This window comes from Amblyomma mixtum, chromosome 3 (assembly GCF_055824585.1).
Source record: "Amblyomma mixtum isolate Tamu chromosome 3, ASM5582458v1, whole genome shotgun sequence".
NCBI lineage: Eukaryota > Metazoa > Arthropoda > Arachnida > Ixodida > Ixodidae > Amblyomma > Amblyomma mixtum.
This window is the reverse complement of record NC_143014.1, coordinates 388945651-389017739: the sequence shown is the minus strand read 5'-3', so window position 1 is coordinate 389017739 and position 72089 is coordinate 388945651. Positions and strand designations below refer to the sequence as shown.

General features: G+C 48.0%; 1 protein-coding gene and 2 pseudogenes across 1 annotated transcript; all 3 read right to left on the bottom strand.

The window, feature by feature from the left end:
* Positions 1-21072: 21072 nt before the first annotated feature.
* On the bottom strand, positions 21073-58219 carry LOC149357141 (zinc finger MYND domain-containing protein 19-like). The gene is made up of 6 exons (XM_089584440.1): positions 57906-58219; positions 45520-45579; positions 43026-43132; positions 40758-40995; positions 34586-34646; positions 21073-26002 (listed from the first exon to the last, which is right to left on the bottom strand). The coding sequence occupies exons 1-6, from the start codon at positions 57987-57989 to the stop codon at positions 25803-25805; spliced, it is 750 nt and encodes a 249-aa protein (XP_089440566.1). The 5' UTR covers positions 57990-58219; the 3' UTR covers positions 21073-25802.
* Positions 58220-64527: 6308 nt separating this feature from the next.
* Positions 64528-66223, bottom strand: LOC149357140 (uncharacterized; annotated as a pseudogene).
* Positions 66224-66236: 13 nt separating this feature from the next.
* On the bottom strand, positions 66237-67376 carry LOC149357139 (uncharacterized; annotated as a pseudogene).
* Positions 67377-72089: the final 4713 nt, after the last annotated feature.

Genomic DNA, 72089 nt, shown 5'->3' with positions numbered 1-72089 from the left:
TAAAGATTTTTCTTCACGTAAATAAACTGTGGGAGCAAGAAGTGTGGAAAATAGATCCTTTTTGAGGATCGTTGTACAATGCCGAGTTGCTGGTAGAAGCAGCAACTGTAATACGAGCAAATTTCTTGCCACAATTAACCGCCGCTCAGCTGCCGCTGCCCGGCCGTTGCGGTCCGGCTTGCGCACCTGGCGTCCGCTATATAGCTCCGCTGCCGAGCGCACCGCAACAATGACCATATTTTTTTGTTGTGAGACGATGCTGTTGACAGTAAAACGATGCCAAAAGCAGGCATTTTATTATAACCCAGGCTACCTCCGAAGCGCTGTCCACCGCGGCTTCGGTGCGAAACAGGCCTAGCGACGACCAGGGCAGCCAGAGAGCAGTGCAGTTCGTCGCCCGGCGCGCCCGCGCCCGGCGCCGTTGCCGAAAGCGCGCTACGTGGGCAGGCATGCTTTGTCGCCGCCCGAGTACAGCCGGCAGTCTTTCTGATAACATCGCTATTTTGTCTTTTCTGGTGCGAACTTCAGTAGCCAAGCAGCGCGCAGGCGCTGGTGTGCGGTGGCAAAGTGTTACACCGGTTGTGGGCCGGGCATGAGCCTAGCGGCGCAAAGATGCTTGCCGCTCCGTGTCCATGCTTGCAGTAGGCGGCAGTTCGCAAGCGGCGACTGGTGCGGCGCGCCGGCCAAGTTTTCGCACATGTGTCAGCTTGACAGCTAGCAGACTCCATTCTGAGCAGGGTTGCCAGGTCCTAAATTTTGAAAGGAGCCACAAAAAGAAGAAAAGTAGCCAAAAAAGTAGCCAACTAGCTGCCGAAGTGTCAAAATTAGCCAAAAATAGCGCCAAAGTTGCATAAAAGCGTCACCAGAAGCATAAAGGGCGTAAGAAATATATAATTCTGGTAGGACGCAGGGCAATCGTGAATGCGAATAACTTTGAAGTACAAAAGCATTGTAAATCAAATGAAAGGAAATACATGAACACAATGGGACAGAAGCACGGAAACGCGCGAGGAATTTCTGAAGGGAAAGAGTGTGGGAAAAGTAATCAGAAATGTTTTTCTTCTTTTCAGAGGAGAAATAATTGGTGTTCCTAAGCCACAGCCATGGCAATTTTAATTCCCAAATATATGTGTGTGTATATATATATGGCATGCCTGGCATTGATTTTTGCATGAAATTTCTTCACTGCTCCTTAAACAAGGGTTTGATTTTGATGTCCCTATTTCTTTTTCCGTTTCTCTCTTGTGATCTTTTTTCAGCTTTATATTGCAAAAACAGACTGATCGCCACATGCAGTTCATATGTTCTAAAGACATAAAAAGCATAGCCTTGGTCAAATTTTTTCAAGTCACATGGCTTCCTTTTCAGCCGTATACTGAGGAACTCATGGCTCTCCGGATATCGCTGGACGATACAAAGAGTCTTCGTCATCGCGTTTCAAAGCCCTTTGCTTTTCCCCGTTCCCCAGTAATCGGCTAAAAGGAAACAGTATTTGCCCTGAAAAATTTTAACCAACACTGTAATTCCCAGCATCATCCAATTGGATGTCGGGCTAGCATGTGTGGCCGATCAATACGCTTTGAACCAGTATCCAACTGAGGAAACAAGGTATATCAGCTAAGTAGCAATTCACATCCTTATTTAGCTGAAGCGCATTGAGTGAATGGTGATAGGACATTTCTTCTTGCTGGTTCTAAGGAAACCTACATAACAGCATTGCATAGCGGAGGTGGAATCTCGCCTGGGAGAACACAGGAGCGAGAAGTATTTTAAGTCTGGGACATAATTACAGGCAAAATTTCAACAAAAAGACTGGCACCGCAGAATAATGGTGTTCACGTATGGCATTCTGACAAGCAAAGATGCATGGACCATTGGCAGAAAAAGAGATCCATTACAGTCCTAACTTCGATTTCAAAAGTAGCCAAAAAGTAGCCAAGTAGCCAAGTTCAAATTTTTGTCGCCAAGCGGTCCTAAATGTAGCCAATTTGGCGCAAAGTAGCCAAACCTGGCAACCCTGAATTTCTGAGCAGACGACGGTGCCACATTCGAGTATATATGCGTGCTGCAACCTCGGTCAACTATGGCTAAACAGGCCTCGCTAAGCCGCCATGTTGTGTTGACGACAGAAGCCTCTGATTGGCTTCTTAAAATGACGTTTCTTGCGAGTTGAGGGGGACGCGCGCTGGGAAACCGAAATTTAGTTTTTTTCGCTATTCAATGAACCCAGACGATGAAACGAACCAAGGTATACTACAGAATGAAGGGTCAGAATTCGAAATATACACGTCGTTCAAAATTTTCGGAAAACATTTCACGACCCCGTTAACTCACCGCATACGGTAGGAGTACTCAACTGATGCGTGGAGTGCATTTCAGGCAGTCGCGTGACGTCTTCGCTTTCGCTTTTATTTTGTTTCTTTAGGTTTCCGTGTATAAACAGATCTAGTCAGAGGCTACACAGCCACAAATTAGGTCCACGCAAATAAAAAATACGCGTGGACTGCTCTCGCCGATTGCTACGTATCACTCTGCCGATGGCAGAGCGGAAGGCCGCCCCGGGACTGGCTGAAACGTTGTTGACTGCTCCCACCGTCGGCAGTGAGTTCAAAAAAAGGCGGAAGCCGGCCCGGTAAATCTCATTTAAATTGTGTAAATCGGCTGCGCAGGACAATAATACGAAGCGTCTAAGAATGCCCGGAACGTGTAGACCGATTTCGCGCGGTAACAAGACGAGTTCAGATTCCTCTTTAGTGCACCTTTAAAGGGCCACTGCCCAGGGTCCGGACATTTTTGAAAAACAAGCCCACTGCATAGATGAGGCATCGAAGATAACCTCTGCAAAATACTAGAGCCATGCGCGCCCCGAAAAGCTGCGAAAATTCAAATCAAAGCCCGTTCGTTCTTTCCTTCCTTCAAAAACGGGCCCGGCCCACTACTCTGCACCCCGCTGACGTCAAGGGGGGCTACTTTCGCTAAAGGCACTCCATTGGTGCATCGTTCTGACTGACGGGAGAAGGTTGGGCGTAGCCTTGGCGTCGCGTCGTCTGCACAAGGCTTTCCGCAGCGCCTTCTGTTCTGGCTCATGCCTACAAACCCGCATGAAGGAACAAAAAAAAAAAAACTGCGGAGGGAGCGTGCGGCGACAGCCTTGAACCCTAGCCATAAAAAGTAAAAAAATAGTAAAACTGAGGGAGTTGGTTCGCTCCCCCCCCTCCCCCCCCGCCGTGATCACGTCACGAGACGCTCTGCGTGCGCGCTCCCTTCTCAGTTTCTTTTCTTCTATGCGAGCCCCCCAAAACAAGGTTTTAATTAGTAGTGCAGCAGAGCCTTTCCCTCGCTCGCCCACTTGACCGCTCCGCACACACACCCCTTATCTTTCGTGCATCTTGCGTACGCCTTGACTCCAATGAATGACATATGCTTTGGAGCGGAGAAGACACAAACACACAGAACACAAACACGCATGGAGAAAAGCAAACGGGTGGTTGCCGGGTCCGCGCTTCGCCGTGTTTCGAACACAACAAATTCCACCCCTCCGCTCGTGAAACGGTGGGGAGGCCTAAAAGAAAATGAAAAGGTGGCTCGTCAACAGGGAATGAAAAACAGATGTATGAAAGGATGCGCTCGCTAACAAGTCTAGGTGGTCGAGCCGATCGCGCCTCTCGATCGTTCAGTGTGCGGAGAAAATGCAAAAACCAAGAAAAGAATTCTATTGAAGGCGGGGCCATGACGTCGCCCTGTGACGCACTCCACAGACACCACGCCTCCGGCTTACACCGGAGAAGGAAGGGGTGATTTTGCCTTGCCGAGCCTACTCGACGAGGAGCGGGAGAGAAGAATTTCGAGGAGGGAATGGAAGGAGAGGAGGCTCGCTCAAAGAGAGGAAGAGAGTGTCTGCTGCGCTGGGGTGGGCACGGGCCCTTTAAGAAAGGCTAGAATCCACCACAGTAGTCGGCCGCGCTGCCGCACTGGAATAACCGTATGCCTTTTCCTTAAAAATTGAAACTGCCTCGCGCCTAGAGCAAAGACGATTGCCAAGAATGTGAGACATACTGCATTTCCTGAGCCCTCGCAGTAAAGTTCAAATAAGCAGTAGAGTGGCCACCATTGCACAAACAGCATGTATCATCTTTTTCAGAGCACGCTACGCACACCTTCAACTACGATGGACATGTGCTTCTGGCAAAAGTGACAATAACCGCCGGTAACTTCACTCCGTCAGCTACCCGAGTGCAGCGATGGACGGGGATTGCCCCTGTAAGGGAAAGTTTTCAAGCACGCCTCCGAAGGACTAAGTCGGGAATCGACAACCCTCACTAGACCCTTAGAGCGTGCCAAGTGCGGGGAAAAATAGGAGCGCTCACCGAGTGATTTCCAAAGGAGGAACACCTCTGCAAATCCATAATGCAGGCTTGGTCAGATGATCTGCACACAAGGCCTCCTCAGCTGAACTGCCGGACGTCAGAAATCATTTTGAAGAGAGGTGAGATGGCCTGCAACGCAGTCTGGGCAGCGTCCGGGTTGTTCAAACTGGTGACGACCCTATCAGAAGGGACGAACCAATGCCGTGGCCTCGTGGCAGAGCACCCACCTCGGCTTCGGGAGGTGGTGGGTTCGACTCCCTCCGCCGGCCGTGTGCCCACCGGTTTTCTCAAAATGGGTACAAGCTATGCGCTGGCCTGGTGCTCGGCTTCCTAGGGCTGCATTGCTTTGGAAAGGAGCCTGCGCCTTCAAATCCCGTCACTGTGGGCAAACAGTCACGTGAAAAAAGCGAAAGGGACGCAGGAAGCTTGTTCGGAAAAAATTAAAAGCACAAAGTGGCACCACACTTTCCCCCCAACCCCAATTCACACAAACATGGGGAGGAAAAAAAATACACTTAAGGAAACACTGGGCACTATCCTGCACTTATTTATTTATTTGTTTACCCTTAAGGCCTAGGAGGCGTTACAGAGGGGGTGGGTACAGGGGTTGAACAAAATTCCAACAAAACAATTTCAAAAAAAAAAGAAAGAACACGCGTACAGGCACTCTCGCTTGGGCAGCACTGCTAACTGCCCCATCTTCGCACCTCTTGGCCAACCACTCTGGTCCCCTGCTTTGCCGAGATGGAGAGAGCTTCACTGTCCCGACTCCTCGAGGAATTCTTCGTAGGCTGCCGCAATCTCATCGTCCATGTCGTCATTGCAGCAGTTGTTGGTGTAAACGCTTCCATAAGACATTTCGAGGTTCCCCATCTGTTCTGTGAGGAGGAACTCTTGGATAAACCTCTCCTCTTCACTGGAGACCGGCACGCCATCGGGACCACAAGTAATGGAAACGCTGTCATCCGCCTGGCCAGCCGATGGGAAGGTCGGTGACGACGAAGAGCGGCCCCAGTTCCTCTCACTAAGCTCGAGGACATTGTTGACCATCCACGCCGTGGTCGGGTCAATGTCCTCCATCTGAGAGATCTCGCAGAGCTTCTCAAACACACTGTCGAGGGCAAAACAGTCGGTGTCGGGTAAGCCCACCTTCTCATAGTCCTCCAGGTAGGCGCTAGTAAGCTTCAGCACCAGGCAGGTGCATCTGATGTTCTCCAAGATGCGCCTCAACCAGTTCATCGACCGTGTTGTGCACCCTGTGACGACCCCACATAATGCGCAGGTCCACACGGGACGGAGAGGCAAGAAGACACCGTATGGCTCAGTTTAAACAAAATGATGTAATCAATAATTATACATTGTACATCAGAGGCTGGGGTGCCCGAGCTTACGTGGCGACGCCGTCATGGGGGCGATGGAGGGGCTCCCGAGTTGCGATCCGTCGGTTGCTGGCAGAAGCTGCGCGCCGTCCGGCTTCGGCGCTCAAGGACCCTTTTTCGTGAACGATGTCGTCCTCAGCGTGCCTTTCGTCCGCACTGGCCAGCTATGTCTCCTCCGCCGGCCACGCCCGATCTCTGGTCTTCCCGACTGGAATGTTTCTTTCTTCCTCCTTTCCACGGCGGCGCCTGCGGCCCCCCCGACCTCCCTCGTTGGAATGTCGTTTGTCTCCCGCCGGCAGCTTTCGTACCATTGTACCCCTTCAGTGGCTTGCCGCCGCTGGGGGCTCCGTCAAAGCGGCGCCGCTGAACGCGGACCGTACCCCTTCAGTGGCTTTGCCGCCGCTGGGGGCTCCGTCTAGGCGGCGCCGCCGAAGATATGGGCCCTGGTAGCTCACGCACGGAACGTCACACTCGCTCACCCTCCAGAAGAATGTTCTCCGAACATTTGAGTCCAGGCAGCTCCCCTTCTTTTTCTGAATCGCCTCGCACATTCCGTCCGACAAAACACTTTTCTCTGCACACAACACCACTGCACTGCACCATATGCCGCAGCTGTCATAACTGGCGTCTCCAGGGGCAGCACTGATCTTCTTTCACAGACAAACATGAAACTCAGCACCCAAGCCTCTCCTTGCTAGTCCAAACTGGACGAAATAAATTTACCACAGTTACAAAGGAGCTCCCACTTCCAGCACAATCACGGCACAGACAAAAAAATATATAGATAACGAAAGGAAGTCGGGCATGTTCTGCATCCTGTGTAAAAGTGTTACTTAATGACAGAAAGGCTTAACTAGCAACTCCGATATTTTAACACATAAGCACATAGCAATGTTATGAGCTGCAGCATTACACAGTCTTAACCAGTCCCCAACTCCGCTCTGTTTACGCCATTAGTCCGACTTAGCTTTCCGATTTCGAAGCGGATATCGGCGTTCATGAGTCGTACCAAGTAATTCTGTGACCCCTTGTCTGCTTTGAGACTCGCGAGGGCTCGTGGCGCGTCTCTTGGCGTTATCTGCGCGGCAACCTCGCACGCTCCTTCCTCCAGCAATGCATGAAGTAAATCCGGTGGCATTCCTGCCATAACCTCTGGCGCTTGCCGAACAAATGCAGGAGAGGGCGTTTCTTGCGAACAATCTGCGCGCTCCGCTTCACTTCGGTCCCCATCAAAATCTGCGCTTTCCCCCTCCTCATTTCGTGAATACTGAACCGGTGCCGACTTGAGGCGATTTGCGTGTATCCTTATCAAGCGGCGGTTCACGTCTCGGACCCTGAAGTTTACCGGAGAAAGCTTCTCGACAACCTCGCACGGTCCTCTCCACCTCGTCTGGAACTTACGAGCCAACCCAATCTGTCTTTGGCAGTTTTCGATGTACACGCTGTCCCCCACATCAAACGGCGCGTCTCTAGCACCGCGATCGTGCACCTCCTTCCTGCGCTTCACCGCTTTCTTTAAGGCCTCCTTTGCGATGTCCCTCGCCACTTGCAAGCGCGATTCTAGCTCAACCTTATAGTCGTCCAGTGAAGCGTATGGGACACGACGGGGGCCCTCTGGCACTTCACTAGGCTGGTCCGGGTCTCGGTCGTAGAGAAGAAAGAATGGCGATTCGCCCGTGCTCTCGTGTGCTGCGGAATTGTAGGCAAACATTGCATACGGGAGCCACAAGTCCCCAGTCCCGCTGGTCGCGCGAAACAAAATGCGACAGGAACCCGGCCACGGTTTGGTTCAGTCGCTCCACCGCGCCGTTGCAAGCCGGATGGTACGGTGTTGTCTGCTTCTTAGTGATCTTAAGCAGCTCGCAAACTCTCATTAGCTGCGACACGAAGTTCGTTCCCCGATCTGTCAAGAGTTGCCTCGGAGATCCATGTCGGAGCACGATCTGTTCGACAAATGCTCTTGCAACCGTGTCTGCTTTCTGATCTGGGAGTGCTACCGCTTCCGCGTATTTTGAAAGGTGATCAACAAATACTAAAATGTACCTGTTTCCAGAAGTGGTCATGGGCAATGGGCCCATTATATCCATACCTGTCCGCTCGAAAGGAGCCGAAACCTCAGGGAACAGCTGAATTGGTGCTGGCCTGCGTCCCTTGGGTGTTTTTCTTTCGAGACAGGAATGACACTTCGCACAGTAGTCTCTAACATCCTGTCGCATGCCACTCCAAAAGTACAAACGCTCGACGCGCCTGCGTGTCTTCGCTACGCCAAAATGACCGGCGCACGGCGCATCGTGGAACGCGCGAAGAACCCTTTCTGTCCACAACCGAGGTATGACGACTCTCTCCCAAGCGGTTTTCTCTGGTCTCCCTTTCCTGATTGGCCTCGTGCGCCGACACAGGGTGCCGTCTTTGCCAATGAAATAACCTAGCTGTTCGGGGTGAGATGGTGCGCCCTCTAAGCTTTCGATTATTCGCTTCAGGTCAGGATCTTTGCACTGCTCTGTGCGTAATTCTGCGGGGTCGACTACGGGGACAAACTCATCTATAGCTGACACGGCAGCTGTACGGCTGAGCGCATCAGCATTCAGATGTGTCTTTCCTGACTTGTGCTCCACCTCAAAGCAGTATTCCTGCAGCTGTAGATTCCATCTAGCGAGTCGCGAGCTAGGGTCCCTGACACTCATCACCCATTTCAGAGGATGGCAGTCTGTGACTAGCTTGAATTGGCGGCCGTAAAGGTAGCATCTGAAGTGCTTTACTGCCCAGACAACGGCGAGGCACTCCCTTTCTGTAGCTCCGTACTTCTACTCTGTGGGGCTCAGCTGTCGGCTAGCAAAAGCCACGGGATGTTCTTTGCCCTCGATAACCTGAGATAACACAGCACCAACTGCGAACTTTGACGCATCTGTGGCCAAAACGAAGGGCAAATTAAAATCCGGGTGGCGCAACAGCGGTGCACTCATTAGCTTCCTCTTCAGGGCCCCAAAAGCATCCTCCTCGTTTTTGCACCAGCGAAAGGCGACATTTTTGGCTGTTAAGGCGGTGAGCGGCTTAGCGAGCTTGGCGAACTCCTCTATGTGCCTTCGGTAGTAACCGATCAGGCCGAGAAACTGCCGGACCTGGCGGACACTAGTCGGGGATGGAAAATCCGAGACACACCTTAGTTTCTCAGGGTCCGGTCGCACGCCGTCAGCTGAAACAACGTGTCCGAGGTATTTCACCTCGTTTTTGAGGAATTGGCACTTAGAAGGCTTCAGCTTGAGACCAGCTCCTCTTAGTCGCACCAAAACCTGCTCAATATTGCGCAAGTGGTTCTCAAAACTGTCACTGTATATGATTATGTCATCCATATACACGAACCACAGCTTCCCCAGAAGACCCGCCAGGATAACATCAGCGGTTCTCTGCCAGACAGCAGGGCTGTTGACCAGACCCATCGGCATTCTTTTCCATTCATAGTGCCCTGAGGGCGTGTTGAATGCCGTTTTCTCAGCATCTGCCGGATCCATTGCTATCTGCCAGAATCCCGCCGCCATGTCCACTACCGTGAAGTACCTGGCAGAGCCCAGCTGAGAAAGCGTCTCCTGTATATTGGGAATGGGGTATGGATCGATGCGAATTACGGCATTTAGTTTGCGGTAGTCCACCACCAATCGATACGAGCCATCTGGCTTTTCCACCAATAGTGCCGGTGCTCCCCATGGTGACTTTGAGTGTTCGACAATGCCGCGATCAATAAGGTCCTGCACCTGCCGCTCCATCTCCTCATGTTGGGAGTAAGGAATCCTGTACGCACGTTGGTAAACGGGCGATGAAGTGCCGGTTTCTATCCTGTGCTTTATAACGCCACAGCAGCCCAAATCCAGGTTGAACGCGGCGAATACATCTGAGTAGTCGTTCAGCAAACCAGCCAGAGCCTCCCTCTCCCTGGATTTTACGTGGGAAAGATCGAACAACGCATTTGGAGGAGCCGACGGACTAGCATGCTCTACAGTTGCGAGTACCGTATCGGTGGGCTCATGTTTCTCTATCGCAGAGGTGAAGAAAGCCAATGTTTTGTTCTTGGGAAGGCTCAGTGGCTGCTGGCTACAGTTAACCACCCGTAGAGGCACTCTGTGGGCGTCATTAACAGTCACGAGGCACGCGGCTGCCTTCAGGCCATTACTAAGAGAGTCGACCGGTTCAAGCACTCCCACGGCGCCGCTCTCTACATCTGCAGGCACATAAGCGTACAAAATGTGCTCCGACCACGGAAGGACGACCGCCTCATCGACCAGCTTCATGGCAACCCGCGAATATACCTTCTCTAATGATCCCACTGTTGGACGTGTGTCGATATCGGTACTGCAAATCTCAGCCCTGCTCCTGTTCAAAAACGGAACTTTTGAGCCCCCCGCATTAACTTCTTCCTCAGAGAATGAGACTACTACCTTCCCTTTTCTCAAAAAATCCTGCCCTAATATACCTGACACTCCGTTTGGCAGAGACACCGTGTCCGGGCATACGTAGCAGGGGTGCTCCAATGCAATTCCGCCGAGAGTGAAGTGTAACCGGTAGAGCCCACTTATGCCAAGAGGATCCCCCGTTATGCCTACAAATTTGGTTGCCATACCACCAGACGCTTCCAACACCTCGCGATCCCCTTTCCTTCGAAGCGTGTTAAAGCTGCTTTCCTTAAGCAAGGTCACCTTTGACCCCGTGTCTATCAACAATTCCATGCAACAACCATTTAACTTGCAACGCACAACAGGGCATGCCTCGTCGGCCACACAAACCACCACCACCTCATTACCCACTGCTCCCTCCCCACGCTCATCAGGATGGGGAGGACAACCTAGTTTTTTGTCCCTGTATCTGGAGCCTCGCTGTAGGCTTGCTTAGGGCGTGTCTCGCCTGCTTCTCTTTGTGGCTCCCCACGGCGCACGTTTGGGCAGAACCTTGCGATGTGTCCGCGACCCTGGCACGCGAAGCACACGATTTCTTCAGAATCTCGCATACCGCGCCTGTAGCTTTGTGGCGGTCTCCGGTTTCCAGCGAATGGGCGCCGTTGAGCGCCCGCTTCAACCTGGCGTTCCACCTGCTGAGATAGCAGCTGCTCTAAGCGATCTAACCGCTCTGTCAAGAGAGCAACCTCAGGGTTGGGCACCGCTCTCTCTATGACGCGTACTCTCGCTGCGGCCGCCGTTAGCGCCTCATTTCGTTCCTCATCCAATGCGGCCGCCACGGCTTGGTCGAAATTGCTCGGCTTGCGCGAGAGCACGAACCGGCGCACGGGGTCTTGCAGACCAGCCACAAACAAAGCGGTCATTTCCTCTTCAAGTAGTTCCTCCGCGTATTTCTTCTTTAGCTGGTCTCCTTCCTCCTCCCTACTCAGCGTATCGCGCGCTAGGCACTGAAGCCGTGACGCAAACGTTCGCACGTCCTCCCCTACCATCTGTCCGGCGTCACGGAACATCTGTACCCGCACATGACGTGGTTCAGTGTCGAAATGCTCGAACGCGAGCTTCTTAAATTCCGCAAATGATTTTGTGGATTTTACTTTTTCGTCTCGCCAAGCAAAATCATGAGCAGCTCCTGCCATCTTACACCTCGCCATTCCCAGCATTTGAGCATCGGACCATCCCCCCATTTTCCCAATCTCTTCTAGCATGGAAAAGAAATCGCAGATTGGAACCCCTGTCTTATCTCCCGTAAACGTCGGAATGACGCTTCCTAATGCCAGCATGCTTGCTCCGAGCGACGGCTGTGGAGTGGGAGCTCCGTCAGTTACAGACATGTTTTTTCCGCTCCAGCCCTCCGGTGCCTCAAGCCTCTCAAATGGGGGTCAAAGTCCCACAATCAGTCCCGTGATTCCCCTTTCATTACAATTTTGAAGTCATGAATGTCGCAGCATTCAGAGGACATTTGCTTTTTAGACCCCACTTCTGACACCAGTGTGACGACCCCACATAATGCGCAGGTCCACACGGGACGGAGAGGCAAGAAGACACCGTATGGCTCAGTTTAAACAAAATGATGTAATCAATAATTATACATTGTACATCAGAGGCTGGGGTGCCCGAGCTTACGTGGCGACGCCGTCATGGGTGCGATGGAGGGGCTCCCGAGTTGCGATCCGTCGTTTGCTGGCAGAAGCTGCGCGCCGTCCGGCTTCGGCGCTCAAGGACCCTTTTTCGTGAACGATGTCGTCCTCAGCGTGCCTTTCGTCCGCACTGGCCAGCTATGTCTCCTCCGCCGGCCACGCCCGATCTCTGGTCTTCCCGACTGGAATGTTTCTTTCTTCCTCCTTTCCACGGCGGCGCCTGCGGCCCCCCCGACCTCCCTCGTTGGAATGTCGTTTGTCTCCAGCCGGCAGCTTTCGTACCATTGTACCCCTTCAGTGGCTTGCCGCCGCTGGGGGCTCCGTCAAAGCGGCGCCGCTGAACGCGGACCGTACCCCTTCAGTGGCTTTGCCGCCGCGGGGGGCTCCGTCTAGGCGGCGCCGCCGAAGATATGGGCCCTGGTAGCTCACGCACGGAACGTCACAACCCCAAGCTGGAGCAGTTTTTCGGTGGGGGTATTTTTGGGCAGGTGGAGGGCTGTTTTGTACGCTGCGCGAATGATTCTGTCTAGGGACGCTTTCTCAACTCGGGAGATATGGACGTAAGGGATGAACGCCGAAGTCACTCAAAACTGTCTTTTGGTGCAGAAATATGAGCGTTTGGCGCAGATATACACCGTATTTTCCGGTGCACAAAAGTGGCATTTCTTTTTTTAGTTTTTTTTTGTCGGTGCGACTTACATACGGCGAAAAATGACGCGCCACCATACGCCATCTTTTACCGTTTGCAGTAACTATGTTACCAGTATGTTTCCAAATAAAATCGATGAGTGAAAGAGAAGTAGAATCGAGTTATTATAATTATAGAGCAGCGCGATTCGCTACCGTGATCCGCTTCCATGGGGACTCATCTACGCCTGCGCAGTGGCAGGTGGTTCACGGTAGTTGAACGCGGATCGCGCTAGGCTAAAACTATTTTAAAACTTTCATCGGACGGCTAGAATTCCATACTCTCGCAGCAACCGGACTGAATGCGGCGGCGGCACGAAGTGTGCGCCGCACCCATACCAGTCATATTACCGAAAGTTTCGATTTAAGCGTCACGTGCGTTCGTCTTACTCATCATGACGCCGCCTGTGAAGCAAAGAATAGGCTACGATGCAAAATTGAAACTGCGTGCCGTTGAATATGCGCTGGAGGACGGGAACCACGCAGCAGGAAGATGGTTCGACGGGAGTGCAAAAGTTACCCGGGACTATCCGCCTCTTTTTGACAGGGCACCGAAACGAACCCCAAAATCGACGTCAACTGAGAACTTCGCGGCTGCGTACCGTTTCACACTTCAGCCTAGAAAGGACGTGGAAGTCAACACCGGCGACGTTTGTGAGTGTTTGCGCCATGCACATATCCGGCGTGCCCTCCACACCACAGGATGACAAGAGTAAACCTCTGCGAGCTGCAGGCATATTTCCCTTTTCTATTTTCATTACGCGGTGTGGCAACGTGCCCGACCAGCATGATGCCTGCCCGCATACACATACTGAGGACAGATTAAAGGATTATCGCAAAAATTGCATTTAGGATAACAGGCGGCGCCCGAGAATTTTGTCCGTAAGGAAAATGATTTTGGCGCAGACTGCTCGTAATTTCTCAGATCATGAATGGCAGTTTGAGGGATACCTCAAGAGAAAAATGCATAACAGCTGTACCTTACCGGGACTCACCTATGGGGTAGGAACGTGGAGGCTAACAAAGAGGGTTATGCTTAAGTTGAGGACAACGTAGCGAGCTATGGAAAGAAAAGAGATAGATGTAACGTTAAGAGACCGGAAGCGGGCGGAGTGAATTAGGGAACAAACGCGGGTCAATGACATCCTAGTCGAAATCAAGAGGAAGAAATGGGTTCAGGCAGGGCATTCTGGGTTTTTTGCGCAAAAGACACGACATAAAAGAAACGAGGTAGACAGGACAAGCGCTTACTAACAACTCAGGTGTTTATTGACGGAACATTTGCTTGAATACAGCAGCTGCTCTTATCAAACAAGAAGAGGGAAAGAAGAGACTTTGCATACATATATATCAGATCAGCACAGATCCCATCGTCGCATGAGTGAATGCATGTTTCGAGCTCTAATTCTGTGCAAGATAACTGATTTCTTTTTTTTTGAGAGCAAAATTGAAGGATTGCTGACACACGAGTTACCCGATTTTCCTATCTCATTAGCCTCAATTATCTCTCTTCCAAGTTGTGTCTTGCACCGGCGCAGTACTGACGTTTTTTTCGAGCGCGGGAGTGCAGTTGCGGCAATTCCGAATATGGTCAATCATTTTGCTACCCGACTTGTTCTTGACGTCTCTTGCGTGCTCCCTCAGCCTTTCATTAAGGCACCTGCCAGTTTGGCCAATGTACTGCTTACCACAGGCAAGCGGTATCGAGTACACAACGCTCTTTTTACAGGCCACGAATCGCTGCTGGTGCCGCTTCGAACAAGCGACGGCCGCATCCTCCGCATTCACTCTCTTGCAAATCCTGGAGAGTTTTTCAGGAGCGTTAAAAACCACTCTAACACCAGCCCTAGCACCGATCTTCTTAATATTATGCGAGATTCCGTGAATGTACGGAATAACCACCACTTTCTTCCAGTCAATTTGATCGGGTATGCTGGCTGGTTTCTTCAGCAGGTTCTGGGAAGTTGATGCCAGCAAGGCCGGCTGGCAGCCTGCGCTCGAAAGGCGCTGCAACTGGATGTCAAAGCTGCGTCCTACCAAATTCAGGCAGGACTTGCTCAGAGCGTTGGAAAGGCACGATTTCACAATGCCTCGTTTTACGGCTTTGAAGTGTGCCGAGCTAAAGGGAAGCAGGGGCTTGTTGCCTCTGGGCTCAAAGGCCCAATATACGTGTTCACTTGAAAAATGAAGCCCTATATCTAAAAACCTGATGAAATTATCTTCCGGTAACTCGTGCGTCAATTCTAATGGTGCTAGGCACTCTGCAAACGTCGTTAGATGCTTATGTACACTAGCCGAAAAAGATTCTTTGTCACAATCCACGAACACAATGAAATCATCAATAAATCTAAAAACCTGTAAAACGTCAGTGTCGTGAAGGCAGTCATGCAGCATCTTGTCACGTGTCGCCAAAAATATGTCACTAAGACATGGTGCTAGGCACGATCCAATGCATACTCCTTGTTTCTGAATGAATGCCATATCTTTCCACTGCGCATACGTGGAAGTCAGGTACATTGTTAACAGTTCGAAGAAGTTGTCAACCGATAAACCTGCATTATTTTGGAAGGCTGTTGCACCATGGCTGTCAATACAATCGCGGACATTTTTTAAGAGACAATCGTGAGGTATGGAATAATACAAGTCCTTTATATCTACTGACAGGGCTGACATGCGTTTGCTGTTATTTGATTTTAAAAACTCAATTATTTCGTCCGAATTTTTTACCCTGAAGGGATCGTTGTTACTTTCTAAAACACTCAACTTCTCCTGCAAGAACCTGGCTACGGCTTGCTGCCAGGATCCCTTTTCGGAAACAATCACTCGGAAAGGGCAAGCATCCTTGTGTGTCTTGCCACTGAAGAACATGTTTAAGGATAACTTCTCAGCTTTCTCTACAGAGTGTACTAGCCCATCCAGCTTTAACGTCTCGATAAACTTCATTGCCTTTGTCTTAACTTTCGCGACTGAAAGCTTTTTACACTCTTTGAAATTTGTACCGATCGCTTCTGAAGCCTTCTGAAGATACATCGTTTTTTCCAGGACACAGAAGCCTCCCTCCTTATTGGCCGGTACGATATTCAAGGCGTTATCCTTCAGGTACCAAATGGTCTTTTCAACAGGTAGGGTCCTAGTTGACGACCTGTGTCGTTGGAGGAAGTCAACGCCTTCGGAGACACACCTCTCGGCTTCAGCCCCTGAACCTCGCGAGACTTGCCTGACCATTTCCAGTAGTTCAGCTGGACACTTCCGAGGTTCGGTGGCGATTGTCTCTTAAAAAATGTCCGCGATTGTATTGACAGCCATGGTACAACAGCCTTCCAAAATAATGCAGGTTTATCAGTTGACAACTTTGTCGAACTGTTAACAATGTACCTGACTTCCACGTATGCGCAGTGGAAAGATATGGCATTCATTCAGAAACAAGGAGTATGCATTGGATCGTGCCTAGCACGATGTCTTAGTGACATATTTTTGGCGACACGTGACAAGATGCTGCATGACTGCCTTCGCGACACTAACGTTTTACAGGTTTTTAGATTTGTTGATTTAATTGTGTTCGTGGATTGTGACAAAATCTTTTTCGGCTAGTGTACATAAGCATCTAACGACGTTTGCAGAGTGCCTAGCACCATTAGAATTGACGCACGAGTTACCGGAAGATAATTTCATCAGGTTTTTAGATATAGGGCTTCATTTTTCAAGTGAACACGTATATTGGGCCTTTGAGCCCAGAGGCAACAAGCCCCTGCTTCCCTTTAGCTCGGCACACTTCAAAGCCGTAAAACGAGGCATTGTGAAATCGTGCCTTTCCAACGCTCTGAGCAAGTCCTGCCTGAATTTGGTAGGACGCAGCTTTGACATCCAGTTGCAGCGCCTTTCGAGCGCAGGCTGCCAGCCGGCCTTGCTGGCATCAACTTCCCAGAACCTGCTGAAGAAACCAGCCAGCATACCCGATCAAATTGACTGGAAGAAAGTGGTGGTTATTCCGTACATTCACGGAATCTCGCATAATATTAAGAAGATCGGTGCTAGGGCTGGTGTTAGAGTGGTTTTTAACGCTCCTGAAAAACTCTCCAGGATTTGCAAGAGAGTGAATGCGGAGGATGCGGCCGTCGCTTGTTCGAAGCGGCACCAGCAGCGATTCGTGGCCTGTAAAAAGAGCGTTGTGTACTCGATACCGCTTGCCTGTGGTAAGCAGTACATTGGCCAAACTGGCAGGTGCCTTAATGAAAGGCTGAGGGAGCACGCAAGAGACGTCAAGAACAAGTCGGGTAGCAAAATGATTGACCATATTCGGAATTGCCGCAACTGCACTCCCGCGCTCGAAAAAAACGTCAGTACTGCGCCGGTGCAAGACACAACTTGGAAGAGAGATAATTGAGGCTAATGAGATAGGAAAATCGGGTAACTCGTGTGTCAGCAATCCTTCAATTTTGCTCTCAAAAAAAAAGAAATCAGTTATCTTGCACGGAATTAGAGCTCGAAACATGCATTCACTCGTGCGACGATGGGATCTGTGCTGATCTGATATATATGTATGCAAAGTCTCTTCTTTCCCTCTTCTTGTTTGATAAGAGCAGCTGCTGTATTCAAGCAAATGTTCCGTCAATAAACACCCGAGTTGTTAGTAAGCGCTTGTCCTGTCTACCTCGTTTCTTTTGTGTCGTGTCTTTTGCGCAAAAAAACTGAGAATGCTTAGGCACCAACTAGCCTGCAAAAACATACTCGCAGGCAGGGCATGTATGCGAAGGCAAGATAACCCTTGGTCCTTAAGGGTAACGTAGTGGATTCCAAGAGAAGGCAAGGGGGCGGCAGAAAGTTAGGAAGAAGTCTGCGGGGATACGGAGGCCGCAACTGGCAAAGGACAGGGCTAATTGGTGAGACATGGGAGAGGCCTTTGCCTTGCAGTGGGCGTGGTCAGGCTGATGATGATGATGCTCGTAATTTGTCCTGCTGTAGCAGCGTGTAGCAGGCTTTGCCTTTTGGCGCAACTGGCGCAGCCGTATACATGTTGTTCACATAGGACTTTCCACAATTTTTAAAAATAGGGTTTTTGAGTCGTAAGAGCGCTCTTTTCGGCATAGCATTGTTAGCGGTGTAGTACAGGGCCAATCACACTTAGCGGGAGGAACACGGCTCCGCGTGGCTGCGCACATGCGGAGCACCATTGCGACCAAGCTGGTCGCAAACCCGTGCAAAGGGGCATTTGACACGAAGCGCCACGTCGAGGTCCCTCTTCTCGTGCGCCACTCTGCATTGATTCGTGAACGGGTTAGAGGCAATGGCACTCCGCAGGCACGCGGAGCCGTGTTACCTCTAAGTGTGATTGACCCTGTGGATCAGAACACGTGCGAACTGCTGGTTAACTAATATTTATTAGTGAACTTTTTAACTAATTGCTCCTAATGATTATCGAAAGGCACGTAGGCCGTCGTGATCAGTATCTAAATCAGTTTATATTATTTGGAAAACGCCGTTACCCTCGGCGCTGTGGACCAACACATTTCGGCTAGATCGCGCCAAAATACATGCGCTTTCGTGAAGCTTGCAGGCAATCCAACCTTTGTAGTGCAAAATAGTCAGTTTGTTGGGCCACCGCGTCGAGGGCAACTGCATTTTCGAAATTCTAAACTGATATGGATATCACTTAGGTTGGGCTACACGCCTTTCAATAATTAAGGAGCAAGTAGTTAAAAAGCTAACTAATCAACATTAATTAACCAGCCTGCTAGTTAGCACATCTTAGCTGTATTCTGATGTATACTACACCGCTGAGAATGCAGTGCCAGGAAAGGTGCTCTTCTAACTCAAAAAGCCTATTTTAAAAAAGTCTCAGGTGAAACACCTGTATGTTATACGGCTGAGAACGGAGGCCTGCGCTACAGTTGTGTGTCTGCCTCCCTCATTCCTCTGTTATTTAGACATTTTTCGGATGAGGAGAGACTCGCTGTTGGCCAGGTACCGCATTATTTCTCCCACTGTTCTGTAGGAGCATTCGTAGTGTACCAATGGTTTGGATATCGGGTATCTGGCACCACTCAGGGCGATTATCACCTTCGGGTGTTCGAGTCTCGGAGGTTTTTCATTAACGACCAAGAGTTCCGATTTACTTGGGGAGCAGGTTAAGCCAATGCTCCTGGCATGAGATAGGACATCGATCTTTAGCGGATTTAAGTGTCTCCTCAATTTGGCCATAATTTCCTGTACCAGTCCAGAGGAAAATATTGGAGCAGCCTCCTATAGAGACTCAATGGACCTCCTGACGCAGATTCAAGTGAATATGAGCGACTCGCGTCATCAATTCCCATCACTGGCAACTTCAATTATGATGCAAGCAAACACAAGTCGCTGCAACATACATGGCAGAAGACAAAGTTCATCCTGGACACGAATCCCGAACAAGAGACTTCGTCGAGAGGCACCTGCATTGGACTGCTGTTACCGGTCATGCAATGTGAAGGCCATGACCAACTTAATTGTCAAATCACTTCTCAGTAGTCATAACTCCGTGACGATCACCACTGACAATGAGAGAGTGGTACCAACGATGAATAAAATGCATTGAAACGTGATTGTCTCCATAGCTAGCGCTCACTGTCAGCATTACTACGCGTGTAATCGCCATTGATTTTTCTTAGAACCAATATCTTCCCTTTCCTATGCCAATATGCGTTCTAGTTTTACATCCTCGTCCTTCCAGCATGGCCAGGCACGCAAGAACTGCGCGTTCGTTACGGAGTTGTGCGACGGAGTCTCCACCTCCTGGCTTCACCACATTTTTCGGCACCTTTTTGGGGGAGGGGGGTGAGAGGCATGGAGGCATTTCTTAGAGACTTTTGGATAATACGGTCATTTCTTCCTGGTTCGTTTAAGTCCGAATCGTTTTACTACCCATTATGTTATATTTAGTTGGAAGTAATGCGTCATTTCATGGATTACTTTTTATTACCCATTTTACATGGCCGCCACATTACAGGCTGCTGATATGAGTCATGAACCAACATATTTCTGTGCACTTTTTTCTTTTGTCAGACTAGTTCTGTTTAACCCCCTAATGGACACCGTTTTTAAAAATGGTACCAAAATGGTCATTTGGTACCCATGCTGCAATCTGTTTGCAAACCAAAAAAATGCTTTGGATGAGCACTACTCACCTTAAGGGGGGACATGGGTCTTAGAAATTTATTTTATTTACAGACCAAATGCAATGAAACTGCACAGACTTATTCAGTTTTTTCTGCTGATTTCAAATATGCAATTTGTATATTTCTAGGCCAATTAGTTCCTGAGATATTAATATATATCCTGCCATTGTCTGCTGAAACAATAGAAAAAAAATGGGCCACCAGAAATTTAATTTTAATATGTGGGTAGATACTACAATGTGTGAGGAATGCACCGCTGGAAGCAGTTTCCAGTTTTTTGTCCATGTGGACAAATGGGCTTATAGTTAGTTTCATGTGTGTCGTGTGTTTTCTGGCCCTGTATGTCTGGTTAACTCGCTTGAAAACTAACTACTAAGCCCATTTGTCCACACGGACAAAAAGTTGAAAACTGCTTCCAGCGTTGCATTCCTCACACATTGTAGTGTCTACCCACATATTAAAATTAAATTTCTGGTGGCCCATTTTTTTTCTATTGTTTCAGCAGACAATGGCATTATATATATTAATATCTCAGGAACTAATTGGCCTAGAAATAAACAAATTGCATATTTGAGATCAGCAGAAAAAACTGAATAACTCTGTGTAGTTTCATTGCATTTGGTCTGTAAATAAAAAACATTTCTCTAAGAGCCATGTCCCCCCTTAAACTGGACACAGAGTGCCAGAAAACACACAAGCTCGACTCGTCAGGGGCCAGAAATGACAGTCTGCTTATGACTAGCCTTGCTCGTCCAAATCCACTAGGGGTTCAATTATTGCTTGTAATAAGGACATCTGCCCATTTATCTTTTTCCAGTTTTTCTCATTCTAGACAGATATTAGATTCAACATATTCAATATACAAAAGCCTTTTTCTTTACATTCATATTTGTTCGAAAATTTCGCCATTTGCAACCAACTAGTTATGAGGGGATACCATATTCACGTTTGCCTGGAGTCCTTTACACTGTTTATTCCGAGCGAATAGAGCATGCCATGTGCTAAAATCCATGTCCAACATTATTCACCATAACGTAAATGCAAAATGTCGAACGACTATGCCACATTACCTTCAACTATGAGCACAACTTACTATCCCTTGAAAGGACACAAAACTCAGTGAATTTGCTTCATGGAGTTCTTGCGCAGTTTTGAAGCGCTGCCTCAAACATTACACACTGACAGAAGACCCCCAGGTGTAAGGCTGCCAGCGACATCGTGAGAAAGGAGATAAACACTGATCAGCACAGCCACTCACCATTCACTTTAGCACCCGTTGCCAATCACAAACGGCACCACGGCGGACCTCAGCGTCTGTCCCAATGCTTTCCAGCAAAGCCAACCACATGGGACAACACGCGACGTCAACGGCACGTGATGCATAAGCACTTGCCAACCCTTAAAACATGTCAAATCTGTGACAGTTTTATTTCGTGGTCCACATGAATTCAAGCGTGATGAATTAAAAGGAAAATTTGCCCTCAACGTAAGAGAATTCAGTCAGAAAAGAAAAAAAACGGCTATTAAAATCCCAGCAGCATGTATGCACAACCTAGGGAATGACACCAAGCACTCTTACTCTCCAATGACAACTGTACAGTCGATGCAAACTTCCAGAGCAAGCAAAAAAAAATGCAAAGGGACATGCAACGTTACAACCAACCACTCATGCACAATGGATACTTTCACGGTAATAAATAAAAATGCAGATTAAAACATGCACGAAAAGTCGTAGTAATACAATGCAGGAACTCAAGACACAGGTCCATAAAGTAGTGAAGGTAAAGAAAAGTACTCGGGGTTTGCACAAAGCGCGTGCTTCAATGCTGAGGCGGTTCCCTAAATGAATGATGCATTAAGCTACCTACACTGAACAGTTTATTCTGTAAGTCCTTCTTCAAAACACACCCAATTCACTGGAAAGCACAGCGAAACAAGACGGGCCGACAGTTTTGAGCTGAGCCAACGATATCAGTTAGGTGCAGGACGAGACAAGTGCAACAGGGCAGTCAAGTGCTGAGCCCCACTGCCTCCACAGTGACGGGCTGCCCGAATGCAGCTGCTGCATTTGGGAACGCCTTAGAACCAGTGCAAAAACAGAGATCACAAGACTCCGGGTTGCTGCACGTGGTCACACGTTACGTACGATCAGGCGGCTACAAATCTCAGCAGCACTTGTGCAAACCTCTAATACCAGTTGCTTTGCCAAAATGTGGACTTTGCAAAAAGCTCAAGTGCAGGAACAAATAAAAAAAAAGGCAACACGCAGCAAGGGACTAGATTATTCCACAACGGCAAACAACTGCTAAAAAAAAATGCTCTGCACTTACGCACAGCACGTATGAGATGTCAGTTAACCCTGTCAAACGCAACAAGTTGCAGCGCTACCACTAGTGACCCCTAAAGGGAACACAAAATTAGCTGCAGCACATTTAAAGTGTGAAAGCATAGCACAGGCATTTAAACGCTGGCAACAAACACGGGGGCACAGGAGAAATACTCTCAGGTGAGGGATACAGACACGAGAAACCAGGCTTATTGCTCGAAGGGCACCACTATAGGCAGGGGCCAATTCGGCAGCTTACTGGAAGCAGAATGTGGCCCGATACATGGCTGCATTATTGGAGGCCATCTGAGAATTACTAGCTCTCACAGGCCCCCACAACCTTAGATTCAAACACAGTCAGAGCATTTGACCAGACTTGTTAACGAAACTTGGCCAGCGGCCATAAAGTGCCACACTTCATGTTCTGGTGAACAGCTGTGCAACACCCAGCAAACCAAGCATCTGGCTAGAAAATACCCAGGCTTTGAGTGGCACGCAACGTAACGCGTAAAACTGTCACCCATTTTGCTGCCACACCAAGCAAGCAGCAAAGCGAGGACAAATTAACCCTTGCAGCATGTTGTGAGGGATCAAGAAAGCTTGCACTCTTACTGCAATCCCTTTTTCCTTGGTGTACATATCTGCAGCAGTCAGTGCATGCCTCCAATGGCCTTCACGATGTACTGGTGCCAACAACTCGCAGAGAGCACTTTTGCACACACAGCCTATCAAAAAAGATTCAAAACTGAGAATGGCACATTCCTCACAGCTGTATCAGGGAAAAAAATAACATGAGCAGCTGCAAGCTAAGCCACTGCATGTTCCCAATCTGAAGCTGCTTCTACCTCAGCTTCAGTCTACTGGCATGTGCTGTTAAATGACTCTGGTTGCAAGACCTGACATGCCAACAGCATTCCACAATTAAAAACCAGCAGTCGCATGCAAATCAACCAATGCAAAATGTTTGCAGCCATCACTAACTTTTCCTATGAATTCCAACAAACAACTAACACTCATTACACAACAATTTAAAATTCCCCGGCAACATTCTCCATATAAATGGCCTTTCAAGCAGCATTTTAGAATTGGAAGCATTTTAGAATAACGCGAAATGAAAAACTGCACAAAAAACTACACAAAAGGATAAAATTCTTTTAGCTGCAAGGGCAAGGAAGATGACTATTTTGAGATAATGTGGTTCCACCATATGCATGCAAATAACATTCGCAAAAGCTAAATACACAACATACCAAAGCGAAAGTAAAAGCAAGTACAAAGTGAAATAAAAGGTTTTAAGGGTCAAGTGAGATAAAAGACATTGGCACACATGCAAATGGAAGCAAAACCGACAGAAGACAGAAAAAAAAAAAAACTAAAGCCGATCCACATGCTACTCACAAAAATAAAGCTTCCCAGATTACACTACTGTTCCGGTGCATGACCTTTTGTTTCACATATTCCGTTTCGCACTCAAAGTAAGACCTATGAAAGCAGCTTGGCCAGTTACAGCTATAGCAGCATCACCAGCGCTTTTTGCACCACTGCAATAAACAGAGGTGTAGAGCTGGGATATATAGACCACAACAGTGGAGAAGGGAAAGCTAAAACCGGCAACACACACAGACATCACAGGGCATTCACAGCTGTGCAACAGTGGCTACAAAGAAAGAGTCGCCAGGAAGTGTACAGTGAACCCTGTATTGTTTACTTGAGCCTCCCCAAGGAAGAGAGATGCTTCCCGCCTCAAAATAAAAACGGAAGGCTGCACCAAACACCCTTACAGGTGCCTAGGGTCACAAATGCAAGTATTTGGCAACAGCAGCCGAGCCTTGCAAGCTGTGGCTGAGTTCCTCTCAAATCGCTGATGACACCAGCCTATTTGAAATCAATACCGCACTAAAAGCCAACAGGACTTTGCTGGTGGCAACTTGTATGTTTCAAGCTACCCAATTATCTCACTGCTTCAACACAGTAAGAGATGAATCTGCAGGAGAATACGGTGCCACAGGGGAACTGCAACTAAGCGAAATTTGGTCTTCCTAACTGCACGTCACTTTGCTCCCATAAAAGCAGCCCTTGTCTGGTGATGTGGCCCTCTGCCAGATACTTGGCCCATGTTTCCATGTTCACACCGAAACACAGGATGACAGTGCAAACGCTTAGCAAAACCCTGCCAGTGTAAAGTTGCCTGGACCAGTACTACAACGGCACATGCTGAAGGAATGAAGCCGGTCAGTGAAAGCCTCACTCGTACCTCAACAATCTGCCCAAGGTATGCACGCACAGCCAAGTGTGCCATCAACGTCAACAGTGCTCATTCCAAGCAGCACTCCAACTGCCATGTACCCCTCGGCACTATAACAAGCTACCACACCTCTCAAACCTTTCACTCAGGACTTCATTCCAGGGCTCAAAACAGCTATACAACAGTACATGCCACAAGGCAGTGATGGCACATTACAAGCTGATAACACTCGCTACGCAGGGCAAGAAATGTGCGCTCCAACTACAGGGACAACAGGTGGCTGCACGGAGCTGGTGCTCCCAGCACACCTGTAATCAAACACAGAGGTGTGTGGGCAGCAGCACTGACGGGATGTGAGGACGGCAAAAACGAACTTTGATGGAACGAGTCTCTACTGCCATTCCACCACTTCCGGGTCCCACGCAAAGATCAAACAAAGCGGTACCTGAACTGTGGCTACACTCCCCCGAACAGGGCACCAACCGGCCCAGATGGCTGTGCATTACCAAATGCACTGCGGAGGAACTACTAGTTACCACAGCACTGGAGTTCATCCCTGTCTCACCCCGGTTACCCTGACATTTGCGCAGTGTGGCTGGCCAGATAACAGGTTTTAGTATCGAGGGGGTCAGGAACTGCTCAAGCCGACTGACTGGCCGCGGACATTAGTGGCAGTGTGTACAGACAGCAAAGCAGTGCAAGCATTTAAAAAATAAAGCTGCAAAAAACCGCCCGCTTGCCACACCAAACAGTTACACCTGACATTCTCGGCTGCCACAACCACAGAGAAAAGCTCCTGACCGCTGTATGGCACATGACCGTGACCAGATGCTCCGGAGAAGAGCACTAACCGAACAGGAAAAGGGCACTCTCTGACCAGGGACAGTCGGTGGCGTGATGTACGGTAATGTACTTCACACGGTTGCTACTGCTGGCCCAAGAAAGCAACACCACCAGATGCTGCACCAGTACAGAACCGGTACATGGCCAGACAAATAAAAAGGGCAAGGAGTCGCACAGGAATGTCAATATAACACTGGAGGAACAGCCTCTCAATGCCGCCAATATTTTGCACAACCTCAAGGATGATGCAACACAGCACAGGCCAGGGATGAAAATGCAAGCTCACCACAACACAGCAAGCCCTTGCCACAGGAGAAGAAGACCTTGTAGTGAAGACAGACACTACTGGCGACAAGCAAAGGGGGACAGGAAAGGCACTGGTAAAAAATACCTAAAAACCACCGTGAAAAAATGGCCCACCGAAACATGCACACGTGCTGCTACAATACTAGACAGCACCACAGAGTAAGAAAACACACGCCACAGTTGAAATGCACACTGCTTTAAGTGCCCCACCGTGTGTGCAGAGTCCCCGAGATCCTGCACCCGCTATCGCTGCAGTGGTGGCTGAACAGGCAGTGACGACGGGGGCCAGTGCGGTCTCCTCCCACCTGGCACGAGAGAGTCCCAGCCACCGGCAGCAGCAGGTAGTACAAGGGGGCAAAAAAAACAAGGCAGCGTCCACCACTGGTGCAAAGCTCAACTCAGATAAAGGCGGGCCCACGTCATCGCTCGGGGGCCTTCTCGCGGTGCGGGCGGAGCCGAGGGCGACAGTGCCGCTTGTGCAGTGGCCAGTCGCGCTGCTGGCAGAAGAGGCCACAGTAGCGGGCCGCCTGGCAGCGACCACAGATGCTGAACTCACGGGGCTCCCGCTCCAGGCTGCTGCAGGGCGGGTAGTGGCACTCGTAGTAGCAGCCCCCTTCCTCTGGAAAAGCGAGAACACACAAGCCTTGTGGCACCACTTCTTGGCAGAGGAGGCACCAATGCATCCTCCACATGGAACGTTTTTATCCCACACACATTTTCACATTCACGCAGCAGCACTGTTCGCACAAACATCTACACCCAAGTTTATAGAACGCGATGGGAGCGAAGAAATGCAGCTTTCTTGCCGTCTTTGCATGCAGCCAGGAATCCGCTATGTGCAGATCATTTCTTAGTGTGCACCCAATAAATCTCTGGCAACGCACCCCAGATGAAAAAATTTCTTTGATAGTTACAGGTCATGAACACATGATGAATACAGAAAGAACATTGTACAAAAACAACAAAATAAGAGGGACACATAAGTGCCACCTGAAGGGTACGATGCAATAGCGTTAATGGGTCCCAACGGCAACCTGGGGTCCCCACTGCCTGTCACTTTGCAGAAAAGGACACATTTTTTTTCCTTTCTTTTTTTTTTGGGAGGGGGGATTCATTTCTATTTTCTTTTTTTTCCCATTCCTTTTACTACAAGACACGCAAGGCCTCCCTTCAACCAAATCGAACGCACACTCATCAGTGGGCAAGGGTAGTGCGCCCGGCTCACAACAAAAGGCACGGTGGTTCGAGTCCCGGCTCGGACATTTTTCTTTTCAGCGCCAATGCTTTTCTTTCTTCAGAGGCATCAACATAACGGTAGTCGAATTACGTCACAAGCCTGCAGACCAATGAAGAATTATGTATGATGTCACCACTGTTGTATTATGTGATCGTGGTAAGGTGTTGGAATTACTTGCATGAGGCCAAATGGTCGTGGCATCATGGCCCTCTCGACCAATCCGGATTTTCTCGACAATGCCGACACTGGGTTTTCTGCTGAAAGGAACCTTTAACATTGCAGCGCTTATTTAATAAACAAGGGCATATAACTAGCGTTGTCGTGCCTCAATTATGACACTATAATGAAACATGCAGCAAAAAAATGCAGTCACGTGAAAGCAATCCTTATCATGCATGCACACTATTAACCTGATTTGGTAACCACTGCTAGCTGACCCCTTCCCACAAGCCCGGCAGTTTCTCACACTGTCCTCTCTTCCCACATTCCCCTGCAGGCATGCACACACCGCCCAAGGCATCTGAGATGCTATCTCCAAGTTGTGGCCCTCATGTAGACAACAGGGACTGCAGCATATTTTTCGGCATGGCAACACAAGCTGCACAAGAGCTGGGAGAACATAATGAAGGCACTGGGGGGTGCTTGGTTGGCGTGTGCTGCTGTGTGCAACTATCATCAAGATACCATATTTACACAACTAAGTCCACCCCCCTGGTATAGCACATCAGGAAAAGAAGAAAACAAAACAAGGGTGTGCCCATAGGCACATAAGAAAATGTATTAGTCACCGGACTACTCGTTGGCACTAGTGCCATCGTCATCACTAGTGCTGCCGCTGCGATCACTGCTGCGGTCCCACAGCACGTCGTTCCAACATCATCGTCCAGCGAAACCCCCCCCCAACTTTGCAAACAGCCGTACCACAACATCCTGTGGAACAGCTCAAACATTTTGCCTCACTGCAGCCCCCACACCTGCTCGTATCACCTGTTCCGAGACTCTGAACTTGCGGCCCAGCACGCAGTTTTCATCTCTTCGACGTAAAGAATGACAGCTGTCTTGAATGCAGTCGTGAATGGGCACCGGACGCTCACCAGTAAGACCGAGAGTGCACATGACGACTGACAAACACTCGATTAAAAACTGCCAAAACAAGGCCGGCAGTCATCAAATGCGTCAAACAGAGCCAAAGGGAAACTACCATAAAAACCGGAATACAGTCAAGTCCACTTACAACAATACTGGTTATAACAATGGTCGGTCATGGCACCATCAGCTTTGCCATGTGTTCTATGGTAAAATAAACTGCTTATAGCAATGCTATCAAGGCACATTATTGGTTATAACAATTAAATCTGGTAATTGAGTGTCAACCATTACAGAAAAAGAAAAGAAATGCTACAACCACACCAGCAAAACCATGCTTACAACACAAAAGCGTGCATGTGTGGGGCCGACCAGTGGACTAAGCTGGCGCAGCAACACCACGAAAGCAAAAGAGGCAGGCGTCATCGCGTCAGGAGAGCTGCTGCATTGCTGCATTGGCTACGCACGCCATGCGTACCCCTAATCAGTCAGTGCAGCGCGCGTGCATGCAGCCAGCGCGGTTTTTCTCTTGCCAGCTGTCACCGCACCCTTAGTTCTGCATGCTTCTTGAATTTCCCATAAGAATAGCTTCCAAAAAGCCGGCTTGATTCCTGTGACGCGGAGGTGCGCAAAGCTCCCGGTGGCACAGTGATGGCGGTGCTTTGGTCATCGGTGAACATTGTTCCGGTTCCCTGAAGTTCGATTTAACGAGCTTTTACAGGCATTAGAACAATCAAACCCCTCTGGGTATTTACTGTCAATAAATGTTCTGAAGTTTGTCATCCTTTCTTTTTTTTTTCGGCACAACCCTGTTATAACAATTATTGGTTATAACAATGGTATTTCCATGGCACTTGGATATTGTTATAAGTGGGCATGACTGTATATAGGTCGACCCCCCAACTAGCCAATTCTAAAAATAAAAAAAACCTTTTTCAATGCAAGTACCAAAATACACCCTTACCTTGAAACAAATGCAACTCAACTGGTTGCACAATAGTGACAGTATTTATTTTCATTTAGATGCTGCTTGTATGTACACCCGGCCAATTCTTTAACACTATCACGCAACCATCGACCCGCGTGCTTGTCAGCACCTTAGTAACGGCGCTGAGCGGCGAAACAAGCAAGATACGCACATGTGTACACATGCGCTTACTCTCGCTTCTTTCGCCGCTCAGTCATAAGGTGCTGACAAACGCGAGGCAATGGTCGCGCAATACTGTTAAAGAATTGGCTGGGTGTACCGTACAGAGAAGGGCACAAAGTGCGCAAGCGTTACTCCGAGTCAATAGTCGTCCGAACTCGAGTCGGATGACAATTGCTTCTCGCTGCCCACGTCCCATAGAGTATCATGCTCTGTGCTGTCTGGCACATTGCTTATGCTGCATTTTCTAAAAGACTTGTGCACCATCTCTGCGGGGAGAGATTTCCACGCCGACAACACCCAGCCACAAACCAAAGTAACTTTGTGACAACGGAAACGCAAACTGGAGGTGTCACAACGTCGCCATACCACGCTACTGCTGATGGCGATGGTGATGGAGGCTGTTGAGTTCAGCCGCCCATTGTTGCAAGACTTCCTTAGTTTTTCCGCCAATGACCGGTATAAAAGACTGAGTGCTCCATAGAAGTAGGGGTTGGATGGTTCGACAGGATACCGGGAAGCTGTCTCAGGAGACTAAAGATCTGATTAAGAAATAGCAAGGCATGAGGACGTCTAACTCCACAGATAGAACTAGTAGAGCTGTCTAAGTTAATAAATAAGCGCAAAGTAGCCGACATCAGGAGGTTTAACATTTAGAAAATCGATGATGCTCTAAACAGCGGAGGTAGCCTAAAAGCAGTGAAGACAAAACTAGGCATAAGTAAAAACCAGATGTATGCGATAAGAGACAAAGAGGGCAATGTCATTAGCAATATGGATAAGATAGTTGAAGTAGCCAAAGAGTTTTACACAAATCTATACAGTAGCGATTGCAATCAGAATGTTACTGAGAGAGGCAGTGGAACACAGCAATGGGACATCCCGCCAGTAACGAAGGAGGAAGTACAGTGAAAGCTCGTTAATTCGACCCCCGTTAATTCGGCAAATCGGATAATTCGGCAAATCGGATAATTCGGCAAATCGGATAATTCGGCAAATCGGATAATTCGGCAAATCGGATAATTCGGCAAATCGGATAATTCGACGCGCGCGCGAGGTCCCTACAATTATACATAGGAGTCTATGGGGCGAAACTCTCGTTAATTCGAACAAATTCTGCCGTGCGTCGGTTAATTCGACTTCACTCCGCAGCCCGCCAAGCCGGTGTGCCGAGAGCAAAAAGAAAAAAACACTGCCATGAGCGGCGCTATTGTACGGCTGATAGGCCATCCGTATGGTCATATCATCCATCCATCCGAGGAAGCGAGCTAGCGGCGGCCGAAGCGGCTGGCGTCTTTTTTTTTTTTTGTGCTTTGTTGTGTGGCAGCAGTCGCTATCACGGTTATTTACGGCGCCTTTTTTGGTAAATGCGCGCTTTGTCAGCGTGTTTACTGCGCTACTTGTTGCTGTTTTGTTGCGACTGAGAGAAGGGTGAAAGGAAATCGCAAGGGATTGCCTACTGGCTCAGCCACCACCGCTGCCATGTGCAGATAGAGGAGAGTTAAAAGATCAGAGAAAAAGATAGAGAAAAGATAAGACACCCGTCCACAGTCCCCGTGCAGATAAGAGGAGAGTTAAAAGATCAGAGGAAAGATAAGACGCGCGTCCCAGCAACAACGCCGTCCCCGCGGACGCTGGTTGAAAAAACATAAGCGGGGAGCGGCGCTCCCTTCACCTCCTCCCCGCGCTGCTTTCCGGTGGGTAGCGCGCAGGGCCTGCGCGCCGCCTCGCCGCCTCGCCTTCGTGTCCTGTCAGCTGATCGAGGATGAAATAATTGAAGTGACAGGCGCTGACAACGACGACGATTTACGATTGTGAGCAGTTGCACCAAATGCCAAAGTGCACGGTGAAAGAAGCCGCAGAAGCCTTGTCCGAACAAATCCCTGACGGCGCGTGTGCCGCGGAGCACCTGGCAGCTGTTAGAGCTATCGTAGTCGCTCAAATTCGCTCGAAAAAGCGGACGGTGATTACAGATTTCCTTGCCAACTAAAGGTATACGTCCTGTTGCGGCAAACATTGTTTTTTGTTGTTCATTCGATAATTCGACATTCGGATAATTCGACAATTTTTCGCGGTCCCGTCAGTGTCGAATTAACGAGCTTTTACTGTATAGAAAGCCTTAGGAGCAATGCAAAGAGGAAAAGCAGCTGGTGGGGATCAGGTAGCAGCAGATTTGCTGAAGGACGGAGGAGGGATTGTGCTACAAAAACTAGCCACCCTGTATACGCAATGCCTTGTGACCTCGAGCGTAGCTAGAGCTTGGAAAAACACTAACATTATCTTAATTCATAAGAAAGGAGACGTCAAGGACTTGAAGAATTACAGACCAATCAGCTTATTGTCCGTTGCCTACAAGGTATTCACTAAGGTAATCGCTAATAGAGTCGGGACAACCTTGGACTTTAGTCAACCAAATGATCAGGCAGGCTTTCGTAAAGGATACTCGACAATAGACCATATTCACGCTATCAATCAGGTGATAGAGAATGCGCAGAATATAATGAGCCCCTATATATAGTGTTCATTGATTACGAGAAAGCATTCGACTCAGTGGAAACCTCAGCAGTCATGCTGGCATTGCGGAATCAGGGTGTAAATGAGTGTTAATGTGAAAATATTGAAAGATATTTATAACGATTGCACAGCTACCATAGTTCTCCATAAAGTCAGCAATAAAATTCCAATAAGGAAAGGTGTCATGTAGGGAAACACGACCTCGCCTATGCTATTCACTGCCTGTTTACAGGAGGTATTCTGGGGACTGGAATGGGAACAGTTGGGGATAAGAGTTAATGGAGAATACCTGAGTAATTTGCGATTCGCTGATGACAGTGCCTTGCTAAGTCACTCAGGACAAGAACTACAAAGCATGATCACTCAGTTAGACAGGCAGAGCAGAACGGTGGGGCTAAAAATTAACATGCAGAAAACCAAAGTAATGTTCAACAGTCTAGCAAGAGAACAGCAGTTCGCAATTGGTAGCGAGGTGCTGGAAGTAGTAAGAGAATGTCTACTTAGGGCAGGTAGTGACCGCAGACCCGGATCATGAGAGGGAAATAACTACTAGAAGAATAAGATAGGGGTGGAGCGCCTATAGCAGGTTATCTCAGATCATGAATGAATTTGCCAATATCTTTGAAGAGAAAAGTCTACAACAGCTGTATCTTACCGGTACTAACCTATGGGGCAGAGTGGAGGCTAACAAAGAGGGTTCAGCTTAAGTTAAGGACAACGCAACGAGGTATGAAAAGAAAAATGATAGGTGTAACGTTAAGAGATCGGAAGAGGGCGGAGTGGATGAGGGAACAAATGCGGGTTAATGACATCCTAGTCGAAATCAAGAGGAAGAAATGGGCTTTGGCAGGGCATGTAATGCGAAGGCAAGATAACCGCTGGTCCTTGAGGGTAACGGAATGGATTCCAAGAGAAGGCAAGCGTAGCACGAGGCGGCGGAAAATTAGGTGGGCGGATGAGATTAAGAAGTTTGCAGGAATATGGTGGCCGCGGCTGGCGAAGGACAGGGTAAAATGGAGAGACATGGGAGAGAGGCCTTTGCCCTGCAGTGGGTGTAGTCAGGCTGATGATGATGATGATGAAGACGGGGGTCAACTTTTTGCCATGGTTTTTGAAAAAAAGTCTGACGTACATTCCGGTTTTTATGGTACGCCTGAGCAGTGTCGGCTCTTCATTGAGCTACCGACACTCCCCGGAAGCGCTGCCGTTCTGAGTGGCAGTTCCGCTGTGATCGGAACAATGGCCCTTCCATCAACTATAGATACTCCCTTCAGCGCCGAGTGCACAGTTGGAAGTAAAAAATTTAATGAAAAATCCTTTTGAACAAGCACGAAAAATAACCGAAATGCTACTGGATGCAGCCGTAGAGCAAACAAATTTGCAATCACGCTGCAGCATCCCTGATATTCCCTTTGTCTCGCCTTTATTTATGGTGCCATGCTTTGCTTTCGATTGAAATCGACCCCCCCCCCCCCGACTTCGCATTTTCAAATCGAAAAAAAATAGGCCGAACTCACAATCATTTAAATACGGTAACGCCGCAGCCACAAAACAAGGGCAGTGGTGTTTCAACATCGATGCGTTGCCCCACACTGGCAGTCATACACCGCTGTGTCCACTAAAGAGATAGAAGCATTTTCACTACTGTGCCAGCACTAATGGATACGTACAAGTGCTGTCAAAATAATATGGAGCATGCTTGGACGTCTCAACTTTTATAACGTGTTTTGCAAAGGAAATATGACTGTTTCTTGGGGTTATGCAACAGCTCATGAGCGACATCTGACAGCTTGTACCAGGTGCCCCAGGCAAGTGAAACCAACTCGGGGCTACTGAGAATCATGTGGCCAGCTGAAATATTTGCACCATGGCACCATTTGCTCAGCTTTTTCATCAGCCCCAACATGAGGCTCCCAGGTGTGACTTCAGAGGAAAAGCCACTCATCTTATATCCTGTGCTCAGTGTAAACATGAAGCCCTGTCCCAGACAGCGTTATGAAGACAAGCGGTTTTTTTTTTTTTTTCCTGACTGTGCATCTTGAGGCACTGTAGTAGCCCTATTTTAAGTCGTAGATTTTTAATTCTGTGCATTTTCTTACGGCCAGTAGAAAAAAGCTTTGTAAGATGTATTTTTCTGCAAAGATTTCAGCTGGCTGTTCTTCAAGGAGATCTGCAACTTTTGTAGAGACTCCTTTTTTTTTTCCCGAAGACAATGTTTAAAAATTTAGCCAGCTGGCATGAACTAATTAACCAACTTTGTAGAATGAACAAGATACTGCAAACTAGGCCACACAAACTCTCAGCAGCACAGCGTTGGTTTCACTCATCTAGTACACTCGTATTTTTTTTAAAAATCTGGTTACATTTAGCCGAGATCCCTGACATATAAAACACCCTGCCAATTTTCGGTAGGTATGGTGCGATGGGGAGATTGATCGCTGAAGCATGCTCCGTATTGTTAAGACTGCAACTGTGCACGCACATGACTTCAGCTTCACAAACATCACAGATGGGTAGGAAAACACACCAATCCCGCTTTAGAGCTCTTGCAAAAGAAAGCTCCAAGGAATTCCTTGCCCCGAACTTGGGGCATCAGGTCCGTAAAGGTTTCTTCTTAATCTTTTTCCAAGCGATTTAAACTTAAGAACTGGAAGTTAGGCGTGCTGGTATAGATTCATGCTTAAAATGGGGCGCAGAGACAACAGCCCGGAAGAAGAGGACACAGGACGAGCGCTGACTGTCAACAGAATGCCAGATTGTTCTCTGCACTGTTTTTCCTCCACGCTGTCATCCTGTTGGCACTGCTTTCCAAGTATGAATTACGACTTGTTCAGATGTGAATTAATTTGCGCCAATATATTTTCCATGGCTCAGTATCAGCTTTGATTTCTGTTTTGACAATACTAACTTCAGATTATACGTTTCTGCCCATTCCGTGAGTTCTCTACCATGAGGTGTTACTATAACATGGATTTTCACTTACAACCTGACACGGCATAGATGTCAGTAGTACTTCCCCATCAATTCAAATTCAGCTAATCTGAAGCACTGAAATTCTGCTGCCCACGAACTGCCCTAGGTGTGGGCAAATGCTGCCAGCAAGCTACACAAGGCTTTACTCATACTCAAGCAGAGGACTAGTCACGGCGTAGTCCCAACTAGCCACAGACATGGAATTCACATCAGTAAACGATAAGGACCACAGTTCCACAACTCACCTTCCTCTTCAATCACCTCCCCGTTGGCATTGTAATACTTGGTGACAGCTGCATCCGCAAGCTAAAAGGGGAAAATAACGAGAAAAAAGTCAAACTTTGTTGTGTGAAGAACTGTTCCACAAAAATGAACCTGCGCAAAGCATTTCAAAGAAACATGGTAACACAGAACTACCAAACAGCTGCTGGAAAAAGCACAACCACGCAAAAAGCCATGAATCTGGCTCCAGTAGGCAGTGCATCGCGAACACAAATCGCACGTCTTTGTGGATGCTGAGATCAAGTGCCACTAATACTGAGAACACCACACACCCTGGTGCACCCGCAATGCTAGCAAGGGCCACTAAACACACTATCATTTATGTCCAATCATAATGATCAAAGAAGAGGCAATGAGGGCGGGGGGGGGGGGATATGGGCCAGGTGTCATCCAATAGCAGAGAGAGAAACTCGAACAGCTCATTGACAAGTAACATGACTGCTTCAGAAACAACACTCCCAAAATGGGCTGACATAAATGACGCTGAAATGAAGATTAGACTGGCGATTCAGAAGCCCGTAAAATTTCGTCCCTACCGAGCCATAAGCACACATACAGAGGAATTTTTCAAGCAACTAAAGCAAGCCAGCATCACTGCCAACTCGGAAGTAAGGTTATACAAGTCCTACCTACAGGCATGAAAAACAACCGGGGAGCAATGACTGTGCGAAGTAGCATGCTCTCAACACAAGAGTACCGCTATCCGCTGCCACTGGTTGATGATCATCGTTGCACGTGTATTGCTTTGAGCTGCGCATGTGCCATGATGCGCAAGACTTCAACACAAACATAATATCTCGTATGGGCACAACAAGGCAGAGGGAAAAATTAGCAATTTTTTTTTTCAAGCCAGTTTTATCTTAGTAAAGTGATTTTCTTGAAGTTCAGCGACCTTTCGGGCTGTTCAATAGGTATCTGGACTGTTTTTCAGGTTCCACAGAGTTTGAAAGACTGGCTGACAACTGCACCAGGTTCCAAAGCTAGACAGGCTGAGACCCAAGACTGCGTACAACATCCACATGGCCAATAAGAATTCGTTTTACTGCCACCTGGTCTGGCCAGTACACTGGCAGCATTCCAGAGAATGATCAACACACACAAGGTGTGCCAATTCCTGGGTCCTACAAGCCCCTTCAACGGATTAGCAAAACAGTCTGCCACCATTGTAAAACACACCTCACATCCAAGGACCCAAAAAGAAAGCATGATGCTGCATTCAACACGCTTAAAAGAAGAGGCCAACAAGCCACCTTATGAGCATTCAGCACTACTATTGGTCCAAGACACTGTGGAGCAAATATGAGCAATATATACACACATATAGTAGAACCTCATTGATATGTTCCCGGTTAGCTTAATTTCCCAGTAAATATGCCCAAAATGTGTGCATAAAAATGTCCCGCAGAGACCGTTTTCAGTCTGATTTTTATGTTCTTAAATAGAAGAATTACCTTGCAGGTGCTGGTAATTTTGTCAAATTCGGATCGCATGATATGTTTAGAGAGCAACAGAAAAAGCTCAGCTGCTGCAGCAGACTGCTTGAGCAGATTCTCTGCCCTGCACAAGCACTACTTCGTTATATCAAGGTGCAACTGTGTCATATTTGAGCCAGAGTAATGCTTTCATGACCGCACCACCTCACGTCACCGATAACAGATGGCACGACATAGCCACAGGTCGTGCTGTGGCAATTCATGTCCTGCGCCGCTCTCCTTGAGCTACGAGGGCAGAGTTTCTTTCCCTGGGCAACAACGGTCACCACGACCAAAAGAGGGCACCCACGAGTAGAAGCGAGCGCTCCTGGCTCCACTCCCACCCACACGACCCCCCCCCCATTAGCCCTGCACCACGGACGGCATCGTCTAAGCTTTGGAGTACGCAGCTGCTGTTTCCAATGCAATCCCATAACCTGGTTCGCGCACTCTTCTCGGTAGGCCACCCTGATGGAAACAAACGGCGTGCCATTAATTCGAGTGGCAACAATGAGGAATTCATAGCCAAGCTTATCCAAGCCAGTCCATCCAACCGACTTCTGTTGATTCACAAATCTGGACAATTCGAGCCGCTAGCTCAGTCCCAGCCAACACCCATTTAGGTCTATGACACGACAAAACAGCACTGATGGACGGGGCGGAAGAAGAAGAAAAGACAGACACATGCGCTTCTTCTTCCATCCCGTCCGTCTGCGCTGTTTTGTCACGCCATTCAACGTGAACCAACCAGCCAGACTCAGCCTTCTCCTTAGGTCTATAGTGTCATACGTGCGTTAATTCGGATGCTATGGGTCTTGTACCAGTTAACTCGAACTGGCTCCTGAAGGGAGGCCGCGTCCAGGCACGACCAGTGCAACAAGAGCTTGTTGAAATAACCCTACTTAAAACGACTTCCATGCTACAGAGTCACTCAAAGCCCCCGCGCCTCTGACAATGGCTTGCAATGCCACACGTGGTGACACACGTATGGCCCAGTCTCCACGAACAGTCTGCCAGCTTAGTTTTGGCTTCACATTTGCTGAGCTTTGTGCCAGTCCACAGCGATGGTGGTTTGACGAGACAGCATTGCAAAGCCAACAGACATTTCGGAGGCCGACTGGCACGTTGCCGGTGCTCTCTCCAACACCCCCTCCATTCTTTTCATTCTTTTCCCTGCGCTGCTGAGCGTTTGCTTCGTTTCCATCTGCGTGGTTCTCTTCTTCCAGGGCATTGAAGTCTCCTCACATGCGACGGTGCCACTTGTGAAGGGTTGTGATGGCGCAACGGAGGAGCTCCACCGCTTTGCACCACAAAGGATGCCGAGGAGGCTCCCACAATTATGGAGTAGTTCTGTTTCGACGTTCTCAGCAGTATGCACACAATAAACCATTGATGGAAACTTAAAAAAGTCATTGCCGTGGCACTCTCACCTTAAATGAGGGCACTCATTGCCCAGCCTTTTGTCAAACAAATTTACTGTGATGCAAGCAGTTCTTGACAGTTTTTTGGGGCAATTTGATAACTTGAACATTTTTTTTGGTCCCTTGAAGTTTGAATTAATCAAACTTTTACTGTACATGCTAAGCACTACAACTTAGTTTCGTCTTCCACGGCAGCAAAGATCTGGCTGGCTGTGGCAGCGATACCCACTCATGTCTACGTCAAGAAAAAAAAAACTAACCTTCAGCAGAAAAAACAATTTCTACAATACAGTCAAGCCCACTTATAACAATATTCAAGTGCCATGGAAATACCACTGTTATAACCAATAATTGTTATAACAGGGTTGTGCCGAAAAAAAAAATAAAAGATGACAAACTTTAGAGAATTTATTGACAGGAAGGACCTGGAGGGATTTGATTGTTCTAATGCCTGTAAAAGCTTGTTAATTCGAACTTCAGGAAACCGGAACAATGTTCACTGATGACCAAAGCACCGACATCACTGCGCCACCAGGAGCTTCGCGCACCTCCACGTCACAGGAATCATTCTTATCGGAAATTCAAGAAGCATGCAGAACTAAGGCTGTGGTGACAGCTGACAAGAGAAAAAATCCGGCGCTGGCTGCATGCATGCGCACTGCTCAGACTGATTTGGGGTGTGCGTAGCCAATGCAGCAATGCAGCAGCTCTCCTGACGTGATGACGCCTGCCTCTTTTGCTTTCGTGGCGTTGCTGCGCCAGCTTAGTCCACTGGTCGGCCCCACACATGCACGCTTTTGTGTTGTAAGCATGGTTTTGCTGGTGTGGTTGTAGCATTTCTTTTCTTTTTCTGTAATGGTTGACACTCAATTACCTGATTTAATTGTTATAACCAATAATGTGCCTAGATAGCATTGCCATAAGCAGTTTATTTTACCATAGAACACATGGCAAAGCTGATGGTGCCATGACCGACCATTGTTATATCTGATATATTGTTATAACCAGTATTGTTATAAGTGGACTTGACTGTACTGTTGAGGCCTATTTTAGTCTACAAAATCGAACATTGGTACCCCTCAGAGTCCGAAATATCTGTCGTGAATATGTACATGTTCTATCAGCAGGAAATGAAACGCGAACAACACATTTCAGCCACAGACTGCAAAATAATAAGCTCGTAGCTAGGGGAAACTCAATACTAGCTCACGCTATTTCAACTTTGAAGGCACGAAAACTCTTCTCCACAAGTGTTAATCAACATCACCTGTATTTGCTCTCCAGGAGCTAATATGTTGGTGTTTATGTGTTGCCACCTCACGTTTCTTGTTCGCAATTCATTCGTTGCTGATAGTTCCTAAAGGGTGCAGGACAGTTTCTGGAAAAGGTCCGAAGTATCATGAAGTCCAATTTGTTGGAGTACGAAAAATCGCTACTAAAATCAGCTATTGCACCAGGCAACTGATAGGGGTGTGCGAACACTAAAATTTTTAATATAAATCGAGGTCGAGTGAACAACGCTATTAGGAGGCTGCATTTGGCGAGAATGTGGAGCATCCCGGTGTGCACAGGAGCTTAAACTCCTACTCAATAGCTAGCTAGCGGTAGTGTGTATGCCATAGATAGATGCTGACATTTTTTGATTAGAACCAAATTTTGAATTTTTTTTTTTTTTTTTTTCCACAGTTTAAAGGGGCTTTTGTGACTGTTTTGAAACAGTCACAAAAGGGGTTTGTGACTGTTGCGGCATGCCTGGGAGACAAAGCACGCCGCTTCACAAATATTGTTGATCAAGAATTCTATTTAATGCACTTCGTAGAAGCTGAGTTATCTGCAGTCAAACTTTGAATTTCAGCGTGTTCGAGCCCTTCCCTCTCCTCTCGTCACTTTTTGCACGTTGGCAGGTTGGCTCCGGTGGCGGAGTTTCCTGACCCGGCGGAGCTACGAGACTGATGGACGGGGCGGAAGAAGAAGAGACAGACACATGCGCTTCTTCTTCCGTCCCGTCCGTCTGCGCTGTTTTGTCATGCTTTGTTTTGCGGCCATGGTAGCTGCCTGATGTCTGAAGAATCTAACCAATAGCCACCTCCCAACTTGTATACGCAGATGTCAGCGACTGAGGAGGGTGCGAGCATGAAAAAGTCGCCAGGAATGGCTCGCCAACTTTTGCACGCAATTTTCGGCTCTCTGCTGTGTCCAGAAGTGCATCACTGGCCTCAGATGTTCATGACAACACAATGCACAGTGAGCGAGTTGATGTGCTCTCCTCGGAAGGTGTTTTCAGAGCCCCTTTAAATTTAAATGTCCAAACCCTAATCATAACCAAACTTGACGCAAACAGCAGCGAACGCAAAAAACGTTTACGGTTTATGGGGGTGTAATGTCCCAAAGCAACTCAGGCTATGAGAGACGCTGTAGTGAAGGGCTCCGGGTCTCTCTAAAAGGTATTGATCTGATACACCAGCAAGAAGGTAGAACACAGCTCCTACGCTCCTGGGTGCTGCATTTTCATGAGCCAGTCCTGCTACAGCTCCCAAAGAAGCCTAATCAAGCCCATTCATTATCCGCAATTGTGGCACCGTTCCCACATGGTACGTGGATAATGCTTTACTTCATTCTGGCGTTTTGACAACCTACATTTAGTGTTTATGGAACTGTGGCATCACGCAGGCCAAAGTAGGACTTCAAACTGCACCGGCACTTGATCGCCAATATGCTCAATAAATCTCGGTACGGCATGAAACTACTCTGCTAAATCAAGGGAAAAAATACATGCACTTCAATAGAAGCAAAAAACGAGAAAGTTGGTTGTGTCGCAAACTTCATGACACTGAGGTTCATTGTATCGAGGTTCAACTCTATTTCCAGATGAAGGTAGGAAAATGAGAGGCTTGTGTATATACATATTTACAGCAATTTGCACCCAAAGTTGGCAAAAATAGTGTGGAAGTTCACCTGTGCTTAAAAATTTGTTCCTTGAATTAATTTTTTCTGAACAAAACTGATTCCGGATCTTTAACCCACAGTCTTCAGGAATGACAAAAATATTATGTAAAGCCAATATTTCAACGGGCCAACTACCGCCTGATCATGTTTAAAATCGCCCTGTACTAAATGCACAGGATGTGTGCACCTTCGAGTGTAGAAAGTGGTGGCAAAATGCTGAGCATTTGTAGCGCAATGGAACCCAACACGAGAACCCCCCCCCCCCCCCCCCCCATGAGAAAGAGAAAGCCGCCAACCTCCTCGACGAGGTGCTCTGAGGGAAGCTGTTGGATGGCAGCCCAGTAGAGAGACTGCTCCCGCTGCTTGCTGGGCTGGGACTCTGCCGAGGCGGCCAGGGCGGCAGGCGGGTAGGCGGCGGCTGCCCGCTGCACCCCGGCCCTCTCCAGCCCCAGGTTCTCCAGCCGGTTGTCCATGGTGACCCCATTGCAGTGCACCACCCGGAAGCCAGGCGCCACCCCACCAAAGTGCCGCTCCCTGCACGGTGGACTTCTCCTCAGGGGACCCACACTTTCTTTTTGTTCTTTTTACATACAGTGCTGTCTCTTCCGTTAGCGACACGGCAGGGTTGGATTACAGGGCGTTTCAACACAACAGTGTCAAGTACCCAATATCGTTAGGCAGTTCATTCAGAGACTGACTGACAGTTCATGCATTTTCCCATCACACAGCCCCATGATGGAAGCACAACTGAGCACTGTTACGAATGCAAAACGAATGCAAACTGCCCTGAAAACGAATGCAACTGCCCTCCGGCAAACAAGCAGCAAGCTGCCAGCAGGATGCCTTTGTAAAGAAAGATAAAGTCTAATGGGTCACACACAGGTTGAGGCGACGGTCTACCACAGCTACTAATCCCAGGCATGGGCTTACATAGTAAGCCCGTGCCTGGGATTAGTACTTTCTTTTGTGTTTACTCTTCATAAATAATCAAGTGCAGGCTGGCTGGCTGAACCTGATGCTCTGGCCCATGCCAGTGCGCTGTGAGTAACACGTGCTGCATTAAGACACCCTGGAGTGGCCTCGGAGCGGTGCGTTCACCTCATCAAATTTCACAACGGATGAGACATGGATTACATTTTTTTTGCATCCTGAAACCAACAGGGAATCAGCACAACAGAAACACACGCGCCCATCCCTGCCAAAGAAATTCCATGCTGGCACAAAGCGATGCGCCACCACTTTCTGAGAGAGTGAAGGAGTTATGTTCAACTGTACTCCCCAACACAGAATAGTGTTTCATAGGCTTCAGCCAACCAAAAACATACTGCCAACCAAGTTTCTTCTAGTTCAGACAACAGGTAGAAACATCTGCTGCAGAGTATCAACCACAACAACACTCTGGCTCAAAGCGTGGGTCATGTTCACAGGTTTTGTTTTTTTTTATATAATTTGTTCACAACAAATTTCAACAGGCTCCTCAAGCTCCATACCCACCTGGCCTTGCAGCTAGAAATTTTAACTTTTTCCAACAAACAAACGTTTTCTTTGAGGTCAGACATGCTCAACCCATTCTGCTCATTCAGCAGGAATTTTTCATTGCCAAAACAGACCGCAAAAAAAACATTTCCACTTTTAAATACAGGAAATATGACGCACTCAGGAGATTTATGTTGAAAGAATGATGCCACATTAAGAATGGCATGTGAGACAGTATCCCAAAACTGTGCTATGAAACACATGACAAAAACAGACAGGTTTGGTTTAGGTTTATGGGGGTTTAATGTCCCAAGGCAACTCAGGCTATGAGGGACGCCGTAGTGAAGGGCTCTGGAAATTTCGACCACCTGGGGTTCCTTAACGTGCACTGACATCGCACAGTACACGGGCCTCTAGAATTTCACCTCCATTGAAATTCGACCGCAGCGGCCGGGATCGAACCTGCGTCTTTAGGGTCAGCAGCCGAGCGCCGTAACCACTGAGCCACCACGGCGGCACATGACAGAAACAGTGCATAGAACTGCAGGCAGGACAGAACAACTAGACACTCGCAGTGCTGGCTGTTCTGTCCTGTGTGCAGTGCAGCCAGCACTGCAAGTGTCTAGTTGTTCTGTCCTACACACACTGCACTCTTGTGGCCATGTACTACCAACTTAGCCAAGGATTCATCTTAGACGTAAAAGACACCGTTAATGGAAGGCTCCGGATGAATTCTGGCTACATAAGACTAGGCTGAAATGGTACACTGAAATGCCACAGCAGACATAGTATTTTTGAATTTAGTCCCCACTAAAATACACCTGCCACGTCAGGCTCCAATTCAATCCGAAGACCTCGTGCTCAGCAGCAGAATAAGGCAGTAAAACCTTTTTAAATCGCAAGTGCTTTGTTTTTTTTTTCTGTCCCAAAAGGTGCGGACATCAGAACATGAAAGCACCCCACAAATGACAAAACCCGGCCCCAACAAGATGCATCTGCTCACAACACTGCACCAAACTGGGCCGCATCTAGAGTCGAGTGGCACTGAGCCAACAGCTTGCCCCCAAAGACAAGAAACGAGCACCCACCACAGCAGCTGGTGCAGATACTGCCCGGTGCTCTTTCCCTGGTTCATCTCATAGGCGTAGGCAAAGATCTGTGCGCCATTTCCATCTTTATCCACCTCCACACGGGCCTAGAACAGCAACGGCACAGTGAGCGTCACGTTCAAGGAAGAGAAGCACACACTTGTTGGTATGCATACTTCCCAGGGGAACAGAAGAAGAAGACCCAAACAAAGCACATGACTGCAGCCACAGAAAAAGCAAGTGTTCCTATTGCTCCGAGATCCTTCAGCCATGCAAAGGATGCATGTGCTCTTTTCCAGTCATCCAGGTGCAAGCAGGTGTAGCACAACCGCACGTGACTGAACTTATTATACTCGCAAAGAGTGGTGCCAGCATGCACGTGACTGCATTCACCAGCACGAGCACTGGTGAGGCGTTGTCGCGCTGTTAGCGGCCAGTTTCAGCTGCCAAGATGTTCATGGAATTTTTTTTTTTGCAACGGAAGCGCCAACTTTGACAGAACTTTGAAAGTCAGCGCTTCCATTGCCAAAGTGCTGTACCAGCTAGCCCCAATCGTCTGTTTACTGTTTATGGAAGATGGCGCACAACCTTCTCCGACTGTGGAAGTAGTACTTGGCATGAGTGGCTGAGATATCTACACCCCAGTTTCTTGTACCATGTCGAATTAGCATTAGTGCTGCATCCTTCTGGCCATACTGCAGTGTTTTTCTTTCTGCAGTGGAACACGATTGTGCCTCATGTACTGTTAGCACAGAGTGGAGTTTGCGAGAATCAGTGACCACATGCCCACCGCTGCATTTTATGCCCAATGAGCACTCCTTTCTTGGCTCAGAATCAAATCGGTGCTTTAATACAGCCTGTGGGTGTCACTCACCAGACAAGACCACGACTTACAGAGCCTGTACACTAGAAGTCATGTTCTTCAGCCCAAATGCACTAACTTAACCCACTTACTGCCTCATAACTGGTTGGTCGGATTTTATTGCGAAGATGTTGCCCAGAGTTGAAATCGCAGAGGGCTATGAGCAATGAGGCGTGCCCCAGCAAAGAGAACTCAGGATTACTGAGAACCGCTTCGGGCTTTTACTGCGCACTGAAATATGCAGCGCCTGTCCTTGCACACCAGCAACAAAACAACGCGGCCACTGAGCCACTTGGAATTAAAAAGCCTGAAATGACTAGGAATTTGCTTGCTCACCTGCATGCATTCCACTGCCGTGTATCCAGGACCTTTTGTAATGCTTCGTGTCCTACAAACTACTAGCTTTCACTGCAGCAAAAATTCCTTACTCATCATTGACTAGCTCGAGTCATCAACCCCAATTTGACCTCTGCGTGCCTGCTCTTGTCTATGCCTCTTTACACTTTTAACATAATAAAAGGGCTCCGTTCAGGCAACCTAACCAAGCAAAAGTAGTAGCTGCTTCCAGCATATCATACAACAGTCTCCTTTTCAGTGAACAGAAACTTTCTGATGGGAATGGTTTTATGTATGCAGTGGTTAGTAGCGGTGCACGCACCTCTACTCGATAGGGCCACTGTACAGCTGGACATTTCTCTGCATTCAAAAATGGCCACTACAGCTGAGAGAGCCAAGCATGAGCAATGTCCAAGAAACCTTGGCCCCGAAAACCTCTCCACATATTACATACATCCAGCACTAAGCGCTTCCCCAAACTGCACGAAGAGGAGAGCTTCTGACGAGGATCTTAAGACTATTAAACCAATGCGTGCCCTAGGCACGGGAGTACTTACTGGTACCATTGTGTAGTGCCTCGGACACTAGAGCAAGAATACCTGCCCTTGGGAAAATTCATTGTTTGCCGGATGAAGACAAAAGGCACCATTAAATAGCATCCACTAGAGAGAACAGACAAGGCGCCCACTGCAACTGGATGTAATTGAAGAAGCACTACGACAGGATGCAATCGAAAAAGCAGACACTCAAACAGTGTCCAGGTGCAGTATATGTTCAGCCACTCATGCAAATTATGCCCCCTACCACATAAGATGCACTGTGCCCCGATGCAATAATTAGGCAGTTGATACTGCACATACCAACATGCCGAAACGATACATACTTCACATGCCACACATTTCCGACGCTCTGTCGGCAGCGACATGCCCCTTCCGAAAATGAGGTAGACCCCCTTTGCACATTCATTCGTGCTGAGCACATGCCACTATAGTAACAGAATAAAAGCAACACAAAGCATTGGGTACACAGACATACTACCCTACAAAGCCGAACGTCTCAACTTTTTGGTGCATGACAGCAGCACAACTGAACTGCACTTGAGCAAACCTTGGGCCTGCCAGCTCCTCCTTCGCTTAAAAGGTCCCGACCTGCCCCTTTAGTCCCGGACAAAATTTTACAGCAAGTCGATCCTGTTCCAGTTCAGTATTCATGTGCATGCAACGCTCCGTCATGCAGCAAGAAACTGCAAAAAATTTACCACAATAAGAGTGCTAACGAGAAAAAAAGGATGCTCACCTCAAACGAGTACTCGTGGACCAACGTAATGTCCCGCTCATCCAGCAAGGTGTACTTTATCTGCAAAGTGAACACAAAGGAGGGAAAAAGCAAGGCTTCAGCAACACTGCAGTCCGAACGGCACACACAATGCATGTCAAGCAGAGAAAAAAAGCAGTTCAGCATCAACACACCTCACGTCAGACATGCAGCAAAAACAAAGCGCATCTTTCCTGCCAACGACCCATGAAAGGCAATTGAAACATCACTGCTCAGATGGTGCCCAGTGCACTCAGTGGGGACCAGTACCCTACAGTGGGTGTGCGTATGCGCACCCAAGGGTAAAAATGCCTCTCCCACCTCAGGCCTCCACCCACCAAGACCAACGGCGAATGATCAGTGAAAAAGCGAGATATATGCCGAATACTGTTATCGCAGATTTGCCACATTACATCGTATAACGCCTACACATTTTTATTGTTTGTAACGACGCTTAAGATGGAGTACACGGATCACCATGTGGTATTAGCCTATGAACAGTAGATAAAAAATAATTCAATTTCTTATGTTACATTGTTTTGGTTTCAACAGCCACGCAATGGCTGTGACCTCAAAGTTCATTATACACCACGTGAGGCATAAGAACACTGACTAAGCGCTGCTTCTTCATTTGTTTAAATCCGGCTCCTGAGGCTGATTAGCTTAAGCGTTGCAGTGAATTAAAGTCATGAAGCAGAGATTATATTGCCACGGACCTGGCTCGAGCTACCTGCGCGCTAAGCCGTGACGAGGACGAAGTGGTCGCGTTCGCGTGAGGCGCGCTCGAGCTGGCTCTGTTCTGGGCGATTAAAACTCTCGGCCGTTCTGCGGTCCCCCTCTACGTCTACGACTGTTCTCCGTCTGGCCTGTGACAATATCATACTTTTTTGATGCCTCATGCGACCTCTACTGTACTTGACGTCAAAGCCATCATTCGGCTTTGAAACCAAAACTGCACGGGAGAATAAATTCAATTATAAACTATTTAGTGGTCGTAGGTGAATATCTGCTGATCCACGTACGCTAACGTTCAACACATTATTACAACGAAGAAAGCAAGCAATGAAAACTTAGCGTCTGTACTCGTTTAAGCTGGCAAAAGACAGGGTGAGGCTAATGCGTCAAATCATAAGCACACGTCTCCAAAACAGTCAAAACAGTCAGTCTTCCAAGATGGGAGGTCTATGAACTATTCTTATTGGTTTTCTTTACAAAGCCTACAGGTAAAATGTGAAAGTCTCAGAGTGAACAAGGATGCTAACACTGCCACCAGTCACATATAAACAAACTTCTTTTCAGGCTGTTCAGCAGCATCAGCATACATGATCACAAACCTTTTTTTTTTTTTTCAAAAGTCGTACACTCAGAACACTTCCAAAATTTAATGACTACCAATGCATTCTGCCTGAGATGCAATAAACTTGCTCTACTAACTTCCCTGTTGTGAACTGTTCTAGAACTCTTACAAAGTAATAGACTTCAATGCCTCTACCGTTTCTTTAAAGTGAAAACACTGCACGAGCCACCGCTCATGCAGTGCATGTTCCACAGATCAGTAGCCTTGAAACTGCGTTCATGCAACCACTGTAGCACTTTCAAGTAAAAAAGCAGGTACATTGGTACCAAGGCACCTGTACCAAAACACATGATACCTTGACGTACAAGCTCTTTCATGTCCATGACAGAAATCAACATCTGGATGTTGTCACAAATTGCAGTTGGTCACTGAGCGACATGACACTTTGTCTAAGCCAGGAACGCCATCAAAGGACTTTGCTCGGCCAAAGACTTCTTTGAAAGCCTCTTGAACTGCAACAATTTCTGCTGCTGTTTTCCCCCAGAAGCAAACAAACTTAGTCCGTACGCACGTTCTGCAACACAGCAAAACTGAGGCCCAGAAAGAACAGCATGCTAATGTCATGTAGTAGTACCATCAGCCGGAAAATAAATGGAGCATGGCTCTGGCGGAAGGAATGGCAGCACCATGTGCTCATGGCACGAGCACAGGAGCAAGCGGTTGGCCGCAGGACATCAGAGTGCTGCACTGTGAAGGCACAAAGCATCGGTTTGCTTTATGCTACTGATTTATATCGCCCCGTTAAAAATTAGCGCTGTGTTTATTACCTTCACTCATTGCAACTGCTGAGGACGTATGAGAGTTCTTTTCACCAACGCGCAATGAAAGGCCTCACATTTACAATTAAAGGCACAGTATTGTGTATTTATACCAGACACAAGAGCTTCAAAGGTGATGCGACTTGTTTATTCTTGAACACTGCCGCAAACTTTTTTTTTTGCTAGCGTGTTGGCCCCCTTCCAACTTCACATCGCTATGAAATTCAGAAGCTCTTGTCACCTAAGTACAGGTTAGTGGACTGAGTATGTAAATGAACCATTTGGATATTGTTAGAGTGCCGATTTCGACGACTGCTGACAGCGCTGTCTCTTTCGATATTGCTCTTTCGGCATTGGCGCCAGGAACAGGATTTACATTTCTTTCAGTGAAGCCTCTAATACTGCATTACTCGGCTGCTCAGATACATTATCTGCTATGAAACTTTCTTTACAATGGTACCGAAAGAATGAGACAGTTTGGAAGACGAATCATAAAAATCTGAGTCTGGCATAAAAGTTTATTCACTGTCAAAGTGCCGATCGAACATAACCGCCACACTTGTTATATTTTTCCAAGACCACCACACAGTAACAGTACTTCAGCGATCAGCTTCCATACACAGCCTGCTAACTAGAGTTGAGGTGACAAGAGCCTTTGAAATACACAATGCCATGGAGTGGGGAGGGTACCAAAACGCAAGCAAAAAAGAGTTTGCAAGAATGTTCACAAATAAAAGAACGCTTTACCTACGAAGCTCTCATGTCTGGCATCAGTATGTAACACTGTGTTTGTAATTGTAAGTGCAAGAACTTTTCGTTACAAGTAAGTGAAACCAACCAACTCAGGTGTGCGCTAAGCAGTTATGCTTTCGACTGATGAGGAGGAGAGTTTGCATGTCAGGAGTCAAGGCAAAAGATACAGCACCAATTTTTAACATGAAGGGCATATAAATTACAAACATAAAACAAAGCAGAGCTGCTTTTTTCACAGTGCAGCAGTCTGAAGCCGTGTGCCCATCCACTTGCTCCACTAATACGTGACAGTGCCACTCTGTGTGTGTGCTCTTTTTTGCGGTGACCGTGAACAAGAGAGCAGCCCAACGGCACACCAGAAATTTATCAAGCGTGACAAGTACCTGCACGAGAGCGAAGGCAACGTCTGTCGTCACTCGGGGCACTCTGGCCGCGAGATAGCCACACCACAGTGCGGCCCCACCGCCACTCCTGTCCCCAGAGCCCTAATCCCTTTACTTTTCTGGCCGACAGCATATGCACTTAGTGGCAACCATCAGAACTAATTTGCATCCAAATTAAAAAAAAATTATTTTGGGTTCTCTCAGACATTGTTTCCAAACAGATAAGCCCTGTCAAGCACTGGTTTGGTTGGTTTACTGGGGTTTAACGTCCCAAAGCAACTCAGGCTATGAGGGACGCCGCAGTGAAGGGCTCCGGAAATTTCGACCACCTGGGGTTCTTTAACGTGCACTGACATCCCACAGCACACAGGTCCCCAAAATTTTGCCTCCATCGAAATTCGGCCGCCGTGGCCGGGATCTGCTACTAGCGTTCCTAAGGGCCAATGAACAAGAAATTTATAATGGGAGCCAACCATTTAAGAATGCACTAAACAGCGTTCTGGAAACTTCCCTTTCACTTTTATTTTGTTTTTTAGGCTTCCATGAATAAATAGTTTCAGTCGCAGACAACATAGCCGCAAATTAAGCCCACGGAAATAAAAACCACTCGACGACTCCTTGCTTTCGCGAAACTGCTGCCGCATGGTGATGCACCCCACCGCTTGCTGTGGCAGAAGCGTACACTCCACTTTGTCTTGTGGTGTGTCAGTGATCACGGCTCCCCTTTCTCGAAAGTCCCGTGTTTGCCCCACACCCCAGTTCTGCAATCCCACGACATCCATGGATCTACACTTTTTCATGTGATCTGTGGGACGCCATTGCGTTTTGTTGTTCGGTTTGCGAGTAAACCACACACTGTCGAAAATCACTCCGCGTATTATTCCATCGATGGCAGAGCGGCAACCCGCCACACAACTAGATGAAAGGCACTCCTCCCGTTGGTTGACCCCTCTTACTCTGCGCTCTGAGGGAGTGGAGTAGACACAGGACCTTTGAGGAAGGGGAACTGAAACTTTATTCTAGAAACCCAAAAAGGAAAATAAAAGCGAAAATCCCAGAATGATCTTCAGAGCACCTTTAAGGGGCACCGTGACACCAGATGGGGTCAGGCAGCAAGGTACCGCCTGCAGAGCCTATACCTTGCAGTCAGCTTTTATTAATGACCGTTGCTGGGCAAGCTGGTGACTTGACATTGTGGAAGAACACAGCACCATGTTACAGTCAGCTTCTACTTTGTCTTGTATATCATTGACTTTAAAGTCGAACATTTAAAGACTCGTTCTCAACGCCCAGCAATCAAGTGCCTAATGACTAACTTGCTGTCATGGAAACATAAGAACAGAAAGAGTGAATAGTGTTGGTTTAAAACACACAATTTTTTTTTTTTCAAGCCACAGCCAAAGCCAGAAAAGCCTTCCCAAGTGAGAGCAGTGAAGGCAGCAGCATCCACAGAACTGCAGTTAGTCAATCTCAGTGACACGTTTATGCTGTTAGCAATGCTTACAGCCAACCTCTTCAGATATCTAACTTGGGGAGTTCTGGTCACAAGCAACCTGCAGGCAGATATGCAGAAAACTTAAGGACGGCACTTATGACAACTTATGTGCTTTGAATGCAATATTTAAAAAAAAAATTTTTCCTATAGTCTTCTAATGACACGCCCACTCGTCAGCATACAGTCACAAGGCAACACATATACTAGGTTCACCTTTATTCGTCAAGAAGCAAAATGGTTTTGTGGCCTATGGGTTGCACGCTCGCCTTGCAGCCTCAAAGTCCTGGGTTCAATTTCCTGCACCCTTGGAATGAATCTGATTTTTCTCCGACATCACGGTGACGTCGTCTCGGATTTTTGGGACCACTGCTGCTGCTGGTCACTGCCAGCTCTGGGTTTCACTGCCGATGAGCCATACAATGCTTCCGCAATAAAACTGCTCCCAATGCACTACCTATAACTGCTGCAACTTGATGCCGCTGAAATTTGCTTATAATGATCAAGCAAACATACCACTTTTCCCAGTTATTTCCTAGCTCTTGTGATCATTTATTCTCATGACATGCATGGTATTGTTTTTAAACTCACAAACTGGCTTTCTGAATTCCAGTTGCAGGTTTCGAGTTTGCCACTGGGCACGCATGCTATCTATGCTCATGTTTCAAAAACTTTACCATAGAAGAAAAACATGAGTTGACTGCATTTTGATGCATTGAAGATGCATACTTCACTGCATTTATGAACATCAAAACCAGCCCAACTGCGCCCACTGCAGGTAAGAGGTCTCTGTCATATCCCTCTAATTAACCCTGTTCAGCGCCAGCTACGGTCACCATACCCTGGCAAACTTCCTCATCTCATCCACCAACCAGACAGACTGCATGACAGCCCCTGCTACATCTGCCTTCTCCTGGAATTCCATGTTACCCCTAGAAACTATCAGTTATCAGTTCTCCGCACTACATGACCAGCCCATGTCTATCGCGCTGATTTAAACTAGACTGAGCAAGGCTAACTATAATCCTGTCACACTATAAACTTTAAACCCATTCAAATCGAATGGCACTAGCATTTAATATCATTAATCGGCTGCTACATGCGAACATTTAATCTCATTAAGTCTGAATGACATTCACCATCCAATGCATCTGGAGAACTCGTTCATATTCAACCTCGAACAGAATGTACTCTGGATGCCAAATATGAAAATGCAGCAGAAAAAAGCAACGTGAAAAAAATGTGTGCACCGTGAAGACTGAACGCTTCATTTATTGAGTCCTGCTAACAAAGTGTTAATTTCGAAGTGAAACTATCTGCATTGAAGGTTGTCATAGACAGCCGTTCTGCTCGGCCACAGACAACAGCTACAACAGAGTAAAACACGGCCCTACCCGTAGCCTTTTATCATTCTGAGTTCTGTGCTTCTTGCTGGTTGGCGTTCCACATGCATTCAGCTCGGAAGAACTTGACAAGTTCAATATGACAGAGATTTTCGGGGCCCTAATCCCTATGCATCCTGGCCCACCAGTGGGCTGCCCTTTGATTTTCTTGGGAGCGCTGTGACCGACCAATGAGCCTCCGGAAAAGTCAACCTACTAGAGCCAACTACTGATGGCAATAGCAACCTGGCATGTGTGCTTTTCGCACTCTCTGAAAAATGTCAGGTCCCACTGCTTCAGATGCAGCACAGCAGAAATACACAAGGTGACCCATCCATGACGCAATGAACATGTTCAGGGTTTAACTGAGCACTTCACGTTTTTTATGCGAATTTTACGCTTCGCTATATCAGCCATTGTTTCTTTACATTCATCGCATTTGTGATTGACTTTATCCTTGGCATGGCTTTCGTACTAACGTGCTGCAGCATGGCTAGAAATGATATTTGAAGTCTATAATATTGCAAAGAAATATTTTACTTTAAAAGTACTACACAATTTCAAACACCTTTTATGTGCACTGATGTCCCTTAATTGTACACATTTTTTTTTTTTTCGCTGACCATAATTGCTAGATCTGTGAATGACATCTGATGCATTGACTCAGACTGGCATTTGATCCAAATGACATTACATCTTCCATTCAAAGTAAGGAAAAAGAGGGGCTCGTTATGACATACCCGATGGAAGCCAACAGTTGCCGAAACCAAGTAGATAGAGGATGTTTCTTTTTTTTTTTTAATTTGTGGATTAATAGGGTAATTTATCCCTAGGTTAGGTTACACTACACAAATACTCCGGAAAGCAGAAGATTGGACAGCCGTTGCTGTCGCTCAGTTGGCAGAGCACCGGACTAGAAATTCGGAGGTCATGGGTTCGAATCCTGCCCGCAGCACATGGTTTTTACTTCTGCTTTCTAATCAATTATGCTTAAATAAATGCCCTATTAATCCACAAATCAGAAAAAAAAACATTCTCTATGCCCCTTGATTTCGGTGACTGTTAGCTTCTGTCATTAAAGCTTCCAGTGTGACAAAGGTATTAAAATACTAACAGCCCAATACGGAAACAACATAGCTAGAAAAGCAGAAATAAAGACACACGCAAGCCAGGTTCAAAATTCACCAGGCCATTCACAACATTCCTGGTTCACTCACAAAAATTTCACCACCTCAATTCCATTTCCACAGAGTAAAATACTTCCAGGGCGCACCTCGTCACTACACCCAGCATTGACCCGCCGCGGTGGCTCAGTGGTTACGGTGCTCGGCTGCTGACCCGAAAGACGCGGGTGCGATCCCGGCCGCGGCGGCTGAATTTCTTGAAGGCGAAATTCTAGAGGCTCGTGTACTGTGCGATGTCAGTGCACGTTAAAGAACCCCAGGTGGTCGAAATTTCCGGAGCCCTTCACTACGGCGTCCCTCATAGCCTCAGTCGCTTTGGGACATTAAACCCCAATAAACCAAACACCCAGCATTGTATCAGTACTGCTAGTGGAGCCCTGCGATAATGCAAAACGCCAACATAATTTTTTTAAAGCGATATTTATTGCTTCAGGGCATAAAAGGGGTATGTAATGATGGCGGAAAGAAAAGGATGGTTAAACGAATGAAAATGGTCGGCCAACATAACTGCACTTGCCATACTACATATGCCTCGCCTAAACTGCCAAAAAAAAAAAAAAAACAGCAACTGCTTGCTCACTTAAGAAACACCGGTCTCAAACTGGCCTTCTGGAAGAAGCACATCTAAAGCCCAATATGACGCTGCAACATCACGGAAGCTAAAAAATGCATTAGACTCCAAAATGTCCCCTTCACAGACTGACCCCACTAATTTCTAGCATTCAGTTGCACACTTTCCTGCTGCACAAACGGCAGAAGGTTTACCAGGAAGCAACAGGCAGCACATAGTGAGGGAACACACTCAATGAAAGGCAAATTGCAACAATGTTTTGCTCCATAAGAGGACTTTCTTTCAACACCTCAAGGGAGTACCAAAATCAAAAAGGGGCATTTCTAATAGAAGCAAGCACGTCAGGTATCGCTCACAATAACTGCCATTTTTCGAACCGAATCTGGAAAGAGGGCAGCACCATAAGCCAGAGAAGACCTAAACACGGGCACACTTGGAACCACTCGGGCAATGAAGTTGCGGCATTTTGGTGGCTCTCTGCTGCTTGTTGAAACCACAAAGGCAGAAAAAAAGAATAAAAAGAAGCTGCCCAGCCCACACCACCAGAGCGGGACGGGCACACGTTACAATCAACGATAATGCTGATCGAATGAATTTACAGCACTGCGAAAGAACGCCCGCTAATTGGGACTACTTTTGGTTTTGCGGCACCTCCTCTCATCCTTCAGTGACTGACAAGAGATTTTGCTGCTAGTACAGCTTTTACGAAAACTTCTTTCTACGAAAATAGTCACACACTATGCGAAGTTTCGATTAATTCTGACCGAACCAGGCATAGGACCTCACTAGAACGCCACACGAAACATAACAGATCACAGTATGTTACTCAAAGCTCGCTGTTTGCTGTACTTCAGAAACACATGCGATGTGCGCTTTCATGTGCAGCATCCATGTTCATGCCTCCGAGAGCCCACAGTGCTTTGGCGTGATAATCTCACCTAAAACTTCGAAAAACTCTTCCACACTACCACAGCAGGTCAGCCAAGCCACATTTCAACCACCAGCCTTTCAATGCACACCGTCCATAATCTGTTCATTCTCAATGGATGCGGCTCTAGAAGGTTCTTGGCGGTCAGCATCTACGCTATGTCTGGTAAATTACCTGTGACATACAGTGCCAGGTGCATGCGTAGTCTGCTACAGACCTTTTTAAACGCTTATAACATGAGAAATGGTTCTCTAAGAAGCGCAGAACATTACCACGGTTAGTTTTGTGACGTACCCGACATATTAAGAGACATTCTGGACAAAGTAAAATTTAGTTGCAGTTGGCCCCGAAGCACAAGCACAGACAGGGTTGCTAAGTTTTCTTCAGAGTGTGCAGAGCTTCTGAACCTTCTTCACTGTGGCTCACATAAGGAAAATGCACTATGTTTCAAGAATGTCTCATACCAGAAATGAAACTCTCTCAAAGCATTATCAGCAAGAAAACACACTAACTGGTCCGAAAATTGTCACTAATACTCATGTTACATGGACACATTCAAAAGTCATTTGAGATGAATGGCACTTGAGACACCTAATGGTATTCGGACTTGATGGAGTTCTGCAGCGGTTCCATGATTATTCTCAAATGCAGCCAGAAACTTCAACATTCACCATTTCGCAGTAGCACTGCTGCTCTGAAATTTCATTTTGATAACTTAGTTGAACCTCTGAAGAATATTGTTAACAACAATAAGGTGTTATGAATGCCATTTTGCATTTCCTTTTATTACTAAACAGGAGTTATGGATGAAAGTCTTGCTGTGAGCCATTTTTTTTACGGGTGCCTATCTTTGTTTCCATTGTGTGGCAACAATGGTTTTTCACCCAACTGAGTGAATGCATAGGTGGCAGTTGGCTCGTTTCGTGCATGTGCCATATTTGCTGTTTACGATTACAAATGAAGAAAAAGAGGTGCCGCTGATGAAGACTTTTCGTAAGGACGGCTGCTATTGTGCACCTGTACTGGGAAAATGAGGAGGAAAAGTAGATGAGAATGAGTATGACCACATAAGCTGTTATGCTGCATGGTTACATAGGCCACAGTAAATAGAGAAAAAACACTATCCCACGTGCATTCGAAGTTTAAAAAAATAAATTACCTATTTACCCGTAATTTTTGTTTTGAAAATGATGTCATGATGACGCTGCACATATCTTGAAAACATTTCAGACTACTGACTGCCTTGGCAGTGATTCACTGACTCGAACTGACATGTGAACCAAGTGCCATTGCAAAACCTCCTGTAGCAGCACAAGACCTACAGGCGAGTCGAATGACATTTGATTCAAAGGCATTTTAAACGCCCGTGTAGCACAGGTGTAACACTGATAAAGGCAGGTGAATAAGAAGCACAAGATCATGTTAACCTACACATCTGACAAAAGGTTTGAGAACCGAGCTACTGAACCACAGGTGTTTATCCACCTGTTGCCCGGCAACAAACAATGCATATGTGCAGGGCACGACAGTCACGTTAAAGACTGCAAGCTGTGCCCTACCTAGTTGAACACGGGATATACTGAATGTGCACTTTCAGCACTTGGTACACAAACACGCACACATGCAGCAGGCTGCGCGATTTTGCACACAGCTGTGCCTCTTCGCAGGAGCAGCACACTACGGGAATGTACACCACCACAGCTCCACTATCCAGCACGGAACAAAGGGCCGGCGGTCTCCACAAGGCGGCCGCTATCTTTCTCGTCCAACTGCGCAGGGCGGATGAGCTGGGCGCCAACAAAAGCCCGCCGCTTGGGGCGAGCAGAGGTCATTGTTTAATCCGCGTAGCTCTTATCAGCCGCCTGCTACGATGGCAAAACGCGGCTGATCAAAATGATAGGCGCGGGGCTAGCGGCGGTGAGCCATTTCAGGTCGCTCGGGGCAACCCTTTGGGAGGACCAATGCCAAACTGGCAGCTTTGGAAAGCCCGACCAGCAGCAACCGTTACTCTTAGGTAGGTCGCCAAATCGCGCTTTCACACCGCACGCGGGTAGCTCCGCAGGATTCAAATTACAGCCGCTGCGAAATATACTTATATCCACCTTACAACACGGACACCTGATTCTAAAACACCCGCCAAGAACAGCTGACGGAAGCGGGCGGTGCTTGCTTCCATCTGACAGAAGGTTGGAAAACTCCCTCGCGAGTGCCCGAGCAAGGCAGAAACGAGTATTCTCCGCACTGGCTTCTCAAGTTCGGCAGAAATCGGCCGCCCTCGCCAGACAATGCACTCGACAGATGCAAAGGCGGGCGACCTCCGGCGCCAAGGCCCCTCTCGACGTCAACGCGAAGCAGCAGACGCCCCGCGCGACAAACCAAGGGTATCCGAGCGGAGCCACAAAAGCGTCCCCCCGCCAACCCCGGCCGCAGCAGCTGTCCCCGCACGCACGGGGTCGCTTTTCAAATTGTCCCCTCCCCTGCCGGCGCGACACGGAGGAAAAGCCCTTTGTTGGCCGGTCAGACCAGCTGATTCACCCAGCGCCGCCGGAGAACAACCGCGGTCAGACGAAAAACAAAGGAGGAAAAAAAAAAAAGACGGCCGCTATTGATCGCCGAAAGGCAGCACACCCCTGGGTTCCTCCTGACAAAGGCTCCTCAGTCCGTTGCCGCCGGAGGGGGGAAGGAAGGGGCAAAGCAAATACGCGCAATGCACGCGTCTGGCGATCGGTCCCCTATCAACAGCGTTGGAATAGCGCCAATGTGCAGCTCGAATTACCGATCACCGAGCGCTCCATTGCAAGCGGACGAGCAAACTCGAGCGCTCCAAGCTACGCGGAGGGGGCGATTCGCAACTGGAACTGGCCGATGGCCGCATCCGCTTTTATGAGCACAAGAAAAAAAGAAAGCGTCAGACAATGTACTCTTGAAGCCGATGCAGCTCAGGCACATCTCCGTGAAATCGCTTTCAGCACAACGGGGCACGACGCTTTCGTGACGGCCACCGCGTGAGGCAACAAAGTGGAGACGGGAGCTAGCGCCCCAACTACACAACGGCCATGAACTACCTAAAAACGAGAAAAACCCCGGACGCACCCCGAAATCACGCATGCAAATGAGGCGACCTGCACGAGGAACCGCCGGTCCACTTTTCCTTTTCACTTCCTGAACGGGGCGATAATAGTGGGCCGCTTTCTTTTTATTTTCTCCAGAAGCCGGCAACCAAGACGTTGCGCGCGCACGCAGACGCAAGTGCAGCGACGCTTTTGAAACAAGGCTCGGCCGCAGCCTTGCGACGGCCGATCGCCGCGCAGAAGCCAGTCAGGGTCAGTCGGGGAAGCACATGTCATACGCGACTCGAGGTATGACGCGGAAACGGTGCGTCGCGTTTCACAGCGTTCTGCAAATCGCAGCGCGAGTTACGACGCCCCAGAAAGCGCGAGTAAGAGGAAGCGGTGGAAGCGGGAAGAGTCTTTGTCTAGCGCGGCCAGCGGAACCCAGTAAAACGCGGGGAAGACATGCTGGAAACCGGAAGAGCGGCACTTTCCCTTGCGGCTGCTCACCTTTCCGGCAGCTCGGCCGAGCCTGACGATGCCCAATTTGACGCCGGACACCCAGGAGTCCGACGGGCCAGCCTGGTCTTTCATTGTGCCGAACAGGCATAAAGGCGCCGCCGTCGCAGCTGATGGTGGCGGGCCGAGGAGCAATCAGCGCTGGCGGAAGTCGTTGCCGCGGCTGCTGGGTTTCGTAGGCCTCCAGAAACAAGAGAAGCCCACACACCGAAAGGAACTGGTGGTCCCACGCGTTACACCACCGCTGCCAGTCCGTCGACGAAGAACATGTGCGCGCGCGGCCGACAACCGCTCTCCCCACAATCTCTCACTCCACAGCTCATCGCGCGAGCGCCGCTGCGCCCCCTGGCCGTCCTGGCGTCCTCGAATAACGACGCCAGATTGCGCGGCTTATCCGCGGACACTTTTCATTCACAGTCAATAAACTGACTGATTATAGTTGGGAAAAACCCAGCATGCAGTCAGCTGTAAAGTGAGCTCTTCAAAAGCATTTTATTGTTTTCACATCTTACCTCCTTCTCAACAACTTCAGAACGTCGTGTATTTTAATGCCGAAATGCATTTTGGGCTCCGTTTCTCAATCCGCACGTTCGTAAAAAGTCTGTCGATTTTCACTGGCTCCTGCTGGTAATAACTGGTTAACCATCACCCGCTTTGACAAGGGCCCAATTCAAGAATGTTATGTCATCAGTCTCATTTTCCGGCGTGTCATGTTATTAATGCCATTAATGTAGAGGTGCATTCTCGGCTTCGCGTAACGTTTTCACACCATCTGTTGAGAGTGCACAAACTTGGCAGTTTATCACTCAGAAAATACTCAATGGATGGCAGCACTATCGCCTAGAATATAGTGTTTAGCAAGGAGGGTGTTTAGTGAGCCCACCGTTGCCTTCCTGGTGGCACCGCGAGCGATGAATGCCAACGGCCGCCGCGTGGAGCGCTGCAAGTCGGGAGGGTGTGGGCCGCGCACTCGCTCTCGCGAGTCTCCGACTAGAAGCTGCATATTTAGAGCTTGTGTCTTGCGTGAAAGCTTCTATGAATTAAAGTTCAGCACATCTTCGGGCTTCGAACATCCGATGCTTACAAAGGGAACAGGGAATTTGTGTTCCAGAGCCGATTACAACAGAGGTTTCTTTAAATAAAGTACTTTTTCGGTAACTTTTTCTCTAGCAGAGCAGGTGAAACGCATCAGTTAATTTTATTAGCTTTTAATGAGCTGTTCTGCGTGCTTGGTTTTGACTCAGAATTCTTAGTACTTACAGAAAGCACAGGACTCTCCATCTCGCCTTGAAAATAATAAACACTTCTCAGCAAAACACATGTCTTCAATTGTTGGAAGTGTGCTTTCCTGAGGCCGGCTTAATGCCGCATCCACCACAAAGATTTGTCAAGGAGACGTCCTTGATCTAGGATTCGGCCTCATTGCAAGTTAATTGTGATGATATGTTTTGACTTCTCTATCTTCCCCTCGGGTACACCGCGCGGCTGCCGCTGATTGCCCATCAAGCAAATTGTTTTCTTCGACTTCGATCACAATAGGCGAAAGCTAATTAATTCATTGGCACAGATGGCACTTCCATCCATGTCACTGGGATATAGACACTGTAGAATGGGTACGCTCTCGCTGGTGGTCGGCGGACGTTTACAATCGTTTTGCAGTTCACCAATTCACTGCAGCGTTTGCTTCGTTAGAACGACAGCGTGTGGTGCACTTTTCAATTACTAGAGCTTCGTTGCCAGCAGGCTCACCGATTCGGCACTCTCAATGACTGAACACGACTCGAAGGCTTCCGACGCATCACACCTCTACGTGACGCTAAATTTGCTGGAGGCTCTTGCTCGCCCAGATTTCTAGTTTCAGAAGCGGTTAATCGCGGAGAATCTCGTTAGTTACGCTATTTACGGTGCAAGTGATCATGTGCTCGATAAAACTGCTCTCAAAATGTTTCTCCCATACCACAGCAACTGGTGTCAGCCTTCTGTCTTCGCTTTTAGAGTTCTCATTCTGCAAGCCGCGTAGCATCAGATGGTGCAGTAAACATGGTACACACTACTTGTTCGAGTGGTATACCTTTGACACAGCGGCACAAAGCCTCTTTGCACGGTCGCTTTGGCTTTGACATGTTTTTGGGGAGTCACATGTGGTCCGTTTATTGATGGGCACGGGAAAATATCAATCGGAAGCTCACTCCGTGATTTGACTACATAGTGAAAACATGCAGAACTGATACACCAATACCTCCTAGAAAGAGATACACTCGCGCACAGAACGCGCGCACAAAACCGACGCAATCACCACAGAACTGCTGGGAGGAGCGGAGGCGATGACTTGCATGTACAAGCAGCCACACAGGACAACAAACACTGCACTTCGGTCAACAAAAATACGCGCACAAGCAGATTAATCACGCACGCACAAGACCAGGTCGCTGCGTACCGAAGCGAGAAAACCGCGTTGACCGCGTCGTCTGCTGCGGCAGCACCCTCCCGACAAGCAGCGCCCTCTGCCGCCAATGGTGGACTTTGACAACGGTGGACTCCTCCCCCATGGCCAACGTTTCTATCGCGTGTGGCGTAAATCAGAGAAAATCGAAAAAAAATTCTCTCGGCTTAACCGCGCGTTTGTTTGGGCTCAAATTTCGCACAGAGGTTGCATTTGGTGGTCAGTTTTGTTTTATACTACATTTAGGTGGGGTACTTGCCTGATTCAGTCAGAATATTTTTGAAATCCCCATCGTATGTGGCGACGACCATCCAAAACTGAAAGACATCGCAGCAATGGTACCCGTAGCGCCATCTCGCACCCACCGGAGAAACCCAGCTGTGCTAAGTGGAGAGCTCGTTTCTCCGATGGCTGCGAGATGGCGCCACGCGTACCATTGCTGCGAAGTCTTTCGATTTTGGGTCTCCGTCGCCACAGACGATGGGGATTTCCAAATAATTCTGCCAGAATCAGGCAAGTACCCCACCTAAATGTAGTATAAAACAGAACTGACCACTAAATGCAACCTCTGTGCGAAATTTGAGCCCGAACAAACGCGCGGTTAAGCGAGAGAATTTTTATTCGATTTTCTCTGATTTGCGCAACAGTCGGTAGCTAAAGACGGCAAACTGCACCGGCGAGCCAGGGAGCAGAGCGGCCCCACGCGATCGCCGTCTAGGCGGTGGCGCTGCGGTCGCTTTAGGATGAGCGCGTCGTCTGCTACTCCCAGCTCAACGTTTTAGAGCGCAGCTCTTTGGCGTCCGTTCCTGGGTTTCGCGTCGTCGTCGGCGTCGGCCTCGTAACCAGCTCCGCCCCCAATGTCACGCTTTTCAATTGGTCGAAATGCTCGTGACGTCACAGTGCGCGAATTTCAAATGGGGCCAATTGTACTTTGGCTAGTAACCATGCAACCAATCAAAGGGATCGTATAGTGATGCTGCAACTAAGTTGGACTGAGTTTAGTTAATTGCTTAATTAATCAATTAGCCTAATTAATATAGAGGAGAATGAAGAGGTCAGAAGAAAAGAAAAGAAAGACGCGCGCCGCAGCGACAACAGCGTCCGCGGAAAAAGACGCTGATGAAAAAACAGATAAGTACGAAGCCGCGTTCCCTCCACCACCACGCACTTCCCCACTCAGTAAGACGTTGCTCGTTTCATATACGTTGTGTCGAACATCCTAGACAGTTCCAACAATTGACAGGTTAATGACAGAACACGATGGATAGAAATACAAGAATATAAATATGAAATAGCCTAATTAACCTTTCTAGTTAGACCGCATAAATCAATAAAACCGAGAACGAAATTGGTCGAGTTGGGGAATCGAACCAGGGTCTCCGGAGTGCGATACGAGCACGCTAGCCACTCCGTAATGCCAGCTGAATGGTTTGGAATGAACAAAGGCGCGTCTAGCTAATACGGCGTCTTCGTTCACTCCCATCTTCCCCCTTTCCCTTACGGCGAGGTGCAGGTGTCCACCCAGATATGCGAGAGAGATACATTTCCTTTCCTCAAAAAATAAATTTACCGTCCAGCAAGGCGTACAGCCGAATTGGCGATGGCGTTCTGTGGACTCCCTGGCAGCGTTGCAAGACGCTGTCGCGTTCCACTCTTACAGGCGAAGCTTAACATGTTAACCACACATCAGTAACACACGCAGACAGCCAATGGACGCGTCATTCGCTGGCAGCACTTCATTCATCATTCACAACCGCATTCTTAACGTACGCTCCCTTGCCGCACATGCCAAGGACGTACACCACGATCACATTCTGCGCCATTCCTCTGTACTTTGCTTTGCTGAAACCTGGATGGATCCCGAAGAGCCTCTCGAAATCATAGATTTCCTATACTGCTGTGGTGCTCGCAGAGACCACAACAGAGCGGCGGGAGTCGCTATCTACTTGCGCACAGGTCTCTCTGCAATACCAGTCGAAATGTTTGGCACGTCACATGAAGTTGGCGAACTGTGCGCCGCAAAGTTTCCCAACGGCTTGCTGGTAGTAGCTGCCTACTTTGCCCCTACCGCACTCACGAAAGACGTCGTGCACTTCCTGCAACTCGCATTAACCGTCCATCGATCCACACCGATGTTAGTAGTGGGGGACTTTAATGTTGACATAAAGACAAACAGCAATTTCCTAACACTTATGCGGGAGAACATCCCGTTCCTCTCGCTCGTAACGCGTCCCACGGCTGTGACAACCTCGCGAGGCACTTGTATAGATCTCGTCTTTGAGAATCAAGCATTGGTGTACCAAGTCGAACATATATCAGTCTATTTCTCCGACCACAAAGCTTCCTTCATGACTGTCAAGAACTGTTAGTGGAGTCTTTGTTAAAGGAATACGTGTGAAAAATAAAAAAAAATTCTGTGATAGCGCATACATGTGTTGCTCGATTTCTTTGCCTCAATCTATCGAAAAGGTGAAACAGCTTATTTGCTGCGCTCAAATTTCGCATTAGGAAGTAACGTAATCGTCGGTAATTTTTTAGATAATATTATCAACATAAACTACGAGGAGGCAAGCGGTACGTCATGTTTCTCTAAACCGCGGAAAGAAGGGCTTCCAGTTTTCTGCCAAAAGCTCAACCTCGAGCGTCCTGCCCTCACGTACCCCAGGCATAGAGCGCACGCGGACTTCACAATTCGTAGATGAGCGCGGCTAGAAGCAGCCGCCCCCGGCACAGACGATGCGAGGCGCGAGCTAACGTTAATCATTCGCGCAGCAAACTGTGACCAGGCCTTCCACCGTGGACCAAACGCAGCCAATGGGCGCCGCGGCGGCGAAGAGAAATCGTGGCCTCTGAGATCAAGCGCGATGTTAGAGTCACGGTGGTTAGAGTATACCGATGCTTAGGCTTAGAAAAACTTTATTATATCAGATAATCAGGACGGCGGCCTCGCCATCCCGTCCTTGTCAGACGGCCGAGATCCCTTGGGACCGGGCGGCTTCGAAGGCATATCTGATGGTCTCTTTTTGTTCTTGGAGGTCCTGGCTGCGTAGCAAGGCCTCCCATGACTCCTTGCAATTCACTAAAGGTGTGGATTGGGCGCACGCCCACATCATATGGGCTAAGGTGGCTCGTTCTCCACAGGCCCTACATTTCCCGTCATTGAAGCCGGGCATGAACCTACTCAGCGCGGCTGATGATGATGATGATGATGTCCTCAGGCTGGATTCGGAAAAGTGCCCACCTGCCATGCCACCTGCAACTGCCGCCATGCTACTTCCTCCTTCTTGCTCAGCTTCTTGTGCGGTGCGGAGTATTCTCTTCGACTAAGCATGTAGAACTGTGTGATATCGCGGAAAGAGTATAACCGCTCGTTTTTTGAAATGTGTCCATCCTCGGACGGACTCGCCCGAGGACTGACCTTTCGGCCGATCTCACTGAGTACCGATGCTTGAGCTGGTCACGGAGGCCATGGGAAAACAAACGCGGTACTCCCACCACCCGAGAGATGGCGCTCGCATGAAATCGGCGACAGAAAGGGGCTGCATACCCGGAGCAAGTTTTCCAACTGTCTTTATCTAGAAACGTTGCCCATGGCCAACGTTTTTTGATAAGAACAGTTGGCAAACTGCGCCGGCGACTATATTAGCTCTATGGCCGGCGAGCCAGGGAGCAGAGCGGCCCCACGCTACCCACGCGATCGCCGTCTAGGCGGTGGCGCTGCGGTCGCTTTAGGATGAGCGCAACGTCTGCTACTCCCAGCTTGAGGCGCGTCAGCAGGAGATGGCTCGCGTCCGTTAAAAAACAACGTATTTAAGGAATACAAACGTAGTTTTCGCCTTGATCTTTTTTGTAATGAAAAAACGGTTTAGTAGCATTTATAGCAGTAACATTAGCAGGACTTGTTAAAGACGCGTTTGAAAACGGCTTTAAGAAGTCAAGCTGCCGTGCTCCCAATACCGATCGCTTTACTGAAAGAAAATGCCGCAACCACTAGCACAATTGTATTTTCATCTCGACACAGTAAAACAGAGAAGGTGGCTGAAGAAAAAAAATGCATGTGCCGCAAGAAAAAATGAAAGAAACAAGATTTAGTGGCTTTTACCCTTCAGGTTTTATTTACAGACGCGCAACTTTCAGTGATGAAGTCAATAAAGGAAAGTTTTCAACTTTTCACATCAATTTTGCTTTCTTTCTTGCAGATGCAACAACTTCGGAAGCGCTGAGCTTATTGCAAGCATCTTTAGCGGCAAAATGCATGCGTAGTGCTATGTAAGAATGCAAAAAGCTCTGCAGTTGTACTATCTCTGTGAGAGGGGCAGCCAACACTTGTCACATCGCTGTCTTTGAGCGAATCAAGGAGGGCCCAAAAAGTGTCTGAACAGAGGCTCTTCTTTGGCAGCATAGGCTAAATCTTGATTTCAATTGCGCGGAACATGTTATAGAGTTCCCATGATGTCTTCTTGAGGCTCCCCTGCTTGAATTCTCTCCCTAGAGTGAGAAATGCCTCTGGGAATTCTGAATTTGAAGACTGAATGCTACTGATGCACTCCTGACACTTCTCATATTTCAGAAAGGATTTTACGAGGTAACCACACAAGTAGTATATGACGCAATCCTGGACTGATGATGTATAATATCTGTGATTGGGAGCAACGCTTTCCCTCACTTGTGCGGATGCGTAGATTTCAGATGACTTCCCCTCAATGGTCTTCTGAAGCTGCTCACGTGATGCAAGCCGTTCTTTTCTCCCAGCCTTCATCGTCTCTTCAACAGTGGCAAGAACGAATGTGTGTTCTTCTATCACACTGCTACCTACACAAGCGCTTATCGGTGCGTACAAACTCAACAGCCTGTATATGTGAGAGAAGCTTGTCAAAGTGGGATGATCCTCATCACCTCCGTAGCTTCTGGTCAGCCCAAAAAATCTCTGAAAAATAAGATCCATGACTTTTTTTTTAATTTAAAACGTACAATGAAGTCGATTCTTAGGCATTGCAACTCTAAGGAGATTGAAAATTTTCGAAATATATGCAGTTTAAATAAACAGGACCATTTTCAATATGGTTTCCGGGTGTTCTGCATGTTCGAAGTAAGTAATTAAGTTCAACTTAATGAGAGTCCACAAGTAAAAGAAAGAAGAAACTGCTCCCGTTTGTACTGCTTACCTCTAAAGGATCCTGATTCAGCTTTCCGGTAAGTACATAAGATGCTCCTTGTGATAAAAGATCTTTCGTGAGGTCTAGGACTGACGCAAGAGTAACACGAAGAGATTCAGTGGTAGGTTGCGAAGCAAACATAACAGTTCCTTGAGAAATGGGGTTCCTCTCCGTCAGATTTAGTGTATCAAGGAACTTCTGGATGACCTGGAAGGTGAACCAGGAGGAAAAAAACAGTCAACAGTGTTAGAGAAAATTTGCACCCATTTGCGAGATATTTCGTTGATATGTGCTAACCTCCGTTTCCTTCGAGGAGCTTGTTATTCTGAACTGAGGCATTTTTATGCTTAAAGCATCAAACAGACTGTTCACCATGAGCGTGAACTCGCTAGTGCCATCAGTCTTCCAGTCCAGGCTGCTTGAGCCGCTGGTAGACCCTTAGCCCAACTGCAGTACTGCGGCTATAGCTATAAAGAAAGCAATGAATACAGTGCTTTAATATGTGTCGCAACCGCGCCAAGGAGTTCTATTTCGACTGTAAATTTGGCACACACTTCAGCGCCTTTACTTACCTGAACAGCCAGCCGGACATTCATTTTTCTCATATTGTCAGGGCTGACATGCTCTCTAGTCAGTTTAGGCACGACGCATAGCTGCTGTTTGCCATCAACCTCCTGTAGTATCCGGTAGTGGTAATAGTTCTGACCATTTTGACCTATAGCGCCTTCCCTTAGGCGTTTTTACTTTTGCAGCTTGAAATGCTGTGCGAAAGGCTTCCCGCTGTGCATCAGGTATTTTTTCCAGTTTTTTCTCCAAGACATTTGGTGACACCTACGAGAGTCGGTGCTTTAGAGCATCGAGTTTCCTTTTCGCTTTTTCACGAAAAGCAGTTGCCCTAATGACTATTTTCCTTAGGTTCTTAATTACCCATCGCGCCTTGCGTTGAGACTTCATGCCCTTTTTTGCTAGGCGCTTCACTCTGTCCTTAATTTTTTTTTTAATTTTCTTGCATGGAGTATACAAGGTGGGCTCAGAGAGAACCATGCATTTCTTACTGTGCCATACACCATCAGATTTCAAGGCGGTCGTTGAGGTTGAAATGCTAGGGAAAAGCTCACTTTCACACCGTGTGCAAACATTCAGGAAGTCAATGTACTGAAGAAACGTCGTCACGTCATTCAGGCTTGCAAGCGCAATTTTCGATGTAATTTCAACGTAGCTCCTTTCCGGCACAAGCACCACTGATATCAACATACAAGTTGTTTCGCACAAAGCTTTCTGTACTGCTACAACACCTTCACGCTCCTCCAGCTTATAGATAATAACATCATCGGCTGAGGCTCTTACGCACCATGTCTCAAACGTTGGTGTGTTTTGCAGAACAGAAAACCACGGTACATTTTCAAGCGTGCGTTTGTCAGCGGCGACCTCAAGATGTTCGGCGCTCTCCGGAACGTCGAAGCCGTCTTCTGCTCCTCTTTTGCTCTGGCAGGCGAAAACATCGGCGGAAGCCACTGATGTAACTTCGGGTGACTTCCTGGTCGCATTACTTGAGAAATGAGCCGGTTTGTTTGTGAAAATACATGGCACCGCACCCCTCTTCAGCGTCCACCTACCTCGAGGAATCCTAACGGTTTGACCGTTAACGACGTGTTGGAAGCAGGAGTTGATGTCCTCAGGCAGGAAATGGAGGTTACACACATAAGTTTTGGACGTTACCTTGAAGTTCTTGCGCGGAATTGCTTCTGTCCATGCTTTCAGCACCTTAGGGTCATTTGCAGGCTTGAAAAAATGCCGCTTCTCAGAAACTGACTCTGTCGAATCATATTCCGCTCGGCATCACGGTACACTACACGCCGGCATGTTCTAAATCCTTAGTCTCGCTTTGCAGCATTTACTTCGCTATAGGGTAGCAGCATGGATTCGGTGGGAATTGCACATCACAAGAGAAACTATCGACACAGAAGCGGCAGGATCCATGAGACTGCTTTCGTATCAGCTCCCTTAAAGGGCCACTGCCCAGGGTCCGGACATTTTTGAAAAACAAGTCCACTGCATAGATGAGGCATCGAAGATAACCTCTGCAAAATACTAGAGCCATGCGCGCCCCGAAAAGCTGCGAAAATTCAAATCAAAGCCCGCTCGTTCTTTCCTTCAACAAAAACGGCCCGCCCCACTACTCTGAACCGCGTTGACGTCATGGGGGGTTACTTTCGCTAAAGGCACTCCATTGGTGCATCGTTCTGACTGACAGGAGAAGGTTGGGCGTAGCCTTGGCGTCGCGTCGTCTGCACAACGCTTTCCGCAGCGCCTTCTGTTCTGGCTCATGCCTACAAACCCGAATGAAGGAACAAAAAAAAAAACTGCGGAGGGAGCGTGCGGCGACAGCCTTGAACCCTGGCCATAAAAAGTAAAAATATAGTAAAACTGAGGGAGTTGGTTCGCCCCCCCCCGCCGTGATCACGTCACGAGACGCTCTGCGTGCGCGCTCCCTTCTCAGTTTTTTTTCTTCTATGCAAGCCCCCCAAAACAAGGTTTTAATTAGTAGTGCAGCAGAGCCTTTCCCTCGCTCGCCCACTTGACCGCTCCGCACAGACACCGCTTATCCTTCATGCATCTTGCGTACGCCTTGACTCCAATGAACGACATGGGCTTCGGAGCGGAGAAAAGACAAACACATAGAACACAAACACACATGAAGAAAAGCAAACGGGCGGTTGCCGGGCCCGCACTTCGCCGTGTGTTTCGAACAGAACCGACTTCCGCCCCTCCGCTCGTGAAGCGGTGGGGAGGCCTAAAAAAAATGAAAAGGTGGCTCGCTAACTGGGAATGACAAACAGATGTATGAAAGGATGCGCTCGCTAACAAGCCTAGGTGGTCGGGCCGATCGCGCCTCTCGATCGTTCAGTGTGCGCGCCCGCAGCGCCCCCCCCTCCCCTCGAACAGACCCAGCAGCAAAAACCAAGAAAAGAATTCTATTGAAGGCGGGGGCCATGACGTAGCCCTGTGACGCACTCCACAGACACCACGCCTCCGACTTACATCGGAGAACGGAGGGGTGATTTTGCCTTGCCGAGCCTACTCGACGAGGAGCGGGAGAGAAAAATTTCGAGGAGGGAATGGAAGGAGAGGAGGCTCGCTCAAAGTGAGGCAGAGAGTGTTTGCGACCATGGGGTGGGCAGGGGCCCTTTAAGGCCGATTCACACGACGGTCCGTTCGCCCGCGGCCCGCGCACTACGTGTTCATGCGTCAGCACTTTGAGAGACGCGCTGTCGGCCGCCAGCCATCCATCCATGCATGCATCCATCCATCCAGCGCGCCTCTCAATGTCCCGTGAACTGGCCCCGCGAATTAAAAAAAAATGCGGTTTTTAAAAATTCATAATAAATTGCTGGCTCAATTCCGAAGACTCGTACTCGGTGTGAATGCTTCTTAGCATCATTTCTAAGCATCGAAAACATTTACAAGTGACTTTTAATTCATTGCATAGTCCATTTAATCATTCGCGCCGGAAACTGTGACCAAGCGCAGCCAATGGGCGCCGCGGCGGTGAAGAGAAATCGTGGCATCTGAGATCAAGCGCAATGTTAATGCTTGAGCTGGTCACGGAGGCCATGCGAAAACAAACGCGGTACTCCCACCACCCAAGAGATGGCGCTCGCATCTCTTTGAGATGAAATCGGCGACAGGAAGGGGTCGCATACCTGGAGCAAGTTTTCCAACTGTCTTTATATAGAAACGTTGCCCAAGGCGCAGCGCTGGCGCTCGGCACAGTGCAGTGTGACGACCTCCTAGTAACGTTAATAACGACAGGCGGTGGAGAGCGGGCCGCTTTTGCGATGACCACCACGATCGCCCGAGGGAGGGCGCTGCGTGGAACTGCGTGGAACTGGTTTATCATGCTTTACGTGATAAATATGGAAAGAAGGCTAGAAGAAAGTAATCTGGGTTATAATCTGTCGTACAGATTAGGCGGAAATGTAGTTGAGCAGCGACTCCCGGGTTTAATGTATGCGGACGATATTGTACTGTTAGCAGATAGCCAGGAAGATTTACAAACTTTGGTTAATTGCTGTGGAGACGAAGGAGACACTCTAGGATTCAGTTTTAGCGCAACTAAATCAGGTGTGATGATTTTTAACGATACAACTGATCAGGGGCTTACAATACAAGGACACGAAATACCCAAAGTGGCCGAATACAAATACCTCGGGATATGGCTAAACGAAGGGCAGATATACACGGAAAAGCACGAACAGGCTCCTAGGGCAAAAGGACGAAGAGACGCCGGGATAATGAAACATAGGGCATTATGGGGGTACAACAAATATGAAGTACTAAGAGGTATTTGGAAAGGAATAATGGTGCCGGGACTTACTTTCGGCAATGCGGTTCTGTGCTTAAGGGCAGAAGTTCAGTCGAGATTAGAAGTAAATCAGAGAGCTGTTGGAAGATTAGCACTAGGTGCCCACGGCAAAACCACAAACGAGGCAGTACAAGGGGATATGGGCTGGGCATCGTTCGAAGCACGGGAAGCTAAGAGCAAAATACTATATGAAGAACGCCTGAGGAAATTGGACGATAACAGATGGGCAGCTAAGGTATTTAAATATTTATACAGAAAGAACGTTGACTCACAGTGGCGGAAAAGAACTAGAAAACTAACCAGTAAGTATGCCGGTCATGAGGACGGAGAAAGAAAGAGCATTAAACGACAGGTTTAAAACGCGGAAGTTAAAAATTGGATGAATTCAATGGAAAAGAAACATAGTGTAGAACTATATCGATTCTGGAAAAGGCAGATCAGGAAAGAATTTTTCTATGATAACTCAAGAGGCAGTGCCCTACTTTTTGAAGCTAGATCAGGGTGTCTTAGAACGCGCAGCTACAAAAAGAAATTTAACGAAGAAGATGACACATGTGCAGTGTGTGGTAGATCTGTGGAAACAATTGAACACCTCATAATCAAATGTGATGGTATCCATCCGGATGTCGATGCAGGCACAGTCACTCTTTCTGAGGCCCTAGGGTTTAAAGATAACAATGGTCATGTAAATAAATCTGCAGTGGAAATCAGCAAAAAGCGATTGGAGGATTGGTGGCTGAAAAGCAGAGATGTGGCATAAGGTTAGAATTGTAGCAAACCGTAGGCAAAGGTGATGGAGAATCTTAATGAGAATTGCCAACACAGTAAACAAAAAAAATAATAAAGAAAGAAAAGCTGAGCATGGTGGCAATTGCCACCACCCCGTTTCAAAGGGGGCGCTCCTATCCATCCATCCATCCATCCATCCATCCGATTGGAGGATTGGTGGCTGAAAAGCAGAGATGTGGCATAAGGTTAGAATTGTAGGAAACCGTAGGCAAAGGTGATGGAGAATCTTAATGAAAATTACCAACACAGTAAACAAAAAATAATAATAAATAAAGAAAAGCTGAGCATGGTGGCAATTGCCACCACCCCGTTTCAAAGGGGGCGCTCCTATCCATCCATCCATCCATCCATCCATCCATCCATCCATCCATCCATCCATCCATCCATCCATCCATCCATCCATCCATCCATACGGGTACGGTGATACTTGGGCTATATCAGAGCTGCACGGTAGTGCTCTGCACGGGCTCGGGCCGGCCCGTAAGTCCGGGCCCGGCCGGGCCCGCGGGCCAGGCCGAGACATGGTCTGTTTTGCCGGGCCCGGGCCTGAAGTTGCGGAACCGGGCCGGGCTCGGGCTTAAAGCTGTGCACCCGAGTCGGGCTTGGGTCCGTACAGAAACGGCTGGTGTCCGACTATTCATTCCCTATTGCAGCGTGAAGTACACAACTGCGGCATTGGAGCAGCGACACGCATGAGCTATAGGTTATAGTACGCGCTGAGAAAAAAACTAAGCTTTATTTATTGACTTATTTCCTTATTTCCACGCCGCGGTGGCTTAGTGGTCAATGTGCTTGGTTACTGAGGCGGGGAACCAGGGTTTGCTCCTAGCCTCGGCGGCCGTATTTCTATTTAGGGGGCAACCATGACAGCCGTGTACTTTTTAGTATCATTGCTCGTTGAAGAAACCCAGGTGGTCGAAATGTTCTGGAGCCCTCTGCTTCGGTGTCTCTCACAGCCTGATTCCCCTTTATATCTTTTATTTTATAGCTATATTTTTCTCATGTGAGAACATTCACATGCTAAAGCGCGTTTGGTTTCCTTTTTGATTAGCTGACCGGAACGTCTCGTAAATGAAATAGCCACAAAATTGGAGGCACAGCGCACGAAAGACAGGACTAAGGTAGGGACAAACACAGCGCTGTGTTTGTCCCTACCTTAGTCCTGTCTTTCGTGCGCTGTGCCTTCAGTTTTAACAATGTACCGACTAGTCCAAACAAATACCTTAGTAGCCACAAAAGCTCACGAGAGTTTCTAAATCTCATCTTATAACCACATCTATCCCTCCCCGCTTCTTCAGCCTGGTTGTCATGACAAGTGTTTTGCCCTGTAAGTTGTCACGTGGTTCGCGCGTTATCTTCTGCTCCACCAGTAAAAGTAAAATTCAACCGGTCTTAATTGGCCATGGATCGTTCGTTATGCC

What these genes read in the sequence shown, in the direction of transcription:
- LOC149357141 (XM_089584440.1), bottom strand. Translation starts at nt 57,989, where the DNA reads ATGAAAGACCAGGCTGGCCCGTCGGACTCCTGGGTGTCCGGCGTCAAA. An exon ending in TCGGCCGAGCTGCCGGAAAG is followed by an intron (nt 45,580 to 57,905) that starts GTGAGCAGCCGC and finishes TTCACTTTGCAG; the next exon opens with ATAAAGTACACCTTGCTGGA. An exon ending in TATCTGCACCAGCTGCTGTG is followed by an intron (nt 40,996 to 43,025) that starts GTGGGTGCTCGT and finishes TCCACCGTGCAG; the next exon opens with GGAGCGGCACTTTGGTGGGG.